The 60,948-nt window shown below is 38.9% G+C and overlaps 1 protein-coding gene across 1 annotated transcript; it reads right to left on the bottom strand.

The window, feature by feature from the left end:
* Window positions 1-5,124: 5,124 nt before the first annotated feature.
* LSM14A (LSM14A mRNA processing body assembly factor) lies at window positions 5,125-51,908 on the bottom strand. The gene is made up of 11 exons (XM_079722880.1): window positions 51,706-51,908; window positions 35,468-35,631; window positions 32,425-32,554; window positions 22,196-22,318; window positions 16,559-16,738; window positions 16,212-16,277; window positions 12,185-12,367; window positions 11,908-12,079; window positions 10,585-10,816; window positions 8,447-8,523; window positions 5,125-5,278 (listed from the first exon to the last, which is right to left on the bottom strand). The coding sequence occupies exons 1-11, from the start codon at window positions 51,824-51,826 to the stop codon at window positions 5,236-5,238; spliced, it is 1,491 nt and encodes a 496-aa protein (XP_079579006.1). The 5' UTR covers window positions 51,827-51,908; the 3' UTR covers window positions 5,125-5,235.
* Between the last annotated feature and the right edge of the window lie 9,040 nt (window positions 51,909-60,948).

Genomic DNA, 60,948 nt, shown 5'->3' with positions numbered 1-60,948 from the left:
TATTTATCTATTTTTAAAAACCATCTTCCATCCTGCCCATATCCTTTTTACAGTGTATTACTTCTACAAAAATGAAACTATACCTCACTCCTCTGTAAGCTGAAATCTGCAAAGCTCCAAAACCCATTCTGGGACAAAAGAAATGCTGTTAAACACTGGGGAATGGAGTAAGGGATAACTGTCACCCAACTAACCCAGTAAAAGAAATTTACAAAACAATTTCAGCACAAGCAAAATCCTGAACTGCAATGTTGGGATTTGCATTCTCATCAACAATCCTGTGTGAGGCCAGCACCCAAGGATTATAAGGATTAAGTGAGTACCAGGATAACAGAAGCACACTCCAGACATCTAGTAAACATGTTCCTGTTCTCTGTGCTGGGATGTCTGTAAACCGTTCACTGGAATTCATTACCATCTTGCCTTGGCCCAGGCTTCTCACACTTCCTCAAACTGGCATTCTTGGCTCTCTGCTCTTCCACTCCCAGGCTGCTCTTCAAGTTTATAGAGGCAAAGGCAAGACTTTCTGGGCCACGAGCTCCTTGCTGGCTGCTCTCAGTTGTTTCTCTGCACCTAAACTATGAGTCACTCTATGAAAGCCTTATTATTAAACTGAAATATGCTTTGGCCTCACAGAGCTGCTTTGTTTTTTTATAAACCACAATACAGACACCAGTGCATTTTAAAGCATTTCCCTAAAAATCAACATTCATTATGAACTAGAATCAGATTCAGGTTGATTTTGATATGTTTATGAGCTAAACGTGAAAACATTTTTATCAGTCAGCCAAGTCTGTTGAAATACGAACAGAACTGGAATTTAAAGAACACCCATGTAACGGGCACAGCTTGGCACCATCACTGAGAACAGAAACCACATTTGATTCATAGTCTCATCATGTGCTCTTGGAGCCAGATTTCAAACTGTCGCAAAAACCACAAGCTCGCTTTTACTAACCCTGGCTTTGAAAAACAGGATAAAAACTTCTGCGTCACTCCTCCTCAGGAGGTTGGTTTGACCCCCACAACAGCAGGGCCTGGGACCTGCATCTTTAGCTTCCCAGTGTACACACTAGCTGACTGACTGGCTGCTGCTGGCCTCCAAGTCTCTGCTGCTCAAAGCGACACTCTCCCTTACTTCCCTCACCTGACTAGCTCCTATGCCAAGAAGTTGTCTCAGTGTCTCTATACTGGGAGAAGCTAAGGCAGCCTGCTCTGTGCAAATCCCCATTAAGCACACCCAGATTCAGAGATTAATGGTCCTACTTTACTTCCTTAAGTTTGATTCCAATTGTACTCATACTTGTCATCTTTTAAAATCAGTCAAAGTAGGTAAACTAAGCAAACTGGTTGACATCTGAGCTCCTCTAAGAGCTCACTCACCTTCATTACTTTATTCTGTGACACTCTCCCCACTGTCACTACTTAAACCAGCTTATAGTCTCTGAGCTAATAGGGCAGGGGCATCCTGTAACAATGAATCCAGACACGATTAGATGTGAGCTATTACCACAGGGCTGGGCAGAAAGAGCAGCTTTTCTTTCAGACTGACAACCTATGGAGACAGGGACAAAAACTATGTAAAATTGAGACACAGAAACACCACACATTCATTTCCTATATGCTAGGAACGGAGCCTCGGTACTCAAAGCAGCCAAACCCTAGAGGAAACAAGTCTCAATTTTCCTGTTTCCCCTTAGATTCTATCCTGCAGAAATGCATCCCTGTTCCATTTAGTTCTTTCCCACTCTTCATGCTGGAGTCACAACTTAGATATACTGAATTTGGAAGGACAGAGAAATGATAAAATAGTTCAACATGGAAACATCACCAGGGCCCTTACAAGGAGGGGGGCTAGATTAGATGAGTCAGCTGTGATGTTTTAAAATTGGCTTTCTAAACCTGGCTGATCAGAACTACCTGTGGGACTTAGGCAGAGTCCCAGGTTTCACTGCAGAACTTCAGAATCGGACTCCAAGTGTGGGGCATGGGAATTTGTACTTTAAAAAATGCTCCTCAGGTGCTTCTGGTATGAGATTTATGAACTACTGACAGAGAACAGGATGAAATGGTAATTCCTATGTGATAATGAGTTTCCAAAATGTTGACAGTACTCCTGCAAGTAAGGTCCTTTTCCTTTTATGTACCACGTAAAGATTCTTTAGTAAAGTTTTTATTAAAAATTTTTTGGGAAAAATTAATTCCCCACTCATTGTCTTTCCACGTAGAGGGACTTTAGTCAGTATTTCTCAAAGTGGAAGGGTCACTGCTGCACTTTGGGCTGGATAATCAATTATGGCACTGTCTAGCATAGCACAGAACATTTACCATCCTGGCCCTTACTCTTTTTTTTTTTTTTTTTTTTTGCATTACACGGGCTTCTCACTGCTGTGGCCTCTCCCGTTGCGGAGCACAGGCTGTGGACGCGCAGGCCCAGCAGCCATGGCTCACGGGCCCAGCCGCTCCGCGGCATGTGGGATCCTCCCAGACCGGGGCACGAACCCGTGTCCCCTGCATTGGCAGGCGGACTCTCAACCACTGCGCCACCAGGGAAGCCCCTGGCCCTTACTCTTAAATGCCAGTGGTGGTCCCCGAGTCATTGTGATACCCAAAACACCTGCTTTCTCATTCCTAAATGCTCCCTGGATGTCAGTTCACCCCTGATTAAGATCCACTGAGTTGAATTAACATGTCTGACCACTCTCCCTACCCCTCACATTAAGTCATGCTTCTGGAAAGAGAAATGGTCTATCCAAAGACAAGTTTCAGCGGAATCAGCCCTTCCCTTTTTTGCCTTTTGCATCTGCTTGCCCACAGAGGGTGCATTCTAGCCTAAGGTTTCCAGTTTGGCCTGTGCCTGGATGGCTTAGTCTCCTCATGTCGTGGATTGTAACTCAGGAGCTGTCTGTACTCTAGGAGGGGGAGAAAGGGCTTCCAGCTTTAAACACAACACTGTATAAATCCTAGGAAAACAGAAATTAATTTAGCTATTTTAGGGACTATAAACATGACCATAGTTCCATTCTTACATGTTAAAGATGCCCTTCACTATACTTCTTTCTACTGTAAGAAAATATTAGTGTTTAAAGAGAAAGAACTTTGACGAACATTTTTTATTGAACAGTTTTATTCTGTCTTAGAATAAAAACCTTTTTAATATTGTAAGGTGCACTGCAGGTATGTCATGCTGCCGGTTATTACTGGGGTACCAAATGCCCTAGTCAATGATGCAGAGGGCTTGGAAAATGCATGAATTCATATTTTCAGAGCGTGTAGAATTGGTATTTACAGTTTTCTTTTTGTTTTTTTTTTCAAATCAGCCCAGGACATCTCTAATAGTCTACACAGGTATTGCCATAGCACTTGCTTTGATGCTCAGAATGCCTCAGAAGTGTGTTCAATGCCATGATTTATGGGTCCTCCAAAAGATTTTGTTGTTAACATGCAAGCAAACAGTATTAAACAATATTATCTAAACTATGGCTGCCAAGTACTGGACCTTAATAATGAAACCAAATTACAAAACATTTTCTTGTAGAGCTACATAAAAGATATAAAATTAAAATGAAAAATATCAACCACCTTTATATACTCCAATTCTCCTACAGTGCAATTTTCCATATCTTTATCACTACTGAATATTTTAAGGAGAAAGTTAACAAAAATCAAAATAGATAAAAATATTTAATCTTTGGATCCCTTTATTCCACTGCCTTCATAAAAACACAAAGTGGCCAGATTTTTTTTTCCACTATAGCTTAAAATATCAAAAAGATTTACTAATAATTTTAGCAATGAACTCTATACTGAGTCATTTGTGGGTCACAGGCCTAAGGACCAGTGTTATGATATTTTATAGGTTGCCAAAATAGTTTCTAACACTCTGAATCCTCTTGAAATATAATGGAAAGAGTCAAGGTATCACAACAAAATTCCAGGCATATCAGGAAGAACAGGTTAATTGACACCTAGTTTTTTCTTTCTTTTTTTTTTTTTTTCTGCGGTACGTGGGCCTCTCACTGTTGTGGTCTCTCCCATTGCGGAGCACAGTCTCCGGATGTGCAGGCTCAGCGGCCATGGCTCACGGGCCCAGCTGCCCCACGGCATGTGGGATCTTCCCGGACCAGGGCACGAACCCGTGTCCCCTGCATTGGCAGGTGGACTCTCAACCACTGCGCCACCAGGGAAGCCCTGACACCTAGTTTTATTGTCTTAAAAAAAGGGGGGGGGTTACTTATTTGAAAATCATCTAAGTACATTCTTATCTATGATTATTTACATTTGTATACTGAAAATATTTATTTGTGGATAAGTCCTGTGATATGCCATTTACTACAAAATAAAGTTCTTACAATGAACATAAGTAATTTACCCTTTTTAGATAATGAAAGAATGTATCAAATCTTCATTTATGTTCCAAACATTTAAAAAAAAAATCAAAATCAACAATCTTAAGCCTGAAAAGCTATGAAAAAAAGACCCACCCATACCTCTGCTCCTCAGCACATCAACTTCTGCAAGGACACAGTATGTTTGCTGACTTTAAAATGTTTATTCTTTAAAAAATTAGTTGCTTTTTATACAGCTATACAAAGTTCTTAATGTTTCTTTGGCAATGGAATATAATGGAATTTTACAACTATATAAAAAAGTTACCTTTGCCTAAGAAACAGTATTTACTGTGTGTACATAGTTGACTGACAAAATTCTCTACCATCCAGCACCCTAATTAATTGACGAAATAAGCTACCTCAGAAGGGTTATTACAGGATTTCCAAAAAAAGAAAGAAAGAAAGAAAGAAAGAAAAAGAAAGATACAGACACACAGAAACATAGACACACAGACCCTTCCTTCTGTGGCTCAAAACAGTATCACAGCCCTATCTGCAGGCAACTCACAATAATTGCCAAATACAATTTAGTGATAAGAAAAATCCTTTCAGTGATGAAAAAATACTTATAAGTTCCACTGGAGTACTGCTTTAGTTTAACTATACATAAGAAATTACTTAACCTTCTGCTATTCCAAATATATTTAATGCTCATTTATTAAGATGAGCCTTCCCTCCCACCCCCAAAATTAACTGTATTGTATCTTTGAACTTAAGCAGAAAAACAAACAAACAAACAAAAACCCAGTGCTGGTGACAAATATACAGCAAATTCACTTTTTCATTCTTCTCAAAGACTGAAACCAATTCTCAGGACCACGAAGAGCTAAAAATCCATCTATTTTCAAAGACTTGTTTGCAGACTATGCAGCAACTTTGTTGTCTTTCTAAAAAGGAAAAAAAAAATTAGCTCATGTTTCAAACTATTGGGGTTTATTAATAAGTATTTCTTTTTAATTTGCTTTATTTTAAGTATATTTTTCATAACCTTTAAATATATCCTCCTCTTACTTTCATGTATAAATTCGTTTCACGGATTTCCAGGAAACACTTTTTATAACTTACACACCCAGCAGTAGCTCGTTATTTGTTAACTGTATTTTCCAGTTAGTAGAGGTTAAAGCAGTGGTGCTGTGGGCTTGTCCTAGCAAGAAGGCCCCCTGCTAAGATGTAGGCACACCCTACTACCTTTGGTGCTGTCCTAATAATTAAAAAAAAAGATTAAGCCTTCATCATAGTAGTCAAACTCATCAAATACAACTGACAACATTTTTTGGAAGAAGATAAATAAAATTCCTGAGTCTTTGATATCTTTACTAAGCAATAAAATATCCAGGTGGTAAAATATTTGGAAATTCATTTTAAAAGGACAACTTTTAAATCTGAAATAAGTTCTGAAAATCAGAGCGCTGCCTGGGAAATGTTTTTAAAAGCAACCAGGGAGAAAGCAATAAAAATCTTAAGGAGCCTCTAGCTTTCCAGTGAGATTAATCCTAAACCAAATGCCTGTACACAGAGCCAAGGGCTTCTCTTTTCCTCAGGACTAGTTGCTACCAACTAGCTACTAGTTGCTACCTGATTTTTACTGCTGATTCTCACCCTGTTAGAAATACACACTGCCTATGTTAAAAACTTAATTTTATCTGCGTATACACCACCAAACCATTTGTACAATGTTATTAAATTCGAATACAAATGGCATGGTGTAAGTTGATAAAGAAAGAAATAAGCTGAAGATGATCCTGATGTCTGTCCCCCACCAATGCCAACCCTCGCATGCCCTGTTTTTTTTTTTTTTTTTTTTTACCTTTCAGAAAGCTGTATGATCAATCCAGACCTTTTAGGGTTCAAAAGCTGTGATTTTCTGAAAGGTAAAAAAAGAAAGCGAGAAAGAAAGGGAAAGAGGGAGGGAAAAGGGAGAAGGAGACAGAGAAGAGCAGGAAGGAAAAGAGAAAATAAAAGGGGAAAGGGAGAGAGACAGTACCATGCTGAGTCATTTCAGATACCTTGTTGTCTCTGGACCCTCTCTGAAGAAACACAGACTCAAATGAAAGGCAACCTGTCTCACCCACCATGGCGGCTTAACCTCCTTAGCAGCAGTGTATAAAATAGGAGTGGTCCACTCTCTTATTATCCCCAGCCTGATCTCCTAGCCCCCAAAAAAGAAAGAAAAGAAGAAGCACCATAGGACCAAACTCACAAGCTTATGTTTCTAACATTATCCTTAAGGAAAACTCAGAAGCCAAAGAGTAAATTTTGGCTAAGCTTATACCTAGATCAAGAGAGTTAACTCCTCTGGGTCCTTGGTTTCCTAACTACCTACTGGAGTAGGGTGGGAGAGAAGTTCTAGTTTGACTGATATTTCTAAGGAGTTCTAAAAAAATATATGATCCTATCTTTACCCATGTTTTCATTAAACAACCAGATCTGCTTATAATGTTCATATCAGTGGAGCATAAAGAACAAAGCTAACCCATTACATGAAGGCTGCTGCAAATGCCACTGCACTTCATCTCTGAGAAGAAGTATTAGATGCTTCAGAAACAAGTATAATCTTAGAAGGTAAATTTCCTTTATGTAATAGTGGTCAATCACTACTTCCACCTTTAAAGGTGCCAGATGCTATGATTTAGAAGGAACAGCCTGCTGAGAAGGTCCGGGATCTAGTGGCAGACAGAAGGATCATTCAACTTTGGAACGGACAATCATTGGCTAGCCACACTGATGGACCTTCAGCCTCACTGAAGTAACTTATTCCTAATCAACATGCTAAGTACTTACTTCAAGCCCACTATGGCTCCATGCTGAGATAGGTGTTCCGGTGGAAAGAAAAGTAAAATACATATTCACTAATGCCAAGAGGCTCCCATCTAGTTGGCGATGCAGAACAAAACAAAACACAAGAAACAGGGAATATAAGTATATGTAAAATGTGTGGTGATGAAAGCAGATACCACAGGAGGCCAGAAAAGGAAGAAATCAGTGGAGGAAGGAAGAGAAGTTTCTAAGGATAGAGCAAACCTTAGGCAAGATTGAAAGGAAGCCCCTGTTTTCCAGCTGTGTCTGTCTTCCCACTGGACCATAAACATCAAGAAGGCTGGGACTGCATGTGTTTTGTTACCACCAATGTCCAGCATAGAGCTTGGCATATACGAAGAATTCAATATATTTGGTCAATGAATGAAGTCAGAGTTGGTATCAAGCAGTGTGTACAAGAGATGACTATGAGTCAACTGCTTGAATCAGACAGGTTAAAGGATAATAATAAATGGGGCTGGATATATCCAGTGGGACCCTTACAGAGTAAAACGAGCAGGGAGTGCAATGTCACATTAGAACCTTCTAGCCATCAGCCTGAGGTCTAGTGAATCTGTCACTCCTTGAAACACCCAAGGGATACATTAGTGTGGATAAAGACTCATGCAGACAACCTCTACAATGCATTCTAATTCTACAATATATATGATAGGAGTTTTAACTAAAGGCTCAAAATGGCTGAACAGTGAGACACGGCCTCAAAACAAAGGTTTGCATTAATAAGTGCATATTCTATGCACACAGTGGTTACTCAAAGGTTTACTGATGACTGCTCAGATAAAGGGAATTAATGGTCCAGTCTTACACAAAATGACAGCTAATTTTTTCAAATATATGAAAAATCATCATGAAGAAGAGTATATATTCTGTGTATAGACAAGGGTAGAGTTAAACTAATAAGTTTAGAAGACAGAGGGAAAAAGATTTTGTTCAAATTATGTGTGTGTCTGTGAAATCCTAATAATTAGAGCACCCTTGGGGTGGGATGGATGCTCTTAGAAAGAGTAATAAGTTCCCAGCCCTCATAAAGGATACCAACAGAAGAGGTTTTTAGTTTGGCCAGGAGGTCACAGCTCTCAGATGCTTTCCAACTCTGAGACTTTAATGGTGTTTAAAAGGTGTATCTGAAAAAAAACTGTGCAAAACTGAGGGCCAGAAAGGTTTAACAACTCAACTGAGGTAACACTAGCAAAAATTATTAAAATTCTCATCAGGATCAAGGTCTAATTTAAACGTACTTTTTCTCAAACCAAGCTGACTCAATGTGGTCTTCAACAGGAGTTGCCACAGGTTCTTCAACAGGTAGCTGATATGCCTGAAGTGAGGTAAAGAGAAACTGAAGGTCTAAAGACCAATCAGTGAGTTATTATGGTAATTGGCAGAAACGCCTCAAAGGAATGAACGTGGTAATGTGGAAATGGCCCATGATCATAGATACCTCCACAGCCTGGGAGACAAAAAGAATACCAAACTGAGATGATGGGAAAGTGAGAAGATGATGAGGACATTCTGAGGAAGGTTAAGTTTAAGTTGATCACAGGACACAATGCAAGTAAATATAGAAAAATGTAAGTGAAAGCATACAAGGTCCAAGTCGAAAAACTGATTAGAAGCTATGAATAGACAAGCTCAGAAAGGGGAGGGGGAAATTGCTGCAGGAGAGGCGAGAGGGAAAGCTCAAGCCTATGCTAGAGTGCAAACATGAACACAATGGAGCAAACTGAACATTGCAGGCAGAAGGAATGGGTAAAAAGGTCGTGAGATAGGAATAAGCTTGGCACTAAACAACAGCAAGAAGACCCACATATCTGTAGCAGAATGAATGAAGAAAAGGGCAGTCCCACTGGCAACAAGATCTAGAGCAAGTACTAGACCTCTCATCTGGAGAAACAGGCAGATCCTGAAGCACCTTATAGGCTGTGTTGAGGAACATACGTTATTTTTATAAAGAGAAAAATATCAAAAGTGTTAAAAAACCAAAAAGCAGGAAGAAAGACTCCAAGTTGGGCGGGCAGTTATCAGTGTCAAATATTGCAGAGTAGTTAAGGGCAAATATTTGTGAAAAGGCTACTGAATTCTGTAAGCAAAGGTCACTGGCAACCTCAAGAGGAGTAACAGTGGCAAGGAAGAGGACTTCTGTAGTTCCTAAGACACAGTCCCCTAGCTGGAATGGCCATTTTGCAAGTTAGAAGTGCTGAAGCTACATCAGGCTGCATCTACCATGGCTGGATATCCTGAGCTAACGACTTGAGGCTCATTTTCAGCAGCCTTGGCTGTGATGACACAATATTAAAGGCATCAAAATGAACAGAACAGATCCAAAAGCCACTAACAATGACCCTTCAAGAGGGATCTCAACAATGACCAGTTTTAAATATTGAATAATGAAATTCCTGCTAGTAGGTCTTTTTGTTTTCCTTTTTTTTTTTTTTAATTTATTTTTGGCTGCTTTGGGTCTTTGTTGCTGTGTGCGGGCTTTCTCTAGTTGCAGCGAGCGGGGTCTACTCTTTGTTGCGGTGCGCGGGCTTCTCATTGCGGTGGCTTCTCTTGCTGCAGAGCAGGGCTCTAGGGTGTGAGGGCTTCAGTAGTTGTGGCGTGCAGGCTCAGTAGTTGTGGCGCACGGGCTTAGTTGCTCTGCAGCATGTGGGATCTTCCCAGACAAGGGCTCGAACCCATGTCCCCTGCGCTGGCAGGCAGATTCTTAACCACTGCGCCACCAGGGAAGTCCCGGTCTTTTTGTCTCTAGCTGCCCTATGTAATTCCTAGTAGACTTCTTTATGATGGGATTTTGATCGTTTCCTTGATTATATATCTTTCTCTCCACTATCCCTAAAATCGATGACTAGGATAGTAACACTGACTTAAAGACCCCTTTAAATATGTTCTTCCTATATTCTCTTGGTATTGAAGCATACTTTGTAATATGAAATAAAGGTGATACAATATGGCTCTTTTTTGTACCGTATAATATCTTTTAGTGATCCCCTGTGCCTCCAACAACAACAAAATTTTTTTTAAGGAAAAGAAATTAATCCTAAGTCAGTCTCTTAACAGGTTTTTGGAATAAATTTTACCAGTCCATGAAATCTGAAACCATGGTTCTGTAACAGAATGATTAAAAAAAAAATCACATTTCTATCTCTTTACTTCCTCCAACTGAAAAGAAAATAGTTAAAAAAGAATTAGATTCATTAATCAAGAAGTTACTGCTCCTTAAAATTATATAAATATCCTAATCAGGTACATCCTCCACTGAAAAGTCAAATGGAAGTTATACAAATGCCCTAAAAATATTCACCTCTAATAGATAAAAGTTTAAAACATTTTGAATTTCATACAACTGCAAGCCAACCCCAAAGCACGTAATAATACTTACCCTATATTCGAAATCTGCAAACTCCCTGCCCCCACGACCTCCTCTGAATCCACCACGAAATCCTCGAGGAGTGGCAAAGTTACCACCTCGGCCACTACCACGTCCTCGACCACCACGGAAGCCAAGACCTCCCCTGCCTCTGTACCCTCCACGGCCACGGTTTGGACGAAGTGGGATTCCAAATGTTTCTGCATTTAATCTTCTTTCTTCAGCCCAGGTTGGTCTCCGTTCTCTATTATGAGAACAAATAATCTTTAGTGTATCAAGTTTTAAAGAACATTTTCCAGCAAAACTATGCAGCACTGATTCCCAAATTAAGGCTAAGCAATTCCTGAGAATCAAATAAAATAAGCACCTTATCTAAGTCATCACAAGCTGTCCATGGCAATATGTTCCTATAATTCATGTGAAAATATGACTGGTATTAAGTTTCTTGCAAATGCAGTTGATAATACAAAGAAACTGACAACAGCCCCAATAAATGGGATTGGCAATTGACTCTACCCTCCAATCAGCCCCAAAGGAAGAAAGGGCAAAGCCAGGAAAGGAAATTCTGTCTCAGGATGTGAGGAGATGGAGGATAGATCCCTGAGTTCCTAGCATGCTCCTGGCCCAACCTCTGAACCTGACGCCTGAAGCGTGTGAATTGCTGCTGCTGGCCCACAGCCCAGACAATCAGAGGATTCAGAATCATCCCCATCCACGTTTAAAGTGAAGTAGAAAACTGCCACCAGGTGGCACCAAACTGCAGCCAGGAGGACAATTAGGATCAGGCAGCAGAAACCCTGGAACTCTTAGTTTGTTACATTGGATCCTTTAATTAACCAGTTTTCTGGATCCACATTTACTGCAATATAGCAGAGTTTTACTGTATCAGCAAACTTCATCTGAACTACATTGTAGAGGGGTAAAGTAAAAGGTGTTCAGGTGTTAGATGAATGCCTCTATTTTTAATTACTAATTTTCAAATGTGAATGCATCCCCAAACAAAAGTATATGATTATTTATTTTTCTCAAAGAGTAATATCATTTAAAATTTTAGTATAAATTATTTTCTTTTAGCAAAATAAATCATTAAACAATTGTAGTCATTAGATTTTTTTTTTTTTTTTTTTGGCCACACCATGCAGCATACGGGATCTTGGTTCCCCGACCAGGGATTGAACCCGTGGCCCCCTGCATTGGAAGTGCGGATTTTTAACCACTGGACTGCCAGGGCAGTCCCTAGATATTTTTAAGTATTCATTAAACTTTGTGAATTTATAAGAAATCATTTCACACTTCAACCTCCTAAGAGCATAAGAGCAGCTTAAAAGACTGTACCTATTATCATCACAAGAAATATTATCAAAGAAAGATTTAGTTTTGTCATAATAGCAGTTAGGTCCAAGTGGATCTTCTTCATCTGCATTTCCTTCACTGTTTTGGGTATCAACTCCTGAGTCTCCTTTATCTTCACCATTTACAGGCTTCTCCTGTTTCTCAAGTTTATCTTCTAATGAAAAACAAGCACATACCATAAAAGTCAAGACTTGCACTAAACATCCATAATTCACAAGTCAAATAAGAGTATTTTTTGAATAGAAAAATAAAAACTCACCTTTCAATTTAAGTTTATTATGAAACTCTCTGTCGATTTCCTCCTTGTTAAATTGTGCATTTGCACTTTCAAAGTCAAAGTCTTTCTCAAATTTCATTGGACCATCTCGTCGAATACCAAATCTTCCCCTGCCACCTCGATGACCCCCACGCCCTCTCCTTGGAGCTGAAGGAGCACCTGGAACTATATTAATAAAGAAAGAACAAGCTGGTTTAGAGCAGAAGCTATTATTGTGGTCTTTATGGTCAACAAGAGAAACGCTTACAAGTCTCTATACACATGACTATATTTGTATTTTTTAATATAAAAAAATGAAGTTTCACAAACATTTAATACATAATAGACTGAGAAGAGCACATATAAAATTTATAAACATGAAATTTATAAATGGCACACATGAAATTTATATCTATGGGGTTTACACTCATACATGCTACTGATACAGTATACAACCAAACAATTGGGGAGACTTCTGTACTAAATTACTTTGTTCTGCTTATATCCCTAATACCTACAAAACGTCAAATATATATTGGGTTCTCAAAATTTAGGAAGACTTTTATGGAAAGGATCATAGAAATCAAGATTTATAGTGAGAAAAATAGATGAACATTTATCAGCACAACCTGCAAGATAACACAAAAGACAAGAAGTACATGGTCTCAGACTTCCCTGGTGGCGCAGTGGTTAAGAATCTGCCTGCCAATGCAGGGGACACGGGTTCTATCCCTGGTCCGGGAAGATCCCACATGCCGCGCAGAACCAAGCCTGTGAGCCACAACTACTGAGCCTGCGCTCTAGAGCCCACGAGCCACAACTACTGAGCCCGTGTTCCACAACTACTAAAGCCCGCGTGCCTAGAGCCCGTGCTCCACAACAAGAGAAGCCACCGCAATAAGAAACCCATGAACAGCAATGAAGAGCAGCCCCCGCTCACTGCAACTAGAGAAAGCCCGCGTGCAGCAATGAAGACCCAAAGCAGCCAAAAATAAATAAATAAATAAATTTATATATTTTTTTTAAAAAGAAAAGACGTACATGGTCTCAACCACTCCAACCACTTCCTGCTTCACCTTTACTGTCTCCCTCTAAATGGCTCCATATTTTTCAAGTCTTCCTATATCTATTTTTTCTCTACAAATTAATACAATAACAAGATTTATGAGGTATGATAAAGCAATACCAAAGTAGCATAAATTATAGTGAAAACTTGAGAACCCACATATCCAACACAAGAGGAACAGTTAAGAAGAAAAAAAATTAAAGAGAAACATGGAATAGTATTTGATGTCGGTTAACAGAAAAATATAGAGCACAAAGCACTATGAATTCAATGATTATAATTATCTGAAATGTTTAACACATACTGATAAAGATCAGAAGTGACTATAGAGTAATAGACAGGTTTGTGCTCACTGTTCACTAAAATTTGGCAAACTGTCTAAGTTTGAGAAAACAAACCACAAAAACCCACAGCAGTATATCCAGACACTTAAATCTAGACAAGCAGGATGTTTAAACATTCAACTCTACTACTGAAAATGTCTTGGCCAAAAGCCAGAAAGTACAGCACAGTATTTCTGTCTTAAATTTTGAAGGGCAGTGAGAGATACTTTTATTTATTGCTTTACATGATTTATATTTTATTTATTTTTTAAATTGAAGTATAGTTGATTTACAATGTTGTATTAGTTTCTGGTGTACAGCAAAGTGATTCAGATAGATAGACACACACGCACACATACACACACACCCCACACACACCACACACACACATACATATATTCTTTTTATATTAAAATATGTAGCACTTCACGAATTTGCATGTTATCCTTGTGCAGGAGCCACGCTAACCTTCTCCGTATCGTTCCAATTTTAGTATATGTGCTGCCAAAGCGAGCACTACTTTACACAATTTTTTTTTTTTTTTTTTTGTGGTACGCGGGCCTCTCACTGTTGTGGCCTCTCCCGTTGCGGAGCACAGGCTCTGGACGCGCAGGCTCAGCGGCCATGGCTCACGGGCCCAGCCGCTCCGCGGCATGTGGGATCTTCCCGGACCGGGGCACGAACCCGTGTCCCCTGCATCGGCAGGCGGACTCTCAACCACTGCGCCACCAGGGAAGCCCATTACACAATTTCTGAATGATGGAAGCATGGCAATTATTTTATCTTGAGAAGAGAGGGGTTCTTTTTTCAAATTAAAAAAAAGTGAAACATAGTAAACCAAACCAAAATCTCTGTAATTCTATGGCACACAGCACAAATAAAAATACATATAGGGACTTCCCTGGTGGTCCAGTGGTTAAGACTTTGCCTTCCAGTGCAGGGGGTTCGGGTTCAATCCCTGGTTGGGGAGCTAAGATCCCACATGCCTCACGGCCAAAAATACCAAGACATAAAACAGAAGCAATATTGTAACAAATTCAACAAAGACTTTAAAAAAAAATGGTCCACATCAAAAAACAACAAATAAAAACATAAACATATAAAAATGTACAGAATAAAGTGTTTATACGTTTAAAATTGTATCTAGCTTTCTAAAATTAAGTGAAAGATCATCTTCCAATTATTATGTAATTAAGGAGATCACCCACTGCTTTTAATTTTTAATTTGGAAGAGTTTATAATTATAATTTATTCTCTGCTAATAAATTTAAAAATAATAAAATGGATGGATTTGGGGTAAATGTCATAGATTACAAAACAGATAAAGAAAGTATACAATCATATTAAATCAATAATAATGAAAGAAAGTTAAAGTTCTTGAATAATTACTTCAAAAAAAAAAAGGAGCCCAGAGCTTAATTTTAATGAGAAAACTTCTCAATTTTTTTTTTTTTTTTTTTTTTTTTTTGCGGTACGCGGGCCTCTCACTGCTGTGGCCTCTCCCACTGTGGAGCACAGGCTCCAGACGCGCAGGCTCAGCGGCCATGGCTCACGGGCCCAGCCGCTCCGCGGCATGTGGGATCTTCCCAGACCGGGGCACGAACCCATATCCCCTGCATCGGCAGGCGGACTCTCAACCACTGCGCCACCAGGGAAGCCCTCTCAATTTTTAAGGTACAGATAATTCCATTCTTTTAAAAAAAATTTTTTTTTATTGAAGTATAGTTGATTTACAATATTGTGTTAACTTCTGTTGTACAGCAAAGTGATTCAGTTATATATATTCTTTTTCATATTCTTTTCCATATGATATATTACAGGATATTGACTATAGTTCCCGATAATTCCATTCTTTTTTTTCTTTTGGCCATGCCACGCGGCTTGCAGGATTTTAGTTCCCTGATCAGGGATTGAACCCAGGCCGTGGCAGTGAAAGCACTGAGTCCTAACCATTAGGCCACCAGGGAACTCCCAATTCCATTCTTAAAAGCATAGAAAACAATTTTATAATGCTAACATGAAACTGACACAAAAACATAAAAAAATACAAAAGATAGTACAAAAGAGAAAGCCATAAAACAATGTAAATATAAATATACAAGTCCTACTTGCAGATAACATTCAAGAATATATCAATAGACAACTGCCTACCATCAAGTAGGGTTTATTCTAGACACGTGATGATTAAAAAAAAAAAATCTTTTGAAATAATTAGGTTAAAAAAAATTGAAATAAAAGTAGAGTGGTCCTATGTGCCTATCACCCAGCTTCCCCTCCAACAGCAACATCTTGATTATCTATTATACATTATCAAAAACCGGGAAAAACCAGGACACTGGCACAATATAATTAACTATACTACAGATCTCACATTCAGATTTCAACAGTTTTGGATGTTCTCATTTTTTGGTATGTCTTTATGTACAGTTCTATGACATTTTGCTACATATACAGATCCACAGTACCCCCACCATAAGATAAAGAACTGTTCTGTTACCATAATGAAACTCCCCTGTGCTACTCCTTTATAGTCACCAACCCTTGCTATTCATTTTTTATAGTAATTATGCATCATACATTTCAAATGTTCCCTCTATTGAAAAGCATAGGATAAGGCTTTCAGATCCAAGTAACAACTTACCTATTTGTCTCTTGCTGTCATTTCTGAGTTGTTCATTTTCTGGTCTTGAAACCTTGTGTACTTCAGCTATAGAACACATAGAAAGTGACAGTTAACTTAGGACACATAGTCAAAAACTTCTGGAAACTTAGAAATGGAAAAACAAACAAACCCAGAACAAAACCAAAAATCTATATATCCCCACCACCATCACTACTTTGAGTCAAATTTGAAAGACTGAACATTCTATCAAGTTCAGTTTAAACTTTCTAGGATCATTTACATAGAGTAAATGTTTTTAATGAAAGTAAGTTGAATGGAAGATGTTGACCAGTCAATTAAGAAATAGTAAATAGCTCAAGTTCTACCTCGCCTGTGCTCTTGATTCTCTATTGCTTTTTGGCTGGTTGATGGTAAAGGCCTGGTTGATGATACAGGGCTCCTTCTCCCAACAGGTGCCGGAGCAGGTAAGTGGGCCGAGGCTGTCTGCACTGCTTGTTCCATGGTTGGGCTTTTTCTCAAAGGGTCTAACTGAGGGCTTGAACGACCTGAAACGTAACCAAAAGATAAGAAACTATCCCTATCCTCTGGGGGTTTCAAAATAACCTAGACCCTATAAAAAGGTCTAGAGTTTTACTTCTACCAATTCAAATCCGCAGCACAATTTGAATCCATCTACTCGTTAGACCAGAGTTTAAAACTGTTTATCTTTAGTGGGCTGGTCACTTGATCAGTAAAATAAAATAAAATAAAATAAACCCCAAAACAAACAAACAAAAAAACTCTGGTACAAAATCCCCCAGGAATATTATCAAAGATAATTTAGGCAGGTCAGATGTAGGCTTTCCCCAATAACCACAACCACCAGATTACATTGAGACTTCAGCCATTATTTCTAGAGGCTTTAACTTTTTTTAAAATTTATTTTTGGCTGTGTTGGGTCTTCCTTGCTGCGTGCGGGCTTTCTCTAGTTGCGGAGAGCGGGGGCTGCTCTTCCTTGTGATGCACGGTCTTCTCATTGCAGTGGCTTCTCTTGCTGCAGAGCACAGGCTCTAGAGCACAGGCTCCGTAGTTGTGGTACACGGGCTTAGTTGCTCCGAGGCATGTGGGATCTTCCCAGACCAGGGACTGAACCCACGTCCCCTGCATTGGCAGGCGGATTCTTAACCACTGTGCCACCAGGGAAGTCCTAACTTTTTTAGTACGTTCTGAAGATATGTCTAAAGTGACACCGTTATATCTATAAGTATTATCTGCATTAAATTTCTATTATAAAGGAAGTAAAGAACTAGAAAGTCAGGTGAAGTTCTTCGATTCCTTAGAGTCCTGGGTAATTAAACATCAATACTAAAAGGCCAGCAACAAATAAACCCTTCAGATAATTACACAGTAGCCATACTCACCCTTTGCTGTTTGAATGATCACTTGGCAAATTTTTGCTTAATATGGGTTTTGTACTTACAAATTCCATTTTTTCTTTCATGAGGTTAGAGCCTGGTCACAGTATGAACAGAAGAATGTAACACTGGGTGCTCCCATCATGCTTTTGTCTCTAATGTTTGCCATAAATCTCTGCTCAAGATGCTCTCACATCCCATGATATTGCACCAAAATAGGTTTTGCTTTAAAAAATTGTCCTCATTTTATGTAAAAAAAAAAAAAATTCCCAAATATGCTGCAAATGTTACTACCCACCTGTGCTATCTGCACAGGCTCCAAACTGGGGAACTCCTGAGTACTGACAGCACATTGGTTGTTGTGCACCAAGTGCTTCAGGGACTGTTTATTAGTAATACTTCCCAAATATATGGTTAACTAAAGTATGCAATTACAAATGTGTGCCACCATTTCCAGCATTAATGACAAAGTTTACTCTGCCATTAATAGAAACACTGTAATATTCCCACTGATTATAATGGGAAATCATGGTGGTTTATATAAGTTTTGGTCTAAGAGAAAACATTTTGTAATCACTTATCACCTTATAAACAGATTTATTTGTCAAACAAGTGTTAAGTTTTTGGAAAAGCCTATTGTTTAGGTAATTTTATAATAGTACATTAAATGATCTTATAAACTTACAAAACTTTACTTCATTAAGGCTTTTCTTTAAGATCCTGTGACTCACAATATTACAGAACTGCAAGTGATAGGGCAATCACAATAAGTAATAACTCACTGCTGTGTATTTTTTTTTAAAATATTTATTTATTTGGCTGCACTGGGTCTTAGTTACAGCATGCGGGATCTTTTAGTTGCGATATGTGGGATCTAGTTCCCTGACCAGGGATCAAACCTGGGCCCCCTGAATTGGGAGCATGGAGTCTTAGCCACACGTAAGTCCCTGTATTTTAAAAACCTTTGTAATTAAAGTCTAGTACTACATCATGATGGCAATTTTGTTATAAATAGGGAAATACAGGTGATACTGGACATATTAGGAATAAACTCAAAAGCCCTCCTCGAGTTATCTTCACATTTTTATTCTTACAGTTACAAGAAAATTCTAGGTGTTAAAATTTTATAAACTTCAAAATTTTTAGTTGGTGAAATTAAAATGCAGATCACCAGGCCTTCTCTCCCATTGTTTTATTTAAACATACCTCTTTCTTCTAATAAATATGTAATTAAATTTTTAAAAAACATTTTAATCTATTATTTTAGTCTTAAGTATGAGGGAAGGATTCTAGAGTTACTTTTCCAAGTGATCAGGCAGTTGTCTGTTCACAACATCATTTATTGGATGGGTCATTTAGTAGTCTTTCTCTACTAACTTAAAAATAATATCTTTATCATATACGAATTACTTATTTATACTTGGATCTATTTCTGACTTTTGCTCTATTCATCTCTAAATTTATTCCTGTACTGCTTTATTTTATGTATACTTTATTAAGGAGGTAAGCCCTATCTCATTACTTTTATTTTTAAAACATATCTAGGTATACTTGCATGCTTTTTTTTGCGGTATGCGGGCCTCTCACTGTTGTGGCCTCTCCCGTTGCGGAGCACAGGCTCCGGACGCGCAGGCTCAGCGGCCATGGCTCACGGGCCCAGCCGCTCCGCGGCATGTGGGATCTTCCCGGACCGGGGCACGAACCTGTGTCCCCTGCATCGGCAGGCGGACTCTCAACCACTGCGCCACCAGGGGAGCCCTACATGCTTATTTATTTATTTTTTTTGTGTGTGTGTGCGGTACGCGGGCCTCTCACTGTTGTGGCCTCTCCCGTTGCGGAGCACAGGCTCCGGACGCGCAGGCTCAGCGGCCACGGCTCACGGACCCAGCCGCTCCGTGGCATGTGGGATCTTCCCGGACCGGGGCATGAACCCGTGTCCCCTGCATCGGCAGGCGGACTCTCAACCACTGCGCCACCAGGGAAGCCCTGCATGCTTATTTATTTTGTGTGTGTGTGGTGTGTGTGTGTGTGCGGGGTGGTACGCGGGCCTCTCACTGTTGTGGCCTCTCCCGTTGCGGAGCACAGGCTCCAGACGCGCAGGCTCAGCGGCCATGGCTCACGGACCCAGCCGCTCCGTGGCATGTGGGATCTTCCCGGACCGGGGCACGAACCCGTGTCCCCTGCATCGGCAGGCGGACTCTCAACCACTGCGCCACCAGGGAAGCCCTACATGCTTATTTTTAAGATAGTCTGTGTATCTGTTTTATTAGGTTCTCTTACTATTCCATGTAGATTTATTGAAAGTACAGTAAATTTAATTATTATGAGAAATAAAGTCTTCCTAATACTAAATCTTTTTATCTAGGAATAAGACATGTTTCTTTGATTACATGTAACTTCTTTTATGTCCCTCTATTATATTTTGTATCTTTCATCATAGAGGCTAGCCATATTTCTTATTATGTATTTTATATATAATTTCTATATCGCATCATTGCGAACATCTTCTTTTATCCCCATTAGAAATCAGTGGGTTAGGTTTTAGGACATCTATTTTTTTTTTAATTTATTTAAATTTTGGCTGCATTGGGTCTTCACTGCTGTGCACAGGCTTTCTCTAGTTGCAGTGAGCAGGGGCTACTCTTCGCTGCAGTGCACAGGCTTCTCATTGTTGTGGCTTCTCTTACTGCTGAGCACGGGCTCTAGGCACATGGGCCTCAATAGTTGTAGCATGCGGGCTCAGCAGTTGTGGCTCATGGGCTCTATAGCACAGGCTCAGTAGTTGTAGCTCATGGGCTTAGCTGCTCTGCGGCATGTGGGATCTTCCTCGACCAGGGCTCGAACCTGTTGTCCCCTGCACTGGCAGGTGGATTCTTAAACCACTGAGCCATGGGGGAAGCCCTAGGGCATCTACTGATTTTTATACTTATTCTCTACATTTTACCTCTATCTAATTTAGGTCTCATATTAGTTCTAGTTTTTCAGTGAATTCTCAATTCCAAGTAGGAAGTCAGCATTGGCAAATAATGCTATTCTAATATTCATACTTATTTCTTTTTCATGTATTCCTGACATAGCTAAAAATTCCAGAACAATGCTGAGTAGCAATGAGAAAGGGAATCCTTACTTATGATTTTAATAAGAATCCTTCTGGTGCTTCAATATTAAGGTTAATGTTGGTTATTAATTAAGATAGCTAACATCTACTGAGCACGCTCTATGTGTCAGGCATTGTTAAGGGCACTGCGTACATTAAAAAAAAAATGTAGCCCTTACAATAAGTCTGTTGGCTTATCAGTAAAGTCCTGTTTTATAGTATGGAAAACTAAAGCTTAAAAAGATTAAATATCTTCTCTAAGAAGGAAATCTTTAAAAAAATTAACAAACCAATACATACACACACAAATATACACTTATGTTAACCTAGATGAAAGTCTGGATGTAAATATTTGTTATTTCTGGGTGGTGAGATTATAGGTATTTTTATTTTCGTCCTATGCTTAGTGTATTTTTTAAAAAAAATTTATTGAAGTATAGTTGATTTACAAAGTTGTATTAATTTCTACTGTACAGCAAACTGATTCAGTTATACATATATATATACACACATATATATTATATATATATATATACATTCTTTTTCCTATTCTTTTCCATTATGGTTTATCACAGGATATTGAATATAGCTTCCCGTGCTATACAGTGCACTTAGTGTATTTCTAATTTACCTACAAAAAATCTTTAGAATGTTAAAAAATTAAAAATTGTTTTTTTAAATCAATATGAATAAAAGTAACTACAACTATTTCAAAATATCTAAAGTGAGATACACAGGATTATGTTTAGCATTGGCTTGATTTTACCCTCAAGTGCTTTAAAAAATACTGTCCTGATCATAATAGCATCTTTCTGAAATGACTTTACATTGTTTTATTTAAAAGTAAACATCCATAGAAAGCAATGGGCCAGTTTCACCCACTTTAGCAGCAGATAAAGAATCCTGGGACCACTGAAGGTTATGAGACTGGTTGGTGGAAAAACAGAATTAAAGAAATGAAACAGGATCCTTTAAGCTTATTAAAATGAAGATCTCCAAGCTCCAGGGATTCTGATGTAGCAGTTCTCAGGATCTACATTTTTAAGAAGAATTCCAGATCAGATGATTTGATTGTGAGTGGTCCACACTGAGAGCCACTGCTCTAGATTCTATGAGGATGCTAGGAAAGATGCAACAGCATAATGAATAGTTTGTTTCCTCAGCTACTATTTCAAATTCATCAAGGATAGTTCATCCTCAGTGGTGAGTCTGAGATTGACCAGTAATATTTAAGTATTATATACAAGTAATATAATTGCTTTGTAAAAAAAAAAAAAGTCAAACTTAGACAGTGTTCACCATTTCAGTTTTATGATCTAGGACTATAAAAAGTCTGAACAGTGGAAGTCATTCAATAATGTACTTATTGAACAACGATTAAAAATTTTTTTTAAAGAACTAAGTAGAAATTATACATGTGAGTTACAAGCTGCAAAAGCTCTTACATTCAGAGAAAGGCTACTATCTATAGAAATTTAGAATGGAAAATTTTGAAGGAAAAAACAGCTTACCTTGAGATAACTGTGTTTTTAGAGATCTTGTATCCTGTGTAAAGGCAGAACCAACTGCACTACTTTGGGATAGGGCACCGCTGTTTGATGCTTCTGTTCCAAAGGATGTCAAGGAGCTTCCAGCTTTAAGAAAATTTTTTTGAATGACAAAAAATTTTTTTTTAAATTTTAAACCTTTCAATTATATAAAGTAACACAGCATTTTAATGATAATTGTCCCTCCCGTAGCACCTGTGTAAATTAATAATACTGGAAATTAATGAAACTAAATCAAAAAATAATTTGAGAAATTTTTGACAATATATGAAAAGCAAGCCCATATATACTCTAGCACCTTTGGATGCAAACAATTTTTTTAACATATGCAATACTCTCCTGGACAGTTATACAGATGAGACAGCAAGGGTGTACATCAGATAGAGAAGTAGCAGAAATGGTACATTCAACACCAACATTAAGGTTCAATTATCTTAACACCAAGTATCTGCACAAATAGCCAAATAAGCAGACAGGTCTATGAAGAGCTTTTCCAGCATTTCCAAAGCAGTGGACAATGGACTCCAGTCCATTTTAATGCCTCCCCTCAGTACAGTATTGTGGGGCTGCATTCTGCCTAAAGCAACCACAAAAAGTTCTGGTAATATGAGGAACAAAATCCCTCGAAAGGACCTTTGCTATACTAGGTTATGTCAATCTTCTTTTCTACATTTCTTCAGAATTTATGGATCAATCACTTTCCATATGCTGTGCTCTCTTCTTAATATTTAATCTACATAGGTTTTCTCTAGCAGGAACTGTTTCAATAGCCCCTCTTCCCCCACCTCTAAATCCAATATAAAAGTGGTACTGAGAATAATCTTTTATGAAACAGAAAAATAATCACATCACTACAGTGCTTAGGACTCTCTGATGGCTTTCCACTGCCCTCAAGAAAAAAGTTCAAACTATTTACCTTAGTTTATAAGGTCCTCCCCCTTATCTGCCTACCTTTTTTCTCATTACTCATTTACACCTCTCTATTCCACAACAGAAGTTTAACTATCTGCTTTTAAATTACTTGAAGATTATGATCATGTTCCTCACATCTTCTAATCTCCAAGCTAAGCAACTCTAGTTCCTTCAACAATTACTCACCTTCACATGCTCTTTAAGCCTTGCCTCTTTTGACTTCTCCTAATTTAATGAATTCTAGTTGTTCATATCTCTTTTAAAACGGGGCATCAGAACTCAGCAAAGTACCTCAGACAATAAGAACGAATGGGACTCCTTTAGAGGTGTAATCCATTCAGGCTGCAGTCCCAGCCAGCTAAGGAGAGGCCTAACATAACCTCCCACAACATCCCCAGAAATGTTGAGACTACTGCTCTCAATAATTCTGTGGGATGCTGAATCTATCCCATTATCCCTAGTATTTCTGGGTAATGACCAAGACATAAACCGCTCTGATGATGTGTATTCAACCTCCATCCTGCTCTGACTCAACCTCCCACTGCTTGCGCCTGCCTCCCCCCCGCCACCCAACCCCATGAGCAAACTCTTCTATATCCTCCGTCTCCTTTCTGAGTTCCCGGTCATACTACACCCACCTCCCTCATACCATTGCTGCTATTGATTTACCTCAAATTATTTTTTATGTATAGTGTGAGACAGGGGTCATTGTTAATTTTTTCCAAATAGATATCCAGCTGCTGCAAGATCATTTGTTAAAAAGATTTCCCCTTCTATCCACAGGAAAATAAAAGTGAAATTTATAATCATCATTCACAAAAAAAAAACAAAACAAAACAAAACAAAAAAGATTTCCCCGTCTCCATTGAACTGCACTGGCATCTTTGTTTTAAATCAGCATTTAAGTAGGTCTATTTCTGTACTCTCTATTCTTTACCCTGGTATATTTGTGTATTCTTTTCTTTCTTTTTTTTTTTTTTTTTTAGCGGTACGCAGGCCTCTCACTGTTGTGGCCTTTCCCGTTGCGGAGCACAGGCTCCGGACGCGCAGGCTCAGCAGCCATGGCTCACGGGCCCAGCCGCTCCGCGGCATGTGAGATCTCCCTGGACCGGGGCACGAACCCATGTCCCCTGCATCGGCAAGCGGACTCTCAACCACTGCGCCACCAGGGAAGCCCTATTTATGTATTCTTATATCAATAATTCCCTGCTCTGAATCTTGAAATTGGGTGTATACCTCAAACTTCCTCTTTCTTCAAGAGTAGTTTGGCTATTACAGATTTTGTATTTCCATACAAATATTAGAATCAGCATGTCAATTTCTATTTTTAAAGTGTGATGGGATTTTGATCAGGATTGTGGTCAACCTGTAAACCAATTCTGGGGAAAGTGTCATCATAAAAATAATACTGAATATTCTAACCCATAAGCATGGATTAACTCTCCATTTATTTAGATCTCTAAATTCTCTCAGCAGTGTTTTGTGATTTTTATTGTAGAGCAGAGTTTTCTCAACTTCAGCACTACTGACGTGTTGGACCAGATAATTTTTTGTTGTGAGGGATTGTCCCATGCATTGTAGGATGTTAAGTAGCATCCCTGGCCTCTACCCATTAGATGCTAGTAGTATCGCCCAGTTGTGACAAACAAAAATGTCTCCAGGCATTACCAAATGTCCCCTGAGGGAGGGGGTTAAAATGAACTCCCCTCCACTGAGAAACACATAGAGATTTTAAAATGCTATCTTTTGTTACATTCATTCCTGGGTATCTGATGTTATTGGTGCTTTTGTAAGCTGTGTTGCATTTTATATTTCATTTACCAATAATTTGTTCTAGATCAGCAAACTTTATCTATAAGTAGCCAGATGGTAAATAAAATATTCTAGGCTTTTCAGGCCATATGCTCTCTGTTATAACTATACAACTCTGCCCTTGTAGTGTAAAAGTAGCCACAGACCACATGTAAATAAATGGGTATGGCTGTATTCCAGTAAAACAGGAGGCTGGTGGGATTTGGTCCACAGGCCATAGCTTACCAAATTGTCTGTTCTGAATACAAAAATACAGTTGATTTTTGTATATTTACCATGTATTCCCTTACCATGCTAAATTCACTTATTCATTCCAGTAGCTTGAATATTCCTTTGCATTTTCTACATACACAATCATGTCACCTTCAAATAATGACATTTTTAGTTCTGCCTTTCCAATCTCTAAATCTTTTATTTATTTTTTTCTTGCCTCACTGGACTGACTAGGACCTCTAGAACAACACTACATGAAATAAGACAATTCTTTCGCTTTATTCCTTACCTCAAGGGAAAAGCATTCATTATCCCACAATTATGTGTGTAAGCTTTTCATTTCACTGATCAGATTAGGAAATTCCCTCCTATTCCTTAGTTGTTGATAAATGGGTATTGAATTTTACCAAATGCCTGTTCTGTATCTCTTGGGATTGCAGTTTTTCTCCTTTATTCTGTTAATGTGGTAAATTACCAATGATTTTCAAATGTTAAAACATCTTTGCATTCCTGAGATGTCATTATGTAATATCCTTTTTATGAACTGCTGGCTTCCACTGCTAATACTATGTTAAGGATTTTTACATTATATGTTCAGGGAAATTAGCTGCAATTTTATTTTCTTGTATTGATTTCATTTAGATACCATTTAGGTTTTGGTATCTCAGCTTGCCTTGGTTATCTGGTTAGGAAGTGTTCTTCCTTTATTCTCTCAAAGAGTTTGTGTAAGATTGGTAAAATTATTTCTTCCCTAAATGGTAGAATTTATCAGTAAAGCAAATGGTCTAGAATTTTCTTTACAGAAGATTTTAAATTAGTTTCAACTTCTTTAACAGGGTGATACTGAGATTGTACTTCCTCCTGTGTTGGTTTAGGAAAGTTGTATTTTCAAGGAATTTGTCTATTTCATCTGAGATGTCAAATCTGTTGACATAAAGTTGTTCACAATATCTTCATACTATCCTTTTAGGATCTATAGTGATGCCTACACTTTCATTCTTTTTTTTTTTTTTTGCAATACGCAGGCCTCTCACTGTTGTGGCCTCTCCCATTGCGGAGCACAGGCTCTGGACGCGCAGGCTCAGCGGCCATGGCTCACGGGCCCAGCCGCTCTGCAGCGTGTGGGATCTTCCCGGACCGGGGCACGAACCCGTGTCCCCTGCATTGGCAGGCGGACTCTCAACCACTGCGCCACCAGGGAAGCCCCTACACTTTCATTCTTGGTATCAGTATTTGAGTCTTCTTTTTTTCCTTGTTTAGTCTTGCTAGGGGCTCATTAATTTTATGAAATTTTTCCAAGAACCAGCTCCTGGCTTTGATGATGTTATATATATTTTTTGACTTGTTTCTATTTCCTTGATTTCTGCTTTAAATTTTTTCTTCCTTCTAGTACTTTTGGGCTAATTTTCTTTCCTTTTTTTTTAGCTTCTTAATAAGCTGGCAGCTTAGAGCACTGATTTTAAAATATTCTTGTTTTCGGGGCTTCCCTGGTGGTGCAGTGGTTGAGAGTCCACCTGCCGATGCAGGGGACATGGGTTCCTGCCCCGGTCTGGGAAGATCCCACATGCTGCGGAGCGGCTGGGCCTGTGAGCCATGGCCGCCGAGCCTGCGCGTCCGGAGCCTGTGCTCCGCAACGGGAGAAACCACAACAGTGAGAGGCCCGCGTACCACAAAAAAAAAAAAAAAAAAAAAAATCTTGTTTTCTTATATATGTATTTAAAGGTATGAAATTTCCACTAAGCAATGCTTAAGCTCCACTCACAAATTTTGTTATGTTGTACTTTATGATCATTATATTTAAAAATATCTTATTTCCCCTATGATTTCTTCTTTAATTCATCAGTGATTTTTGTAAGTTTGCTCAATTTCTGTATTGAGCAAACAGAAATATACTATTTGTATATTTTTCAAGTTATCTTTATTAATTCCAAATTTAATTTCTTTGTGGTTTGAGAAGATACCACATATGATTTCAATTCTTCTGAATTTAATGTAACTCGTTTTATGGACCAGGATTTGATCTATCCCATTGATTGATCAATATTTACTTAAAAGAATCTACATTCTGCAATTGTTGGTGTTGGTGTACTATTTTATAAAAGTTACATACACATTTAGGATTGTTACAGCTTCCTGATGTACCGTTATGAAGAATCTTTCTTTATCTTTGGCAGCACTCCTGATCTTTAAGCTGCTTTGTCTGATGTTAATTTTCCTAACATAGTTTTCTTGTTATTAGTGTTTGTATGGTATGTCATGCCTTTTTCTGTTCTTTAACTTTCTGTCTTTTAATTCATCTCTTATAAACATCACATAGCAGGGTCTTTTTAAAAAAAATTCAGTTTGATGATCTCTGCTTTTTAACTGGAATGTTTAATTCCTTTATACATTACCAAAGTAGATATATATATATATATATTTATTTATTTATTTAGGCTGTACCACGTGGCATGAGGGATTTTAGTTCCCTGACCAGGGATCAAACCTGTGCCCTCTGCAGTGGAGGCAGGGAGTCCTAACCAATGGACTGCCAGGGAATTGCCCCCAAGTAGATCTTTAACAATTCTTTGTCTGTCATCCTAAATGCATGAAACACGCTCCTGGTTTATGCTAACTTTATTTATTTATTTATTTTATTTTTGGCTGTGTCAGGTCTCAGGTGCAACACATGGGATCTTCATTGTGGCATGTGGGATCCTCCGCTGCAGTGTGGGCTCCTTGTTGCAGCGTGTGGGCTCCAGGGCACGTGGGCTCCGTAGTTGTGGCATGCGGGCTCTCTAGCTGTGGCCCGTGTGCTCAGTAGTTGCGGTGTGCGGGCTTAGTTGTCCCGCGGCATGTGAGATCTGAGGTCCCTGACCAGGGATTGAACCCGTGTCCCCTGCATTGGAAGGCAGATTCTTAACCACTGGACAACCAGGGAAGTCCCTATGCTAACTTTAAAGTTCATAAGCATGTTAAGTATTCATTAAAGTCAGTGATTAAAAATTAATGTGTACAAAACACTAGAGACCTAAGAGAATCACTGTCCAATATGGTTCTGCTATTAAAGCAGCTAAAATGTACCCACTGGCTGAACCCATGTCCAGCCAATATGCCTCCATCTTGCCCACAAGAGTAGTATGAGACTTAGCATGTCATGGCTACTTTGATGCTTCAGTTTATTGTGAGATAATTAATTTTTCCTAATTAATGTCAGTAATGACCTAATCTTTGCACATAAAAATTATTTGTGCATCTGCTTAAAAAAAACAACAGTACTTAAATTCTATGCAGTGCATCATTCCTTTCAAAGTATGAGAGTATCTCTTTCTTCACAATCTTGCCAAAACAGAATATATTCAAACTTTTGGGTTTTTGTCAAATTGATAGTGAGAAATGAGGTCTTGGTGATGACTTAAGTTGTATATTTCTTATCATGAGCAAGATTTAAGCATCTTTCCATGTTTAAGCGCCATTTGTATTTATTTTTTTCTGAAAAAGGCAAAGTCAGTTTCTAATCTTTACAAATTTTTCTGTTGGATTGTAGAGCTTTATTTTTAGAAGCTCTTTAGATATTCAGGATATTAACCCATCACGATATAAATTGCAAATAAGGGCTTCCCTGGTGGTGCAGTGGTTGAGAGTCCGCCTGCCGATGCAGGGGACACGGGTTCGTGCCCCGGTCTGGGAAGATCCCACATGCCGCAGAGCGGCTGGGCCCATAAGCCATGGCCGCTGAGCCTGTGCGTCCGGAGCCTGTGCTCTGCAACGGGAGAGGCCACAACAGTGAGAGGCCCGTGTACCGCAAAAATAAATAAATAAATAAATAAATAAATTGCAAATAAAACTATGAAAATTAAAATAGAAAAAATTCCCCCCAAACAGCAATAGTGTAATCTTGATTTATTTAAACTTTCTCTTTACATCAGAATACTAGGCACAGAAAATGAAAACAAGAGGCTTAAATAAAAATCTGGCTTAATTTTACCAACACAAACTATATCTAAGTTAATTCCGTTTCTAAAAAACATCTGCCACCTTAATCAATGCTACAGTTTTCCTCCTCCTCGTTTAACTACTTCTAAATACCATATATAGTTCTCTAATTAGCCACTCCAAAAACTGTTCTGCTAGTATGAAAATCAAACAATCAAAAATAATCTGTCACTGCAAAAATTAAGTCTACCCACATGGAAAACACAAGCAAAACCTTCTACCTTTTTGACACCCAAAGAACACTAAACCAGCAACCCCCAATATCAAAATTAGATAAAAGCATTTATAAGGAATATGTATTTCACCACCACAAAATACTTTGATTAGAGGAGCAGGATGTGAAGAATAGCAGAAGCAGTATTTATTATGTAGATACTTTGTGCTAGACCCTGTTCAAATGCATTATACATATTAAGTTATGCAAACTTCACAGTAATGTAGAAGGTAAGTACAATAATCCAAATGTTAGCTAACTATTCAACTTAGTGAAAGGAGTCTCAAAAGGATAATATAATTTGCAATTGTCCCTTATCTGAATCCTCAGAATAGAATTCTAACAGTTATAACTAACGTAGAGTATATCTTGATTTAACATGTATAAGCAACATTGATCTTCACTTGACTAGGATTAGGAGGTACGTGGACGAAAGCTACCCTATTTCACCAATCCAACAATAAATCTGAAAGTAATTAAATATTTAAATTTTGATTAGGGATGAATGTCTGGGTTACAACCCACCCCCCAACAAAAATAAATAAATTTGAAAAACGTCAAACCTGTGTCAAAATTGAAAGAGGAGTACACTGAATATCAATATATTCCTCCATCTAGCTCACCAACTACTAACATCTTGCCACGCCCATTCCATTTCTTCATTTCTTCATGTTATGATATACACACTTCTCTTTTGCCTATATAGACTACAATCAGTTTGCCTCCTCACCCTCAAATACTTCAAAATCGTCTCCCCAAAACAGACATTCTCTCATATGGTTAACCACAATACCATTACCACATCTAAGAAAATGAACAATAACACCACCCAACATTTAGTCCTTACTCAAAGTTCCTCAGTAGCCCCTAAAACATTCTTTATTATCAACTTTTCCTAAAACTCGGGATCCAGTCACATATTATATTTGGATGCTATGTCTCTTCAGTCTTCCCAAGTCTAAAACAATCCCAGGACTTCCCTGGTGGCGCAGAGGTTAAGAATCCGCCTGCCAACACAGGGAACACGGGTTCGAGCCCTGGTCCGGGAAGATCGCACATGCCGCGGAGCAACTAAGCCCGTGCGCCACAACTACTGAGCCTGCGCTCTAGAGCCCGCTCGCCTAGAGCCCGTGCTCCTCAAGAGAAGCTACCGCAATGAGAAGCCCACGCACCACAACGGAAGAGTAGCCCCCGCTCGCCGCAACTAAAGAAAGCCCGTGCACAGCAACAAAGACCCAACACAGCCAAAAATAAATAATAAATAAACTAATTTAAAAAAAAATAAAGATCGAATGCAATTAAAAGAAAAAAACAAAACAGTCCCGCTGCCTCTGTTCTTTACAACATTGAATCCTTTGAAGAGCCTGGCATTCTGAATATATATCTCAATTTCTTCATGATTAGAGTCTGCATTTTCAGCAAGAATACCACAGAAGTGAAGTTGTTTACCCCCCTTCCCCCGTATCATCACATCAGGAGAATTATAATCATTAATTATGGCAATGCCAAACTTGACAACTTAATTAAGATGGTGACCATCAGATCTCTCCATTATAAAGGCACATTTTCTCCCTTTGGAATTAATAAGTAAACTGTGGGATGATACTTTTAAGATCATTTAAATATCCTGTTCCAACACCATTCACCCAATGATTTTAGCATCCACTGATAATTCTTGTTAATTATTTCACTAGAGATTACAAAATGGTGATTTTCTATGTCCACCACTCTTTCTATTTATTAGCTAGTGTTATTCTAAAAGCATTGTTTCCTCTTTTTCCTCTTCTTTTTAAAAGGGGCCTAGATCCCTTTTAGTGGGGAGAGGTATTTAGAAAGCAAGAACTGGGTTTATACATGTTCTTTGCTACTGGGTATCATTGTTTCCAGGCCCTTCCTATGAACAGAGTCAGGAAACAACCAGTTTTTAAAAAATGAGTTCACACCCATATCTCCAATTCACATTCACCACCATAGCATTCTTCTTTACCTTTCCCCATTCCATATTTATATCTCCCTTCTCCAAGGTAAGAATACCATTTCTCAACAACATCAATATATTACTCATTTGCCCTATCCTATAACACATACAAAATAGTTTCAAAATTAACACCACCAATACCACTACCAATAATAAACCCTAAGTCAAGTTTGTTTTTAATAGTTGTATTTATTCCTACAAGATATCTTACTAAGAGTGTAAAAATTTACTTGAATTCTTATTTCTGTGTGGTTATGTTACCTGATATATACTTAGTACCAGTTGTTTCTGTTTGTATTCATTCAATTTTTGGATTTACTTTTTTCCCATTGTTTTTTATTTTGTGAATAAGTAAAACATTTACATACTTGAAAAGTCACAACTATATAAAAATATTCATAGAAAGGAATTAATTTTAACAAAACCTGTTAACATACTAATGAGTTTCAAGATAAACCTGAAACTGGATTTGTGATCAGTGAAATAAACTGGTAAGTGATTATTTCAATGGAATTAAAAAAGATTAAGGGCTAGAGTTTGAGATTTAAAACTCTTCTTTACTGTAGAAATTTCAATAAAGGTGTACTTGAGAGCTAAAATGCACAACTATAAAAATAAACACAAAAAAATCTGATGTGATTATACCTAGCTTTTGTACATGATAACCTTTGTCCTCCAATCATAACTAGGACTGTTATTAGCCTAGCCCTCCGATATTTTCTCCTTATAGTGTTATATATTGATATTGCTCCCTAATAATGGCATTATCTCTACTTCCCTTTTTGAAAACCCACAATGTTGGAAAAAATGCTTATTTTAAATGGATATATCTTATGTAAATTTAAAATAACATTCAATAAAATTTGGTAATTGGATATATGTACATTTTTTTTTAAACGTTAGCATTCTAAGAGATGGCCTTTATAGAACCACTAATCATTAAGGACATTAAAATAAAGTCTTTAAAATAATAGGCTACAAAAGGAACACCAAACAATATGTCTGAAAATTTGTGGTTTTATATATCTTTGTGGTAAAGACAGGGAAATATACAAAAAAGAAAGAAAAAAGGAAAAAAGCACAACATACCAACACCAACAGCCCCAAACTGCTGCCCGACTAATGAACTTGGACTGAACTGACTGTATGTTGGCATCCTGCCGAAAGGTCCATAGGAGCCCACTGACTGGAATGAAGAAGTAGATGAGCCTAGTGAAGACTGAAGAAAAGATCACGGGTTAATTTTCCAGGCTCTAAACAATATGTATATAATGGAAAGAAATTCGGATATTTACATTTTAAAGAAAACTATTAAATTACAACTACTAGACACAAAAGCAATTATAACAACTTGCAACATGCATTTAATGTTAAAACAGCTGAATAACCTGATTGCAGTATTTATATACATGTGTCAATTGTACGCAATGTGATTTATAAATGCTTTTTTCTACAATGAACTCCTCCTCTGAGTTCAGTTTTACAACAGATTTAGGAAAGAACCAAAGAAAAGTTACCCGAATAAGTAAACTAACTTTGCTTAAAGAAAAAATATGAGAAAAATCAAATTTCATTATAGTACTAAGTTTCAGTCTGGTGGTGACATAAGTAAGACATCTCACTTTTGATTTTACTCTTATTTTCAATCACTTGAGGTATACTATTAAATTTATGGGAAAGAAATGCAGAAACAAACTATCCTGTACAAAACCACCTACCACTTACACTTTTAAATACAGTTATTATTACGTTAAAGAGCACTTTATAACAAGCTTCTTACTAAACCTAAAAAATATATATATAAATATATTAATATGTATATATATACATTAATTTATCTTAACATAAAATGTTTTATAATATAAATATGAAGTGTACTAACAGCCACCAGGATACAAGTTCACTGATGGCAGAACCCTGTCTGTATGTTTGCTGCTAGTATCAGACATATGGCAGGTATTCAATAAATACTACTGAATGAATGAATCAAAAGATCAAAAGCCAAAATTTACAGTGGTTGGAAGAAGTTTTTAAAAATCGTTTTGAATTGTGCTCTCTAGGTTATTGTCATTCCATAAAACTGATTGATTAAATAAGTTGTTCTCTGCAGAGTTATCAAAAGATATGAGAGTCCGATAACATCGCTCTTTGGTGTAGGCAGCTATTTCTATGAGAATGTCTCTCCTCTCCCTCCATTTAAGAAGTTCGCATTTTCTCAGGATTCTTTCAGACTTAATTCCTCAAAAGTAAGACTTATAAAGCAGGGGATAGATAAGAGTAGAGAATTTCTCCAGTTTATGTTGCAAGAACCAAATTTATTATTTCTTAAAAAGCTTATCTTATATTCAGAAAAATAGTAAGTAAATGTTAAAAGGTACTTTCTCTTTTTTTCCCATTTTAATTTTATATAGCACTTAATATTTTCTTTAGAAGAGTTCATTAGGTATTTCCTTTTAATAGCTGGAAGGCACATTCTATGCAAGACAATAGATATTTTAATAGTCAGTTTTGTGAAAACCTAAGATTTTTATCACTCACAGGATAAAAAAGAGGAAGTTAAAAAAACCCAACAAGCATATTTTACTGCAAATGACCAAAGACTTTTTTTTTTTTTTTTTTTTTTTTTTTGCGTTACGCGGGCCTCTCACTGCTGTGGCCTCTCCCATTGCGGAGCACAGGCTCCTGGACGCGCAGGCTCAGCGGCCATGGCGCACGGACCCAGCCGCTCCGCGGCACGCGGGATCCTCCCAGACGGGGCACGAACCCGCATCCCCTGCATCGGCAGGCGGACTCTCAACCACTGCACCACCAGGGAAGCCCGACCAAAGACTTTTGACAAGAAAAAAACCTTGAGAAGGAAATGGATTCAGCAGGAAAACCATATGGGGGCCACAAAGTTTTTAATCATCTATGCCAGTAACTAAAAATACTCATGTTAACCTGCCTTCCTCTGCTGCTATAGTAGAAATTCAGAGTTTCTATGTGCTTCCAATTAACATATAAACAGGTACTATAATGAACATCTTAATTCATAATTTACAATCTTTTAGACATCATGTGTTTCTGTTTTAAATAAAATACACAAATTTTATAATTCCTCGGGCTTCCCTGGTGACACAGTGGTTAAGAATCCGCCTGCCAATGCAGGGGACGTGGGTTCAATCCCTGGTCTGGGAAGATCCCACATGCCACGGAGCAACTAAGCTCATGCGCCACAACTACTGAAGCCTGTGCACCTAGAGCCCGTGCTCTGCAACAAGAGAAGCCACAACGAGAAGCCCGTGCACCGCAATGAAGAGTAGCCCCCGCTCACCCCAACTAGAGAAAGCCCGTTCACAGCAACGAAGACCCAACACAGACAAAAATAAATTAAATAACTGATAAATAAATAAATTAACTGATTAAAAAAACCCTCCTCTTAATGAGGATACTTAGGATCGTCTTCTTTAATACTTTATTTGGGAACTGAACAACGTATCTGTACATGTTAAAATCCTTTTATGTTTGTGCACTGCATGTATACTACGTAACAAACATATAATATATAATGTGATTTAGCATTTTTTCCGTTAAACTTAGTCATCTTACCTAAGAGTAGCCATCACCACCCTGGTTTGTAATATGAACCACGTGTGAATAGTATAGTGGCATGGATCCTGGATTCTAGAGCCAGAATTCCTGGGTCTGTTCAAATTATGGGTCTACTTCAATTTCCTCACTTATAAAAATGAGGATTATAAAAATGAGAATAACTATAGTACCAAGCTGAGAGGGTGTTGTGAGGATTGTCCTATTATATGTGCAGTGCTTTGAATAGTGCTTCTTATAAAGTCAGATCTCAATAAATGTTAGCTATTTTAACTATTGTTGAAATCAGAAAGTATCTTATGACAAAAATTAATTCCTCAGCTATTTCTTACTCTATTTAGTCCCAACTTATTATCTAAAGAGAAAAACCTGGGTGAGAACATTATCCAGTTATTTTGGGTATCCAGATAACTAGAAAATGGTAATAAGCTATATGAACATCTAATTGAGAAAATTTAAAAAACAAAAACAAGGAGAGGCAAAATCCAAGGCTAGTTATGTGCATGAAATTTACTTGAACTCCAAGACAAATTTACTATGTTACCTGAACGATAGCTGGGTCCTGAGGCAAAGAACATTGTGGTTTTGGTGGCTCACAAACAGTGAGGTCTTTAATATCACTCCCACGGAATATAATGTATTCAAAGACTTCATCTCGAGGTGGTATTGGACGATCTGTTGGTCTGTCTTCTGTACCAAAGGACCGAACTGGTGAGAAAACAGAGGATATGAGATACATGTCTACTCACTGTATTCAGGTAGTGCCTCTTACAATGCACTGTTTCAAGTACTAAACAGCAGTTCTTAAATGCCATCCATGAGAAAGTATTCATTAATTTGTAGCTAAGTAAATTTTTTTTTCTTAAGTGGAAAACAGAGTGGGTTTCGCATAGAGCTAAATGTGTTCAATTTAAAAGACTACTGGCGGGGCTTCCCTGGTGGTGCAGTGGTTAAGAATCTGCCTGCCAATGCAGGGGACACGGGTTCAAGCCCTGGTCCGGGAAGATCCCACATGCCGCCGAGCAACTAAACCCATGTGCCACAACTACTGAGCCCTCGTGCCACAACAACTGCAGCCCGCGTGCCTAGAGCCTGTGCTCCTCAACAAGAGAATCCACTGCTATGAGAAGCCCATGCACCGCAATGAAGAGTAGCCCCCGCTCAGCACAACTAGAGAAAGCCAGCGCAGCAACAAAGATCAATGCAGCCAAAAATAAATAAATAAAAATAAAAGTTCCCTTAAAAAAAAAAAGCTACCATACAGCAAAAGAGGGAAAATGAAAAAGTATGAAAACAGAGACCATGAAGAATGATTTGCACACACTAGGAGTTTGAGAAACAGGCTCTAATGATGGAAACTGATTTGATCAGATTTAATGTTTTCAACAGACAGTTCTTGTAGCGTTATAAAGAATAAGTTAATTAGAAGAGCAATGAGAAGGGAACACATGTCTGGAAGATAACAGAACAAATGAGAGGCGGTGAAGGTTGAAACCTGGACATTGAGAGTAGAAAGAGAGAAGGCCAGACAAACACAGAAAAGGTAGAAAATTACTAGTACTATTCTGCTACAAAACATTTCAATACATGAGTTAGCTCATGTGCAACTGGTTAGTAAGGGAATTATGTCAGTACAGTCAAAAATCACATGATTTCTTCCCTAATTTTTTTAACCTGTTATTTTTATTTATTTATTGCAGTTTAGGGGGCAGCAGCTAAACACAGAAAGCCACAGAGTAAGAGTATATGATGCCTAATCACCCCAAGTTTCCTCTTGGCTCAATTTGGCTATGTAATCAGTCTTATAAGTGCTTATTGCATGGTTCTACCTGATCCTGATGCACTCTTTCATTGTCTCCAACAGCAGATTCAACTCTTTTTTATACTTTCTTCCACCAGGCTACCTTACATTTTTTTCTTTCAAGCTGGCAGATGACTTCATTGTTAGGTACACTTCACCAGCATTTTTGTTAATACTATCATTTCCATTCATTTTCTTTTTTTCTTTTTTTTTGGCCACGCCACTTGGCTTGCAGGATCTTAGTTCCCGGACCAGGGATTGAACCTGGGCCCCAGCAGTGAAAGCGCCAAGTCCTAACTAACCACTGGACTGCCAGGGAATTCCCTATTTTTCTTAATTGTGGTAAGAATACATAACATGAGATCTACCCTCTTAATAAAATTTTAAGTGTACATCACAGTATTGTTAATTATAAGCAGAGCTCTACAACTTTACCACTTTGCTTAACTGAAACTTTATACCCATTGAACCACAGTGTATCATTTCCTCCTACCCCTAGCCCCTGGCAACCACTATCCTCCAGAATTTTTTCTTCTGTGACTTGGAAAATAAAATGAAAAAGGAAGCAGAGGGCCAGTTTGGAAATTACTGGGCAAGTGCTGCTGAAAAGGTACCTAAAGAAAGAGGTCAAAATATAAAGATTTGTCAAATGTAATTTCTTACTTAGAATTCTACAACTCTGTCCACATTTTTTCAAAATAGACTGCTATATTATTTGTAACATCAAATAATATATTTGATATACAATAATATATTGTATATTAGGTAAATATACAATAACATTAAACATGCTATGTATGAGGCAGATTATAAAACTATTATTTTCAAAAGATTACAACTATCTAAAATAAAAACATATATGTGAGTGACATCATGGAAGATGGTAGAGCAGGAAGATCCAGGAATCGGTCCCTCCACCCAAACAACTATTGGGCTGGCAAACAGTCTGAATTAACCTTTTTGGAACTATGGAATCTAGTCAAATGCCTGTAGCATCCAAGGGAGCACCTAATGAAGAAAGAGGCCAGTAATCTTTGGTGAATTTTGGCATTTTGCAGAGTGGCTGGCTATTACCATTTATCATCTCCCATCTCAGTCAAGGGCAGCTATGGGGACAGTGGCCCATGTTTCTGGTGCAGCTTGCTGATGCCAGGTGGGCAACAGGGATCCTGTCCTCCAAAAAATTAGGGTTGTATGACATGATCTGCCTGAAAATTCACTGAGGGGCCAGCACAGAGGCTGGCCATTGTTTCAACCCTCAAGGGTAGGGCACAAGTGGCTTCCCTAGTAGTGCTGGTGAAGGCATTTAGAAGAGTTAGCATATCCCTTCCCCCCTCAACAACAGCAGAATGTACATTATTCTAAATTGCACATGGAACATTTTTCAGGACAGACCAAATTTTAGGCCAAAACCAACTCTCAATAAATTGAAAAGGATCGAATTTTATGAAGTATTCTCTCTGACCACAGTGGAATGAAGCTAGAAATTAATAATAGAAGGGAAACTGGAAAATTTACAAGTACGTGTAAATTAAACTGACTCTTAAAGAACCAATAAGTCAAAGAAGAAATCACTAGGGAAATTAAGAAAAATCTGAAGACAAATGAAAAAGAAAATACCACCTGCCAAAATTAGGGGATGTAGAGAATGCCATACTCAAGCAGGAAATTTATAAATGCTATACTAAAAGAATCTCAAATGATCTTTATTAAGAAACTAGAAAAAGAGCAAACGAAACCCAAATCCAGCAGAAGGAAGGAAAGAAATTATACTGGATTAGGGCTGAGATGAACAACATAGAGAACAGAAAAACAGAATCATCAAAGCCAAAAATTGGTTCTTTGAAAAGATCAACAAAATAGACAAACCTTTAGCTAGACTAGACTGACTAAAGAAAAAGATGAGCAGATGTAAATAACTAAAATCAGATGAAAGCAAGGACATTACTACCAACCTTATAGAGATTAAAAGACTCAGGAGAACACTACAGACAATGTATATCAACAAAATAGATAATCTAGACAAAAAAGAAAAATTCCCAGAAACATACAAATTACCAAAACTAACTCAAGAAGAAATAGAAAATCTCAACAGATCTTTAACAGGTCCAACAAGAGACTGGATCAGTAATCAAAAACCTCCAAAGAACCAGGTCCAGTTTCACTGGTGAATTTTACTAAACATTTTAACATCAATCCTACTCAAACTCCTCCAAAAAAACAGAAGAAAAGGGAACAGTTCCTAACACATTCTATGAGGCCAGCATTACCCTGATACCAAGGTCAGACAAAGATACTGTAAGAAAACTACAGACCAATATCTCTTATGAATACAGACACAAAAACCCTCAATAAAATACTGGCAGACTGAATTCAACCGTACATTAAAAGGACTATAAACCATGACCAACTGGGATTTTATTCTAAGAATGCAAGGGTGGTTTAACACACAAAAAAATTCAATGTAATATGCCACATTAATAGACCAAGGTAGGGGGGAACGCCACAGGTTTACTGCAATAGATGCAGGAAAAGTGGTTGTTAAATTTAACACCCTTTCATGGTAAAAACACTTAGCAAACTAGGAAAAGAAGAAAACTTACCTTACATGATAAAGGGCATATATGAAAAACCCACAGTTAACATCACATTCAATGGTGAAAGACAGAAAACATTCCCCTCAGAACAGAAACAAGACAAGGATGTCCACTTTCACCACTGCTATTCAACAATGTACTAGAGGGCCTCCCTGGTGGCGCAGTGGTTCAGAGTCTGCCTGCCGATGCAGGGGACACGGGTTCGTGCCCTGGTCTGGGAGGATTCCCACATGCTGCAGAGCGGCTGGGCCCGTGAGCCATGGCCGCTGAGCCTGTGCGTCCGGAGCCTGTGCTCCGCAACGGGAGAGGCCACAGCAGTGAGAGGCCCGCGTACCGCAAAAAAAAAACCCCAAAAAACAATGTACTAGAAGTCTTAGCCAGCACAATTAGGCAAGAAAAAGGAATAAAAGGCATCCAAATAAGAATGAAGTAAAACTCTTTTTGCAGATGACACGATTCCATATATAGAAAAGTCCATAAAACCTATTTTTAAAAAAACTACTAGAGCTAATAAATGAAGTCAGCAAATTACAGGTACAACATCAGCACAAAAATCAGCCGTGTTTCTACCTACCAACAATGACCAATCCAAAAAGGAAACTAAGAAAACAATCCCACTTACAACAGCATCCAAAGGAATAAAATATCTAAGAATAAATTTAACCAAGGAGGTAAAAAACTTGTACACTAACAATTACAAAATGTTGCTGAAAGAAATTGAAGACCTAAATAAACGGAAAGTCATCCCGGGTTCATGGATTGGAAGACTTAAGATGACAATGCTCCCCAAAGTGATCTACATACTCAGTGCAGTCTCCATCAAAATTACAATGGCCTTCCCCCTTCCCCCAGAAATGGAAAAGCTAACTCTCAAATTTATATGGAACTTCAAAGGAGCCTGAATAGACAAAAGAATTTTGAAAAAATTGGAGGACTCATACTTCCTGATTTCAAAATCTACTACAAAGCTATAGTAGTCAAAATAGTGTGGTACTGGCATAATGACAGACATATAGATTTATGGGATGGAATACAGAGTCCAGAAATAAACCCAAACATCTATGACCAATTAATTTTAGACAAGGGTCCAAGATTGTTCAACAGGGATAATAGAACAGTCTCTTCAAAAAATGTTCTGGGACAACTGGATAACCAAATGTGAAAGAATAAGGGTGAAATCGTACCTTACTCCATAGACAAAAATTATCCCTAAGTGGGTGTGATATTGAGATATGGTAAGAAATACATATATATATATGTCTTTGTCTCTAGCTCCTGGCCAGAGTGCCTAAAACTTCTCTAATTTCCTAAGAGATAAAGGTACTAAGAGCATCTTTTGTTCTAATGTCTGGTCTTTGACCCTGGTTTCTGACATAGAGCTCCTAAATCTCTTGGAATTTCCTGGGTGATATCAGAGCATCTTTTGCTCTAATGAGGAGACTCTTGGTGAACTCCTGGATAGCTTCAGGAAGGGGGCTGGACATCAGAAAGACGAAGCTATGATAAGGAGCTTGAAACTTTCAGCCTCACCTCCCACCCTCTAAGGAGGGAGAGGGACTTGAGATTGAGTTAATAATTGATCACACCTATGTGATGAAGCCTCCATAAAAATCTGTAAACTATGGGGTTTGGAGAGCTCCCTGGCTGGTAAAGATGTGGAGGTGCTGGGAGAGTGATGTGCCTACAGAAGGCACGGAAGCTTGGCACTACTTCCCACATTTTGCCCTATACATCTCTTTCATCCGACTGTTCCTGAGTTGTATCCTTTTATAATAAACCAGTAATCTAACAAGTAAACTGTCTCCTGAATTCTCTGCGCTGTTCTAGCAAATGATCAAACCAAGGAACGGGTTGTGGCAACCCCCAATTTATAACCAGTTGGTTAAAAATACAGGTCACAAGCTGGGACTTGAGACTGGTGTGGGGAGTGGGTGGGGGGAAGTCTTATGGAACTGAGCCCTTAACCTGTGGTATCTGACACTAACTTCAGATAGACAGGGTCAGAATTGAGTTAAATTGCAGGACACCCAGTTGGTGTCCAAGGAGTTGGAGAATTGACTGATGTGGGAAATCCCCCCCCTCCACAATTTGGAAGCCAGAATGGAGGAGAAACACAGAATTTTTCTTTTAGTGGGTCAATGACCTAAATATAAGAGCCAAAACTATAAAAATATTAAGAGAACATAGGAGTAATCTTTATGACCCTGAATTTGACAACGGATTCTTAGATTTGACACTAAAAGCAACAGCAACAAAAGAAAAAAAACAGATGATTTGGACTTCATAAAAATTAAACCCTTCATAAAAATTAAACCCCTTCTTAAACAGTATTAAGAATATTAAAAGACAAGCTATGAAATAAGAGAAATGTTTGTAAGTCATATATAAGCATTTAATATGTAGAATATATAAAGAACTCAATAAATTGTTAAAGACAAACAATCCAATTAAAAATGAGCAAAAACTTGGAGACACTTCTCAAAAGAAGATATACAAATAACCAACAAGCTCATGAAAAGATGTTTAATATCATAAGTCATTATGGAAATGCAAATCAAAACCAACATGAAATACCACTTCACAACTACTAGGATGCCTTTAATAATAAAATCAGAAAATAACAAATATTGATGAGGATGTGGAGAAATAAAAATCCTTGCACACTGCTGGTAGAAATGTGAAATGGTGCAGCTGCTGTGGAAAATAGCTCGGTGGTTCCTCAAAAAACTAAACATATAATAACCAAATGACTCAGCAATTTCACTCATATATTAAAAACCTATGTCCACACAGAAATGAATGTTTCAAGTAGTATTATTCATAATAGTCAAAAGTTGGAAACAACCCAAATGCCCATCAACAGATGAACAGATAAATTGTTTTACACACACACACACACACACACACATTATCCAGCCATAAAAAGGAACAAAATGCTGATACATGTTACAGCTAGAAAGAAGCTCCAAAGCATTATGCTAAGTGAAAGACGACAGACACAAAAGTCACCTATTATACAATCCCTTTTACATAATATACCCAGAATAGGAAAAGCCAGAGAGACAGAAAGCAGATTAGTGGTTACTGAGGAAAGGCGGGGAAATGGGGAGGGAATTACTTAATGGGTAAGGGGTATTTTCCCAAGGTGATGAAAAAGTTTTGAAATTAAGAAGTAGTGGTTACACAACACTGTGACTAAACTAAATGCCACTGAATCATACACTTTATAATGGTTAATTGTATATTATATGAATTTCACATCAATAACATACACAGGGACTTCACTGGCAGTCCAGTGGTTAAGACTCCGCACTTCCACTGCAGGGGGCACAGATTCAAGCCCTGGTCTTCCTGGTACGGAAACTAAGATCCCACATGCCGGCTTCCCTGGTGGCGCAGTGGTTGAGAGTCCGCCTGCCGATGCAGGGGACACGGGTTTGTGCCCTGGTCCGGGAAGATCCCACATGCCACGGAGCGGCTGAGCCTGTGAGCCATGGCCGCTGAGCCTGTGCGTCCGAAGCCTGTGCTCCGCAACAGGAGAGGCCACAACAGTGAGAGGCCCGCGTACTGCCAAAAAAAAAAAAAAAAAAATCCCACATGCCCAACGGTGAGACAAAACAAAAGCAACCCCCCCACACACACCTCCCTACAAATATAGCTGGTAAGAGAATACACAAAGTGATAATAATAGTTGGATCAGAATGTTAAAACTAGGGGTGGTTGTCCTCTATATTCTCAACTTCATCATGTTGTTACCTTGCTTTAATAAGTATTCTAGTTTTTCTTATTCCCCAAACTAGAAAAGCCCAAATTTTAGGCCAGTGTTCAAAAGAGGGGGAAGTAGGGAAAATACTTTTTTTTTTTCTGTTAGTCTTAAAAGAATATAATCAATTCCCCACTCTGGCTACAAATAGCAAAGATTTATTATTAAAAATGTATACCATGATACTCTTTTTTTAAAAAAGAGATAGGGTCAAAGTTCTGGCAAAATCATTTATCTAAAATATCTCTATCTCTAAATCAAGGCAAGCTCAAATATCACACTGTCAAACCTGGTTAACAGTATAGTAACACCCATACCCATAGTCATAGTACATGACTACAGGGAAGAGCTATAGTGACCAAATTCCCAATACAATACCTCCATTATAAAATACCAAAGCTTTCTAAGTTTCAATGATAAATATGTCCAGAGTTAAGTATGGTTATCATCCTCAAAATAACATTAATATTTTCCAAAAGCCTTAACTTTTTTTTTTAAGTCTTTACTGAATTTGTTACAATATCGCTTCTGCTTTATGTTTTGGTTTTTCAGCCCCCCCGAGGCATGTGGGATCTTAGCTCCCTGACCAGGGACTGAATCTGCACCCCCTGCAATGGAAGGTGCAGTCTTAACCGCTGGACCACCAGGGAAGTGCCAAGCCTTAACTTTTGGACACAAACTAAAAATTATAAATTAGGCTCTAATACTGATTGATAAAGAAGAAAAATAAGTCTGTTGAATACTAAAATGGGAGAGCAATAAACAAAAGGTTGAATTATTCAAGAAATGTCCAAAAGTTAGTTGCAAAACTAAGGCTAAGTTCAAATGGAAATCTAGAATAACATTTACAGTGTAGTTTTTTAAAAAATTATTTTTAAATTTATTTATTTAATTTATTTATTTTTGGCTGCGTTAGGTCTTCATTGTTGCGCGCGGGCTTTCTCTAGTTGCGGTGAGCAGGGGCTACTCTTTGTTGCAGTGCACGGGCTTCTCACTGCGGTGGCTTCTCTTGTTGCAGAGCACGGGCTCTAGGCACATGGGCTTCAGTAGTTGTGGCTCACGGGCTCTAGAGCGCAGGTTCAGAATCTGTGGCACATGGGCTTAGTTGCTCCGCAGCATGTGCGATCTCCCCACATCAGGGCTCGAACCCGTGTTCCCTGCATTGGCATGCGGATTCTTAACCACTGCGCCACCAGGGAAGCCCCATGATGTAGTCTTAAAGTTAAAACTCCTGTCAAGTATCAGTTGTAAGACCTGGTCCCAGACACTTACCCAAACTTAAGTTCCAACCAAGCTCATTATTCTCCATACACAGAGCAGGTTTTCTGTCCTCTACCAAAACAACTCCCCACATCTGACCTACCCTAAATTTCAGCTTGGATACTACTTGTATTCATCATGGTTCTCCAGAGAAACAGAACCAACAGGATGCATGTATACACACAGACACAGAGAGATTTATTTTAAGAAATTGGGCTCATGTGAAAATCCAAAATGTGCAGAGTACGCCAGCAGGCTGGAGACCTGGAGAAGAGTTGTGTTTGAGTCCAAAGGTGGTCTGCTGGCAGAATTCCTTCTTGCTCAGAGGAGGTCAGTCTTTGTTCTATTAGGGCCTTCACCTTGACTGGATGAGGCCCACCCATGTCCCACATCATGGAGAGTAAATATGCTTTACTTTAAAGTCCAGTAATTTAAATATTAATCTAGTTCAAAAAACACCTTCAGAAAGGTCCAGAATATCTGACCAAATATCTGGGCACTGTGGTCCAGCCAAATTGACACAACACTAGCCATCACACAACTCCACCAGTAATATTCCCAGATGGAAGTAACACTTTCAATTGTGCCGTATATTGCTGATCAGTCAAGTAGACTGAGAATAGGAACCAACCACTGAATTTAGCAACATGGAAGTCTTTGGTAACCTTAATGTAGACAACTCCTTCAAGGAGTTCTGGTGCAGAGGGAAGGAGGGAAATGGGGCAGTAGATAACAAAGAAGAACTGCATTAAGAGTAGTAGTGCTTTTTTGTTGTTGCTGTTTTTAAGATGGGTGAAATAACAGCATATCTGTGAGTAGACAGGAAGGATCTGGTAGAGAAAGAAAAACTGAATACATAGGTGAGAGAGAGTAGAGAACTGCTAGAGCAATGTCCTTGAATCATCAAGAAGGGATGAAATCTTGCACAAGTGGAAGGGTGGCCTTAGAGAGAACAGTTTATCTATATTGACCAGAGAAAAGGAGAGGTTTGGGGCAGATGCAGGTAACTAGGTACATGTGGGATGAGTTGATAAAAATTCTCTTCTGTTTGCTGTTCTCTTCTCAATTAAATAGGAAGCAAGGTTCACAGGCTGAAAATGAAGATGGGGGAAGAGGTGGTGGAAGTCTGAGGAAAACAAGGAACGGAATAGTCAGGCAGAAAAATGGAACGAATGGACTATGGAAATACAGTATATATATATGGGAAGTAGCCATGACTGCTGGGCTCAGTGAACATAAGTGTACAGTGAAATTGGCCAGCATGTCTGTGTTGACACTTGTACAAGAAAGTGGGAGAGGGAAAGGGGGATTGACGGTATATGCTCTGTACTGACTGTAACAACTCCTTGTGGAATTAAAGCAGGAAGTAAAGTTATGAGGGGAGTGTGGGGCAGTGAAAGATAGTAAGATCAACAGACTATAGACTACAATAGATCTGAATGACTGATGGAGTTGGGGTACCTAGACAAAGATGGAGACAGTGGTTGGAAATAAGACTGAGATAGCTACTCTCTCTTAAGCACCTACAATAAAACAGTTAACTTTTGATATTATCTCATTTAATTCTGAGAATGACTCTGAAAGATGGGCGTTATTATTCTTATTTAAAAGATGAAGTTAAAGCTAAGGTTAAATTACTTGTCCAAGGTCAAAGAGCTACTAAGTATTCCAACTGGCCTTTTGGGTCACATTTTCTTTCAGAAATGAACACCCCACAAAACTAGAATAAAATCCTTGTGAATAAAATATTTTACAGACTAACTCACACTTTATCCATTAAAAAAACTTACTTCAATGATATCCAGTTTTTAAAATGGCTAACTGAAGTATTACTTTAAAGCATCATAGAGAAAATAAAAGGTAAATTGTTTCTATAGAAAGCACCTTCTATCATGGAGTAATAAATTCAAGTTAAACTGTCTATAGTTACTGCTATTATTACTTTGGCACTGAGTTAAATATAAAATTCTTGCTATGTGTCATGCACAGGTAAGATCTCTTTACTCTTAATATTTCCTTCCTTCTACTATTATTTTCTTCAGGCTTTATGTTGTTTTCTTTACTTCTGATTCAGAAAGTCATTGCTTATTTTACTCGACTGGAAAATGTACAGTTAGTTTTTGGCACTTGACCCGAGACTCCCAGAATTACCAAGAATTTCTGCGGACTATGTATGCAACAACAACAAACTGTTTCCAAGGCTCCGAGTTCTGGCAACCTCACTAAATAGGGCGACCAAAAGAAACTGCAACATTAAGTTTCACTAGATATTTGCTGTTCTAGGTAGTGATTTTGTGAATTGCTAGATTTGGATCCCCAACTCATGTGAGAATGCAAGAAATCAATAAAGCACTTCACAGGCATTTCATCCATCACACAAAACTCTCCCACTCTCTGAAGTTTATGACTATGTGGCTAGTAAACAGTCAAGAAGTAGGTAAGCTATGCCAATGGGCAAGACTTAGCAGATAAGTAAGGAAATAATCCATTACCAATTTACCTGCTTTTATATTCCTCCACCAGTCACTTGATTTTAAAAACAAATCATTTTAAAAGCAGCTGGCTTATATAATCATTCTTCTTCACAAAGTCTCTTTTCCTAATTCAGTGGCAACCTGGTTTCATTTGAGGGGTATATTATCCAGGTACAGCTAACTAAATATATGTTAGATAAAAATTTCATTTAATTTTATTTAAAACTTTAAAAATCTACATATATAATGTTTATAGAAAAAGTAAACTTCCTCCAACTTTGAGATTCCCATAATTAGAAACCTTCAATAACTACAAGTATCCTTTTCATTTATTCAAATATTTACCAAGGGTCTGCTATGTGCCAGGCCCTGTTCCAGGTACTGAGAATAGAGCAATGAATGAGACAAAACTCTCTGCCTTCACGAAGCTTCCATTCTGTGGGAAATCTCTTGGTATCCAGGATCTAGTATGTGTCTGGGCATCATATTCACAAACACAGGTGCAAATACAATTGGAAGTATCCCACAAACTATTGATGCATGTCATCACTTTGCAATTCCCTCAAACGTCCTGAACTGATTCTTCTCTTAAATTTTAAATGAAAACTATAATTGAGCTTGAGTCATAAGGTGAGACTCTGTCTCCCCAACAATGTCATTTAAATCATGTCATAAGATTTTTTCCTCTTATATCCCTATTCTCCAAAATTTCTTACTGTTGGGGGAGGGAACATACCTATGTATTTTAATTTTAAAGAGAGATACAATTGTGAACATGGAATTTGGAGATATCCTCAAGAGACTTCTATAAGATTAATAAACTAAAATGCTAATTAACTTCCATTTATTCATTCATTTAATAAATATTTGTTCATCCCAGGAGCTCAGACTCTACGTGGGAGCGAAGGTGGAGACAATAAACACATGCAAATAAACAAAGATGATTATGTGTAGGTCATGATCAGTATTAGGAAGAAAAAAACGCAGAGCTGTGACAAAGACTATAAGAAACAAACTACAGCCCAGGTTATCTACTAACATACTTAGACCTACATTAAAGTCTTTCTAGGTTGCCTTTAAAACTTCCTGACATTGATTTAGAAGATTGAGTATTAAAGTTCATCAAACTTACCTCAATTTCACTTTATAGAACTAGAGCTAGTCTGTGAAATCTCTAGCAGAAAATAAAAGACATCACCCATTCAGCAGTACCTCTGGGATTGGGCTTTTGATTATATACAGTGTGACCATACAATTTATTATCCAAACTGCAACATTTTCAAGAGAGAAAAGGGATGTTTTAACCATTACGCCAGAATAACAGGCACAAACAAGGACTTTCCACGAGGGCAAACCAGGCCATATGGTCACCCTAATTACATACTACTCAAACAGAACTAGTCCAAAATTTCAGGAGTATTTTATAGTTCCAGATGGATTTAAATTGTAAGTAATATCCAAGTAAAGAATCTAAATTAAAATCTGGACCACATAAGCCAAGTGATGCCCTTACTAAATTTAAAGATTTAAATACCTCACAACATATACAAAATTAATTACAGGCGTATTATAGACCTAAATGCGAAAAGGCAAAATAAAAAAGTTTTGAAAAGATAATCAAAGTAACTCCATGACTTGGGATAGGGAAAAACTCCTTAAAAAAAAAGGAAAAGAAACACTAGCCATAATGAAAAAGAGTGATAAACATGTCTACATTAAAAGAACTTCTATTCACCAAAAGAAACCATTAAATGGGAAAAGAAACTTGTAACAGATACATCCAGCAAAGGATTCATATTCTAAATACTGAACTCTAGAAAAAAACATGCAATTCAATAGGAAAATGGGCAAAAGATTTCAAAGGCACTTCATGAAAAGATGAAATCCAAATGACCAAGATGTGAAAAGGTGTTCACCTCATTAGTAATCAGGGAGATTAAAACCAGGTACAAATACATACCCACCAGATTGGATAGAACTAAAACATAAAATACCTTATACTAAATATTATTGTTGAAGGATGTGGAACAACTATAACTTTCATATACTGTACTAATAATTGAAATAAAAACTAGTAAACAACTACTTTGGAAAACTGTTTGTCATTATCTAATAAAGACACACAATCCCCATGATCCTGCAATTCAAAGTATACACCATAAAGAAAATTACGTAAACATGCATCAGTAAACTCAAACACAAATGTTCACAAAGGCATTGTTTATAATTGCCAAAAACTATAAACAATTTAAACAACTGTAGAATATGCAAAACAACTGCAGAAATAGATAAACATATAATATGCATGATGGAATACTATCTCCCAACAAAAGCCAAAATAAATATATACAAGATGATTCCATTTATATAAAGTTCAAACACGGACAAAACGCTATCATTCAGAGATGTAAACTTAAGTGATAAAACTATGAATGTCAGAATAACATTTATATCTAGCTTAAGAGGGTAGTAGTTGATGGGAAGATGGGGTGGAAGGCTTGTAGGATGTTGGCAATGCCTGTCTTACCCTGGATGGTAGTTACAAGGATCTTTGTTTAAAAATATTTCATTTTATCTACTTATCTTTTCAACATGTGTGGTTATATTTCACAATAAGAAAAAAAAAAAACAAACAGCTCCCTAGAGGGGAACAAAAATTAACATCCTAAAAAGAATTCTAAGAATGTTAAAGAGATTAACTCACTCCATAGTTTAAAAAGAGTTAACAAGGATCTCTAAATCCAAATACACACTGTATTCTAAACATACAGTATTCTAAAATCCATGAATAAACTTTTGGCTTCTATCTGTTATACTGCCACTCTTCATCCAAATTTTGAAAAAGGTGGCATTTCAGATATCAAATTACTCAACAAGTCATGTAAATTCTAAAATTTTAAGACCAAACACCCCACTTCTAATTTTGAAATTTGAAATAAGTGCCCGGTTGTTGACTGGATAGTTATAAAGTAGTTTTAGATTAGATTCTGCTAGGTAGAATAATATCAAGATTTGATAACTCCAATTTTTTGCAAACACAAACTCCCAAACCTCTGTTACACATTAAATAACTCATATTTCTTAAGAAAAAAGAATATATTATGTATGTGGGGTTAAATATCAAAGCCATAAGTAGAGACATAAATTCAATGATTAAAAAAAATCTTTTCATTGCTGTACTTATATAACATATTTATCAAGTCATGATAAAAAGGACAAATTATGTTTTCCATATGATTTTAACTATTACAGACTAACAAAATGTTCACTGACCCTAGAAGCTGTTGAAAGAATAATTTGTAAAAATGTGGATCGTTATTAAAATACACTTTTTAGGTTCTTGCATAAAAGAGTGTACAGATTTTTTTAAAAGACTGAAATGAACACATTAGAAATCTTTACAATGTACAGATTTTTTTCTTTGTGAGGAGTGAAGGAACTGGCAAGACACCTTAAAATTCAGATTAGGTAAAACAATGCCCTTTTTAAAAGCTATTAAACCACTTTAAAGAGAAATACTGTTTTCAGCTTGTATGTGGCTCCCACCAAGAACTTTAGAGGACCTTTTTCACAATTTCACAAAGTCATAAAAATTAAAACATTATACAGCTAAATATGCACGCGGCGGGGGGGGGGTCGGTGGGAGGGGAGAGGAAAGAAAATTAAGATAAAATAATTTAAGGCTCCCTACCCAGATATAAGATTTGTCCCAACACGAGTGCTATTAAAAAGGATGTACCAGAGAATCCAAAAAAATGTCATTAAATACTTGCGTGATACCGCGAAATGACTCTCCTGGGTCAAAGATTAATCTTTAAAAAAAAATAGATTTAGAAAATTTGTTTCCTGTCGCCGGACCTCTCTCCTTACCATGCTATTCATTCTATAACTCTACCATGTGCTGCGAAAATTATCAATACCTTAGTTATCTTGCTTCCCTCTCCTAAGTGTTCCAAAAACTTGTGAGGTTTCTTTTAAGATCAGGAGCTAAAGTTTATTTTCTTCCTGGTTTCCTGGCGGAGCTAAAGCCCAGACGTGTAAACGGAAACAAAACCCACAAGACTGTGGCGATGCTAAATATTTGGGGGAGAACACCTTCCTCCCCGACCCCAGAACTCTGTCCCAGGGAGCCTCCACGGGGGTCGGTCAGCGCCTAATGACCACTCAGATATGCCTTGTGAACAAGGGTCCTGGAAAAAGCTTGAACACTTCTTCCCCCCGGGCTTCCAGAAACAAGGCCGAAACGAGAGCAGCAAACATTTTTAAAGAGATGGTTGTACAACAGGTTTGGAGAAGGATTCCGGTCTAACAGGTAAATACCACACAGGAGACAAGTGGGATGTGATCTGCTCCATGGTACCAATGGCATTTCGAGACCGTCTGCGTCGCAGAGGAAATCCAAAGTTTGGGCACATCACTTACAGTTCACCTGAGGGATATGCAGCGAATTGAAATTAAGAACGCGAGAAAATGGGTGCCAGAGAATCAACAAATCAGCACTTTAAGACTAGGAGGAAAAATTCTTTGAATACTCAGGCTTTGTTTGATGCTAAAACGACAGAACCACCGAATTTCGGAGTTGGAAGACGCGTATCTCCTTGTTCTTCGGCCCGTTCCCGGACTTCAGGACCGCCGTGCCCGCCCCGCTCCCGGTCCTTAGTCCCCGGATTGAAGGCGCGGACCTTGGGGCAGAAGCCTGGGAGCCCGGGGAAGGCCGCGGCCGGGCCCAGCCCGCGACGCCTGAGCCCGGAGGGAGGGAAGGGGGCGGCCCCGCTCAGGAGGACGGCGGAGGGAGTAGGGAGGGAGCGAGGAGGTCGCGGGCCGAGAGCCGGGCGCAACCCCGAGCGCCCGGCCCGGCTCCACACCGAGAGGCCCACCCCGGCGTACCTTTGGCGAGAGCTACGGTAGAGTTCTCGGTGTCGATAGTGTAGAGGATGCCCTCGTAGCGGATCTCCGCCTTGGAGATAAGGCTGATCTTGCTGCCGATGTAAGGGGTGCCCCCGCTCATGGCGCCGGCGCCGCCGCCGCTCCGGGCCGCTCGCAGAGAGGCGGATCCCGCGCCGCTGTGGCCGCTCCGCACGCCCGCTTGCTCCGTAGGCGCCTACAGCAGCCGCCTCAGACCCAACATGGCGGCAGCGCCGGCTCCGCTACCCTCCCCCAGCCTCCCGCCCTCAAGCCGCGGCGCAGAGGCTGCGGCGGCGGCGGCTGCGGCGGCGGCATCACCAGCGGCGGCGGCGCGAGGCATGCTGGGCCGGGGAGGCCGCGCTCTCGCGAGACTCGGCCGGCTGTGGGCGGCTCCGGATTTCTTGGCAGCCTCAGTAATTCTAGCTTCGCCGCTTGGTTTGGTCTGCGCTACGGTGCCCTCGCGGCCTGAGAGGAGATTCACGGAGAGGCCAAGTTCCTCGAGACGCCAGGACACTGTGGGCTGGAGTGGCGGCGCGCGCGACCCTCTTGACCTCAGCTGCGGCCTCCGCCATTTCCAGACCCATTGTATCTTGTCCTGAGTCCGGTGTCATTACAAAAGTGGATCCCTCTACCTGGAAAGTTTCCAACCCGCCTCCAATCTCCTGGTGAGCCCCTTTAAGACCCAGGCACTTCGTCTTTGAGGCAGCTGCGCCCCTCATGGAACCCTCATGGCCCCATTACAGCATGTTACCCAGCGAGTCTCCCCTCTTCTCCACTTCGCTGCTCCTGGAGGTGGGATTCTGTCCAGCACTTTCAGATTGCCTTATCCAGGCTCATTGCTTTCAATGCCATTGCACACAGACCAATCCCAAGTGTTTGTCTGAAGTTTTGTTCAGTTCTGTGAACTCTGGATTCATATAAGCCATAGCCTTGTTAACTTAAAAAAAAAAAAAAAACAGCATAACCTAAGGGTTGAGAATTGTGTTTAATTTCGGGATTTTGCTGAGGATTTAAGCCTGGAGATAGCCTCTGAGATAGCTCTGAGGGCCTACTGGGAAGAGGTAAGGGAGGAGCCAGGATATATAGGAGTTTTTGAGAAAACGAAAACAAAAGATCAACCCAGGTAGCCTAACATCAAAAGATTACTCTTAACTGAAGATAAACCAGGCATCTCAAGTTAATGAATTTACCACTTTTCTATGTACGGGAAGATGTAAGAGACTGGGCTCATTGAAATCATCCTTTTGATATGCACCTTAACTATCTAGGGTTAGTAAACTGTTTTTCTCCGTCCTGAAGCTCCTCAGGGCGCACAGTTGGGGGTGGCTACTGTGACTGACGGCTTGATAGCTGTAAAATCCTTATGTTTACTTATATGGCAGGCGACGTCCACAGCCTCTTCAGCATCAGCATCTCCAGCTGAATGTCTAATCGGCAACTTTGTGTGTCCGAAGCCATAATCCCGATTTCCCCTGTAAACCCAACCTTTCCACTCAACTGTTCACGCCCACATCTGTCCTGACTGCAAAATCCTGTCCATTTCACATATAGAATATATCCTGAATCTGAGCACTTCTCACCATCTTCACCCCTACCCTACAATAAGCCACCCTTACTCTGGCCAGAATTATTGCAGTAGCCTCCTAAAAGTTCCTTCTACCTTTGCCCATGTCCCCAGTAGTTTATTCTCAACACAGCAGCCAGAGGGATCTTGTTAAAAAATCTAGGTCAGATCATATCCCTCCTCTATTCAATACTCCTCTCCCCAGTGATCTCATATCACACAAAATGAAAGCCAGACTCCTTACTTTAGCCTATAAGGACGTACATGATTTAGTCCCTTGTTACCTCACTTCACCATTCTGTTCTAGCCACCCCTTTTTTACCCAGAACTTTCCCACTTTATTCAGATCTCTACTCAAGTGTCACCTCTAGAGATGACTTTCCTTACTGTTTTGTTTAATACCACCTAGGACTTCCCTGGCGGTCCAGTGGTTAAGACTCTTCTTCCACTGCAGGGGGCACGGGTTTGATCCCTGGTTGTGGAACTAAGATCCTGCATGATCCCATATGCCGCATGGTATGGCCAAAAAAAAAAAGATAAAATAATACCACCATCATCACTTTACATACCCTTACTTGGCTTGCTTTTTCTTCATATCTCCCTCCAATATCTTTAATTATTTGTGTCTTTCTCCTTCACTAGAATGTAAACGTTTTGAGACAGGGATGTGACTTTGGTCACTGCTGTATGATCAGAACCTAGTACAGAGCCTGGAACAGAGGAGCTTTTCAGTAAATTGGATGAAGTTGGATAAAGGCAGAGCACAGGCAGGATGTCCGGTGAACTGAGTGAACAAATGGTGAGAAGCCTGGCAATAAAGAGAGGGAAGCAGGAGAGAAGACTAGAGGCTGTGTTGGGTCTGGTAGCTTCAAAGGAAGGCTACGAAATACCTGCTTCAGTACAAAGTCCCTGCCAGGGAGTTGAACTCTTATTTCTGTTCTTTCCTCCCCCTTCCAGGCCTGGAACCCAGCTTATCTTCTCATGCTTCCTGAGTGAGCTCATGCTGTTCCATATATAAGCTGATTCCCAAATTTACATCTTCATGCCAGATCTCCTGATTTCCAGGGTCGCACTAACTACATACTTACTAGATGCAGTTGCTTGGGTGTCCCTCAGGCACTTCCAATTCAACATGTTAAAAATTACCTGCATCTGCTCCCCTCCATCCCCAAAATAAACCTGCCCTTTATCCATGCTCCCTGTCCCTATCACTGGCCCCAGGACTCACTCAGGTGTCCAGTCTTGAAACCAGAGTCCTTATCTGGCTACACGCAATCAATCACCAATCTTGGTGATTCTAGTTTATGTTTTTCAATTCATACCTTCCTGCACCCTAGGGCACCAGGAACTGTGCATAAATGCAGCTGATCAGTGTGGTAGTCCATAGTGTATTACGCATGTGAATCTCTAACTTAGGTGCTAGAAAAAGGTTGAGAAGGTGACAACTTTCACTACCATTGCTTCTGAAAACTGAAATCTCATGTTGCTCCCCTGCTTAAGACCCATCAGTGATTTCTGGTAGCCTACAGAAACAAACAAACAAACAAAACTACTTCTCCAGTGAATGTTTGCAGCAATAGAAACTCAAGAATTTCTACATTGGAGGGCTTAAGGAGAGGCAATCAAGTTGAAAGAGGAGATGAAAAGGATGGGAGGCTTGTCCAAAGCTATGTTTCTAGCTGGTACACTTATTTTTTTTACATTTGTGTTTGTTTGGTGAGGCTGGAGAGTGGCTGATGGAGCATATGGGGGAAATAGACTCATGCCACTCACCGTCTTTTGGTGTGGCCACAGTTATTCATTGTAACTCCCAACATACTCTCTGCGTGCCTTAGGCTCTGGCCACACTGAATTCATTGCTTATCAGAACATATGTATCACTCTCCCACTTCTAACCATTCTTTCATCTCCTGTTTGATATGAAAGACTCTCTATTCCATCTCCTCTTGACAGGCAAGATTCAAAGTCACCCTCACAGTACAGATAAAAATTAGCTCAGAATAGATGAAAGACCTAAATGTAAGAGCTAAAATTATAAAGCTCTTAGAAGAAAACATTGGGGTAAATCTTCTTGACCTGGATTAGGCAGTAGTTTCTTGGCTATGCCACAAAAAGCTCAAACAACCAAAGAAAAAATAGTTAAATTAGATTTCATAAAAATTAAAAACTCCTGTGCTTCAAAGGACATTATCAAGAAAGTGAAGAGACAACTCACAGAATGGGAGAGACTATTTGCAAATCATAGATCTGATAAGAGATTCAGAATATATAAAGAATATATTGATATAAAGAATTCTTACAACTAACAGAAATTAAAACATTAAATTAAAAAACACAAATTAAGTTGCCAATTAAAAAATGTGTAAACCATAATGGAAAAGAATATAAAAAAGAGTGTATATGTATATGTATAGCTGAACCACTTTGCTGTACAGCAGAAATTATCACTGTAAATCTGTTATACTTCAATAAAAAAAAAATTAAAAAAAATGTGTGAGGGATTTGTATAGACTTTTCTCCAAAGAAGGTATACAAATGGCCAAAGAAGCACCGAAAAAGATGCTTAACATCATTAATCATTAGGGAAATGCAAATCAAAACCACAATGAAATGGGAGAAAATATTTGCAAATGAAGCAACTGACAAAGGATTAATCTCCAAAATTTATAAACAGCTCATGCAGCTCAATAGCAAAAAAACAAACAACCCAATCCAAAAATGGGCAGAAGACTTAAATAGGCATTTCTCCAAAGAAGATATACAGACTGCCAACAGACACATGAAAGAATGCTCAACATCATTAATCATTAGAGAAATGCAAATCAAAACTACAATGAGATATCATCTCACACCAGTCAGAATGGCCATCATCAAGAAATCTAGAAACAATAAATGCTGGAGAGGGTGTGGAGAAAAGCGAACACTCTTGCACTGCTGGTGGGAGTGTGAATTGGTACAGCCACTATGGAGAACAGTATGGAGGTTCCTTAAAAAACTAAAAATAGAACTACCATATGACCCAGCAATCCCACTACTAGGCATATACCCTGAGAAAACCATAATTCAAAAAGAGTCATGTACCAAAATGTTCATTGCAGCTCTATTCACAATAGCCCGGAGCTGGAAACAACCTAAGTGTCCATCATCGGATGAATGGATAAAGAAGATGTGGCACATATATACAATGGACTATTACGCAGCCATAAAAAGAAACGAAACTGAGCTATTTGTAATGAGGTAGATAGACCTAGAGTCTGTCCTACAGAGTGAAGTAAGTCAGAAAGAGAAAGACAAATACCGTATGCTAACACATATATATGGAATTTAAAAAAAATGTCATGAAGAACCTAGGGGTAAAACGAGAATAAAGACACAGACCTACTTGAGAATGGACTTGAGGATATGGGGAGGGGGAAGGGTAAGCTGTGACAAAGCAAAAGAGAGGCATGGACATATATACACTACCAAACGTAAGATAGATAGATAGTGGGAAGCAGCAGCAGAGCACAGGGAGATCAGCTCGGTGCTTTGTGACCGCCTGGAGGGGTGGGATGGGGAGGGTGGGAGGGAGGGAGATGCATGAGGGAAGGGATGTGGGAACAGATGTATATGTATGACTGATTCACTTTGTTATAAAGCAGAAACTTATAAAATAAATAAATAAATAAATTAATTAATTAAAAAAAAAAAACCACAATGAGATGCCACTTCATACCTACTAGGATGGCTAGTAATGAAAAAGATGGTCAAGAACACTTGTTAGTAAGGCTGTGGAGAAATTGGAACCCTCATACATGGCTGATGGGAATGTAAAATGTAAAATAGTGCAGGCTGTTTGGAAAATAGTTTGACAGTTCCTCAAAAAGTCAAACATAGAGTTACCATGTTACACACTGTTCCATTCCTAGGTATATACCCACAATAATTGAAAATAATGTCCCCACAAAAAACTTGTGCATAGATGTTTATAGCAGCATTATTTATAATAGAGTGGAAACAACCCAAATATCCATTAACTGATGAATGGATAAACATAGTATATCTATGGAATGGGATATTATTTAGCCATAAAAAGAAATGAAATACTGGTACGTGCTACAACATGGATGAACCTTAAAAATGTTACGCTAGGGCTTCCCTGGTGGCTCAGTGGTTGAGAGTCTGCCTGCCGATGCAGGGGACATGGGTTCGTGCCCCGGTCCGGGAAGATCCCAGATGTCGTGGAGCGGCTGGGCCCGTGAGCCATGGTCGCTGGGCCTGCGCGTCGGGAGCCTGTGCTCCACAGTGGGAGAGGCCACAACAGTGAGAGACCTGCGTACCGCAAAAAAAAAAAAAAAAAAAAAAAAAAAGTTTCACTAAGTGAAAGAAATCAGCAGGGAAAGACACATATTGTATGATTCCATTGATATGAAATGTTCAGAATAGATTAGTAGATTAGTTGTTACCAGGGGCTGAGGGGTATGGCTGGGGAGTAGGAATGGGGAGTGACTGCTAATGGGTGCAGGATTTCTCTTTCAGGTGATGAAAATGTCTGGAATTAGATAGCGGTGATTGTTACACTACATTACAAAGATTCTAAAAACCACTAAATTGGGCTTCCCTGGCGGCGCAGTGGTTAAGAATCTGCCTGCCAATTCAGGAGACACGGGTTCGAGCCCTGGTCTGGCAAGATACCACATGCCGCAGAGCAACTAAGCCCGTGCGCCACAACTACTAAGCCTGCGCTCTAGAGCCCACGAGCCACAACTACTGAGCCCGTGCGCCGCAACTACTGAAGCCTGCATGCCTAGAGCCCATGCTCTGCAATAAGGGAAGCCTGCGCACCGCAACGAAGAGTAGCCCCTGTTCGCGCAACCAGAGAAAGCCCGCGCGCAGAAACAAAGACCCAACGCAGCCAAAATAAACAAATACACAAATTTATTAAAAAAGAAAAACAAAAGTCACTAAATTATACACTATAAAAAGTGTATTTTATGGTATGTGAATTGCATCACAATAAAAAATATGTCTCCTCATATTATGACTATATTACACTAAGGTTACATAGCAGAATGGACACATGCTTAAAAGAGAATAATTTTTTTTATTGCAGTATAGTTGATTTACAATATTGTGTTAGTTTTAGGTGTACAGTAAAGTGAATCAGTTATACATAAGAGAATATTTAAGTTAAAAAGCTAAATACAAAATTGTATGAGTATAGGGGCTTCCCTGGTGGCACAGTGGTTGAGAGTCCGCCTGCCGATGCAGGGGACGCGGGTTCGTGCCCCGGTCTGGGAAGACTCCACATGCCACGGAGCGGCTAGGCCCATGAGCAATGGCCACTGAGCCTGCGCATCTGGAGCCTGTGCTCCGCAACGGGAGAGGCCACAACAGTGAGAGGCCCACGTACCGCAAAAAAAAAAAAAAAAAAAAAAAAAAATGTATGAGTATAAAGACTTTTTTAAAGGAAAACAACAGGCAGCATATGAAAATAAAGCAGGAAAGTAGTAACTTCAAAATGCTATTGTATCAAGGTATTAGATATAAGATTTAATGTTAATTTTTTTCTGTATTAGTTAGGAGATGTGCTCTGGTTATCTGTTGCTGTATAACAAACCACCCTAAAATTCAATTATTTATTTATTTATTATTATTATCTTTATTTATTTATTTTATTTATTTATTTTGGTTGTGCCGGGTCTTAGTTGCAGTAGGTGGGCTCCTTAGTTGTGGCTCGCCGGCTCCTTTAGTTGCAGCATGTGTGCTGCTTAGTTGTGGCATGTGAACTCTTCTTTTTTTTTTTTTTTGCAGTACGCAGGCCTCTCACTGCTGTGGCCTCTCCCGTTGCAGAGCACAGGCTCCCGACGCGCAGGCTCAGCAGCCATGACTCACGGGCCTAGCCGCTCCGCGGCATGTGGGATCTTCCCAGACCGGGGCACGAACCCGTGTCCCCTGCATCGGCAGGCGGACTCCCAACCACTGCGCCACCAGGGAAGCCCGGCATGTGAACTCTTAGTTGTGGTGTGCATGTGGGATCTAGTTCCCTGACAAGAGATCGAACCTGCGTCCCCTGCATTGGAAGGTGGACTCTCAACCACTGCGCTACCAGGGAAGTCCCTAAAATTCAATAATTTAAAACAATTACCATTTTGTTATATTTCATAATATTTAGAGCAAGGCATGACTAAGTAATTCTACTTCATGTAGCATCATCTAGGATCATTGGGTGGCCACTTGCCTGGTCTAGCGGGTCCAAGATGGCTTCATTCACATGACTGGCAGGATAGAAGGCTGGGACTTTTATGACACTGTGAAGCCACCTTACCAGCTTGGACTGTCAACTATCTTACTTGTGTCAGTGTTTTTTTTTTATATATATATATATATGTATGTATATATATATATATATATATATATATATATATATATATATATGCCACACAGCATGCGACATCTTAGTTCCCAGCCAGGGGTTGAACCCATGCCCCCTGCAGTGGAAGCAGAATCTTAACCACTGGACCGCCTGGGAAGTCCCATGTCAGTGTTATTTTGTCTCTCTTAACTAGCAGTCAAATACATTTCCTAAGTGATGCAAAAAGAAAGGCAAATGATTGGGTCAGTCATTTTATATACATTGGAGGAGCCACATCTTAAACAGGGTTGAGTTCTAAACTCAGCATGGGTGTCAGCTGGTTCTCCTCAGAAGTAGATTCTGAGACATAAGTGAAAGAGATTTATTGGAGGTAATGCCTGTGAAAGATAAAAGGGAGAGGAAGCAGGATTCAGCAGGTAGAGTTTGCAGATCTGACAAAGTCTCAGGCAACCTAAAATGGGGTCCTTGAGCAAAGATTGCTCTTTAGAATAGACCCACATCAGGCAGAAACTGTCAGGCCCTAGGACCCTTGCTGTGCTCTGTCATTGGCCTGGGCTACCCAGGAAGAGCAAGGACTTGGATTGAAAGCTGTCCACTAACTTCACTCCTTGCAGTAGATTGCAAATAAAAATTAGGTACAGTCAAGTAAAAATTAGGTAGAGTCAACAATTCCCTAAAGCCTTTTTATGTGATCACATCTCACTTTAGCAAGTGTTAGTGAATTTGATCCCTGATTTAATAAGTTTCTCTTCTATAAAAATTTACATTCATAGAATAGAGTAGAATCTTTGAGATTTTCTATTTCTTCTTATGTCGACTTCACTAAGTTTTTTTTTAAGGAATTTGATCTGAGTTGTGAAATTGTATTGGCATAAACTTATTCGTAATACCCTGTTAATTTGCATTTAACGTTTGTAGGCTCTGTAGTGATGTTTCCCCTATAATTTGAGTCTTCTTTCTTTTTTCCCTTGATCAGTCTTGCTAGGGTTTATCAGTTTTATTAATCTTTTCAAAGAACTAGATTTGGTTTTGTTAATTTTATCTATTGTTTGTTTTCCATTTCATTGACTTCTGCTGTTATCTTCACTATTTCTTCCACTTATTTTGGGTTTAATTTGCTCTTCTTTTCTCAGCTTCTTAAGGTAGAAGCTTAAATTATAGATGTTAAACTATTCTTCTTTTTTGTATAAGCATGTAAACCTGTAAATCTCCTTCTAACGACTACTTTAGCTGCATCCCACACAATTTAATATGTATTGTTTTTATTATTATTCTGTTAGAAACATTTTCTAATTTCCTGTTGTGA

Source organism: Hyperoodon ampullatus, assembly GCF_949752795.1.
Source record: "Hyperoodon ampullatus genome assembly, chromosome: 18".
Taxonomy (NCBI): domain Eukaryota; kingdom Metazoa; phylum Chordata; class Mammalia; order Artiodactyla; family Ziphiidae; genus Hyperoodon; species Hyperoodon ampullatus.
This window is presented reverse-complemented; position numbering and strand designations above follow the sequence as displayed.

Coding starts and splice junctions, on each gene's coding strand:
- LSM14A (XM_079722880.1), bottom strand. CDS start 51,826: ATGAGCGGGGGCACCCCTTACATCGGCAGCAAGATCAGCCTTATCTCC. Junction 35,632..51,705: donor TACCGTAGCTCTCGCCAAAG/GTACGCCGGGGT, acceptor TTTTCTCACCAG/TTCGGTCCTTTGGTACAGAA. Junction 12,368..16,211: donor TGACAGCAAGAGACAAATAG/GTAAGTTGTTAC, acceptor TTATTAATATAG/TTCCAGGTGCTCCTTCAGCT.